The 69,403-nt window shown below is 49.0% G+C and overlaps 14 protein-coding genes across 14 annotated transcripts; 6 read left to right on the top strand and 8 right to left on the bottom strand.

Moving 5' to 3' along the window:
• Positions 1–22,061: 22,061 nt before the first annotated feature.
• On the top strand, positions 22,062–22,822 carry KY384_007998 (uncharacterized protein; the record flags this gene model as incomplete). The annotated part of the gene is made up of 2 exons (XM_044816487.1): positions 22,062–22,121; positions 22,187–22,822. 2 exons carry the CDS (start codon positions 22,062–22,064, stop codon positions 22,820–22,822), a joined length of 696 nt encoding a protein of 231 aa, XP_044666537.1.
• A 631-nt stretch (positions 22,823–23,453) lies between these two features.
• KY384_007997 (uncharacterized protein) lies at positions 23,454–24,823 on the bottom strand (the record flags this gene model as incomplete). Its single annotated transcript, XM_044816486.1, has 2 exons — positions 23,454–24,363; positions 24,507–24,823. 2 exons carry the CDS (start codon positions 24,821–24,823, stop codon positions 23,454–23,456), a joined length of 1,227 nt encoding a protein of 408 aa, XP_044666536.1.
• A 238-nt stretch (positions 24,824–25,061) lies between these two features.
• Positions 25,062–26,364, top strand: KY384_007996 (uncharacterized protein; the record flags this gene model as incomplete). The annotated part of the gene is made up of 3 exons (XM_044816485.1): positions 25,062–25,398; positions 25,517–25,849; positions 25,913–26,364. The coding sequence occupies 3 exons, from the start codon at positions 25,062–25,064 to the stop codon at positions 26,362–26,364; spliced, it is 1,122 nt and encodes a 373-aa protein (XP_044666535.1).
• Positions 26,365–26,825: 461 nt separating this feature from the next.
• KY384_007995 (uncharacterized protein) lies at positions 26,826–28,178 on the bottom strand (the record flags this gene model as incomplete). The annotated part of the gene is made up of 3 exons (XM_044816484.1): positions 26,826–27,105; positions 27,300–27,717; positions 27,770–28,178. 3 exons carry the CDS (start codon positions 28,176–28,178, stop codon positions 26,826–26,828), a joined length of 1,107 nt encoding a protein of 368 aa, XP_044666534.1.
• Positions 28,179–28,814: 636 nt separating this feature from the next.
• KY384_007994 (uncharacterized protein) lies at positions 28,815–30,404 on the top strand (the record flags this gene model as incomplete). The annotated part of the gene is made up of 1 exon (XM_044816483.1): positions 28,815–30,404. The coding sequence occupies one exon, from the start codon at positions 28,815–28,817 to the stop codon at positions 30,402–30,404; it is 1,590 nt and encodes a 529-aa protein (XP_044666533.1).
• Positions 30,405–38,464: 8,060 nt separating this feature from the next.
• On the bottom strand, positions 38,465–39,742 carry KY384_007993 (uncharacterized protein; the record flags this gene model as incomplete). Its single annotated transcript, XM_044816482.1, has 4 exons — positions 38,465–38,562; positions 38,642–39,139; positions 39,195–39,390; positions 39,440–39,742. 4 exons carry the CDS (start codon positions 39,740–39,742, stop codon positions 38,465–38,467), a joined length of 1,095 nt encoding a protein of 364 aa, XP_044666532.1.
• A 4,065-nt stretch (positions 39,743–43,807) lies between these two features.
• KY384_007992 (uncharacterized protein) lies at positions 43,808–44,362 on the bottom strand (the record flags this gene model as incomplete). Its single annotated transcript, XM_044816481.1, has 2 exons — positions 43,808–43,913; positions 44,061–44,362. The coding sequence occupies 2 exons, from the start codon at positions 44,360–44,362 to the stop codon at positions 43,808–43,810; spliced, it is 408 nt and encodes a 135-aa protein (XP_044666531.1).
• Positions 44,363–45,204: 842 nt separating this feature from the next.
• Positions 45,205–46,676, bottom strand: KY384_007991 (uncharacterized protein; the record flags this gene model as incomplete). The annotated part of the gene is made up of 2 exons (XM_044816480.1): positions 45,205–45,795; positions 46,371–46,676. 2 exons carry the CDS (start codon positions 46,674–46,676, stop codon positions 45,205–45,207), a joined length of 897 nt encoding a protein of 298 aa, XP_044666530.1.
• A 4,515-nt stretch (positions 46,677–51,191) lies between these two features.
• On the bottom strand, positions 51,192–52,053 carry KY384_007990 (uncharacterized protein; the record flags this gene model as incomplete). Its single annotated transcript, XM_044816479.1, has 2 exons — positions 51,192–51,806; positions 51,865–52,053. The coding sequence occupies 2 exons, from the start codon at positions 52,051–52,053 to the stop codon at positions 51,192–51,194; spliced, it is 804 nt and encodes a 267-aa protein (XP_044666529.1).
• Positions 52,054–53,468: 1,415 nt separating this feature from the next.
• KY384_007989 (uncharacterized protein) lies at positions 53,469–54,777 on the top strand (the record flags this gene model as incomplete). Its single annotated transcript, XM_044816478.1, is given in 3 exon segments — positions 53,469–53,906; positions 53,920–54,143; positions 54,207–54,777. The coding sequence occupies 3 exon segments, from the start codon at positions 53,469–53,471 to the stop codon at positions 54,775–54,777; spliced, it is 1,233 nt and encodes a 410-aa protein (XP_044666528.1).
• A 1,567-nt stretch (positions 54,778–56,344) lies between these two features.
• On the bottom strand, positions 56,345–56,877 carry KY384_007988 (uncharacterized protein; the record flags this gene model as incomplete). Its single annotated transcript, XM_044816477.1, has 2 exons — positions 56,345–56,445; positions 56,496–56,877. 2 exons carry the CDS (start codon positions 56,875–56,877, stop codon positions 56,345–56,347), a joined length of 483 nt encoding a protein of 160 aa, XP_044666527.1.
• A 2,056-nt stretch (positions 56,878–58,933) lies between these two features.
• Positions 58,934–59,361, bottom strand: KY384_007987 (uncharacterized protein; the record flags this gene model as incomplete). The annotated part of the gene is made up of 2 exons (XM_044816476.1): positions 58,934–58,994; positions 59,045–59,361. 2 exons carry the CDS (start codon positions 59,359–59,361, stop codon positions 58,934–58,936), a joined length of 378 nt encoding a protein of 125 aa, XP_044666526.1.
• A 2,930-nt stretch (positions 59,362–62,291) lies between these two features.
• On the top strand, positions 62,292–65,673 carry KY384_007986 (uncharacterized protein; the record flags this gene model as incomplete). The annotated part of the gene is made up of 4 exons (XM_044816475.1): positions 62,292–62,480; positions 62,535–62,725; positions 62,859–63,315; positions 63,652–65,673. 4 exons carry the CDS (start codon positions 62,292–62,294, stop codon positions 65,671–65,673), a joined length of 2,859 nt encoding a protein of 952 aa, XP_044666525.1.
• A 2,800-nt stretch (positions 65,674–68,473) lies between these two features.
• On the top strand, positions 68,474–69,313 carry KY384_007985 (uncharacterized protein; the record flags this gene model as incomplete). Its single annotated transcript, XM_044816474.1, has 1 exon — positions 68,474–69,313. The coding sequence occupies one exon, from the start codon at positions 68,474–68,476 to the stop codon at positions 69,311–69,313; it is 840 nt and encodes a 279-aa protein (XP_044666524.1).
• Between the last annotated feature and the right edge of the window lie 90 nt (positions 69,314–69,403).

Raw genomic sequence — 69,403 nt, 5'->3', positions numbered from 1 at the left:
GCCTCAGCTTCTCCAAAGATGAAGGCTCGGGTGCATCACCGTCGCTCATGGTGCTGGCGTCGAAGTTTTCAGCCCACACGATCATTCGTGAGATGTGTTCGCCTAATTACTCTAGGGATTTGGCTCGCTGGGGATGGTGCTTTAGATACTTTACCATGGCTTCTTCGGACTCGGACAGGGGTGGTTCATGCGAGGGTGGAAAAGGCGATGCCGACGATCTGTCACCGTTGCGTTCGCGAATATAATCAGCGCGTAAAGGCTGCTCGTCTGGGTTTGCTGGAAGTGGTGCGTTTTGGGGCGTGTTAGGAGAAGGGGGATGGTGAGGTTGCCTTTGAATGACTGTCTCTTGCTCTAAGAGGTCTGAGCTATGTCAGTCAGAGGACTCTAGCTTTGCAGTCTTTGCCTTACGTGGTCGCTCATGATACCATCCTCTAACGCATCTTTTCAAAGTAGGTGTTCTCCCTGGGTGTTGGGCTTGCTCTGACATTTTCTGGATATCTAATGATTTTTTTTTGTGATATTGAGGTAACTGAGAGAGTGAGAAGTCTTTTGGAGAAGACCTGAGCATGTAGTCAAGATGGAATGCTGCTGCTTGCTTGACATCTTACATAACGCAATCTTGCAAAAGAATGGAATTCTTTTCCTTGGAGGCGTTTGCTTGTTTGCTACCAAACACCAAACCTGGCATTCTCACTATGATAAAATGAGTTTCAACGGACAATGGGGACGTCCTACAGCTCATGTTGCATGAGACACACAGAGCTACTGGGATATACTTGGTCAGAAGTTAATGTTTGTATACGGCCGATCAGCCTAGATCCTTAAAAAAAACGCATTTGCGGGACAGTGCATCCAGGCCATCTGGTCGTTGGTCGTTGGGCTAAATGTCACCAACATTCCACTTCTAACCTCTATCTTCCTGTCTCCCGTCAGCGTATTACATGGAGGGTCTCTTAGAATGGAGCTCTGCGCACCAGATGCCCTCCTCTTCGTCAACTCGCAGTCCTCACGTCCATCGGTGTCAAACCCACATTTCACCCTCAATCCCATTTTCCATTTCGTGTCAGCCATTCTGACTTTACCGCCTCTTAGCCCCCGGTCACCGCTTTTCATACGACTATTTGATCATGTCCATCCAACTTGTTATAGTCTCGGTCGTAAGACTGCCTGATAGCCGTCAGAATTCGCGGCGCATTGTCGGCGATGGTTGCTTTGCAAATTGGAGAAGCTGGACGCGTCAATGTGTGTGGTGGTATAAATGGTGGTCGTAGGGAACGGACCGCGTCAGCGGTATCCCTACCTGCGTTAAAAGAGGGAGAGAGTGAGGTTGAAATAGTGGAGGTGATGGAACGATGAGTCCTGCGAATGGAAAGTGATGGTGGGGACATGCACGGCGACGGAATGTACAGTGGAAGGGAGGGTGCTGCTGGAAGGGATGCCATTGGGCACTGGAGCGAGAGGGAATATTGGTGAAGCCAGCGGAGATGGCAATGGTGAAGGTGAAGCTAACGATGGTGATGGTGATAAAACAGCCTAGGAAGGAAGCAAAAAGGAATTCGGCTTAACGCAGTGAAGAACTCGATATCGTCACTGTAGACGGCTACAGCGAAGAAGACGAAGAAGAGGACGAGACGAAGCATTAGACTAGGGAGAATATTGGAGTACCGCAGCAAGGCTGATTCAGCAGTCCCGTTTAACCTCTCAAGTCGTGACATCCCTCCAATATCCTCCAACAGCACGGATCCATCCAGCACCAGTCAAGAAAATCATCAAAAATCAGTCGTGTATTCACCACTCTATGCCCTTGTCTGCGTGATGACTTCTTTTCAGAAAACGCTAAGAGTAGTTTAACGCTTCAGTTGAATTGTGACAGAGCGGTGGATCTTTTTGCTGGGGCAACAGGGGCGTTGGGATAAATTTGGGGATGGGGAGTCAGTGTGAGCTCATCAGGGGCTGTCGCATCTCAGGGCCGAGCGAGAGCAGGGGTGTTAATTCGGCGGTGATGATACTATGGTTGCCGGAGACGAGGAGGTAGGGTTGGGAACATGGGAGGAGAAGGTTCAAAGTTGGATGTGTCGGGGTTGCGTGTCTCTCTTACTCTCTGCTGAGTCTTTTCCGCTTGGAATTCTGGAGGAAGAGATTCAAAGAGCAGCTCAAACGGGCCAGGTGGGTCAAGCAGATCGTACTTGTAAAGAACCACTATTACGTTCTTACCATAGAACTTACTCTCACGTCATAAGGCCTACATGCGTGAAACAGATAAAGGAACTCATAGCAGTGAAATTACCCTCCACAGGTCAGAGCGGGAAAAAGGATCCCTCGAGGCAGCGAGGACAGTCCTAGCTGCCTTGTATGCTTTGAACTCTGCTTCAAAGTTGGCAAGTGCTTGCGCGCCGTGCTGGTTGGTCTATTTCTCTTCGATGAATTGAGCCACGCGTGGGCTGAAACGAGATACGTCGCTTGTAAGCACAGGATAGAAAGACTCATCACTGGATGCTGACGTCTTTGAAAGAGTTTGTAGTGCATATCAATCCAAACAAGCCCCTTGAATCTCACCAACACTAAGTTCTACCGCTCTATCGACGTTATGAAAAGCTTGCCAAGGAATTCCGAGGACAAGATCGGCGCACGAAGCGATCGATATTGTGGCCTAAGCAAAAGACAGGGTATGGATGAAAGAACGACTTTCTCGAGGGGATGAAGCCCAAGATTGAGGCGAATTTCTTGCAGAGGTGCAGGTGACGAAGAAAGCAAAGATGATATGGCTGCGAGGATCCAGCAGTTCACGTTAGTGAGTCCTTCAAGGAGTATTAGAAGCCTGCCGCCATAGCGATGCATAGGTCCCACGGCGATAAAGTCTGAGTCTAATATATATAAATTGGGATATGACACAATACAGGCGACGTGGGCGTTGAATGATGTGCTAAGGAAGCGTGGGCTGATAAACTTTTGCCGAAGGCTCTCTTATCTTTGAACTTCTCCTTAAGCGGTCTAGGGAACTTCAGATTCAGATCAGGCACGCAGTACGTTGTTTTGAAGAGGCGCGTCCTTAAGAGTGGCTATTGCTTGAGCTTTAGTAGTCGTGAGCAGAGAGCCTTGAATGAAGGCTTAAAGTTGAGATGAAAGCAATTATTCTTCAATTCAAAAGGCTTCTTCTTAGGTGAGCTTTCGAGGCCTACTTCTGGCATTTTTGGATGTACTGCAGCGTTTTTCAAGCATGGATAAGTCGAGGCCGCTGCAGATCGACAACGCCCTGAAAATTGATTCCTAGATGTAGAATAGTTCAGTTATCGCTTCCCGCAGCAGCGAAAGTGGTTCAAGTCCAATCTACGACGATAAAGTCATTTTGGTTATTGAAGCCTCGAATTTGCTATCGGGATGTCGGATTATTACCTCACCCTAGTCGGATCCGTAAAATTACGAGCTATACTGAAGTGATAGTTGTAGATATACCTCCACGACTCATTGACAGCAAGAGATATGAAGGCCAAGATGGGGTTGCACAGAGACTTCGGCGTATATGCAGCTGCCTTTTACTATTGAGCCAGGTGGAGATGGAAGTTGAGTCAAATTATTCTAAGAATCCAACCGAAAGATTGGTCGGTGAACAGTGGAAGTAGTTTTTGTGGCAACAGCTAACCATCACTCTCTAAGACAGCTGCTTTGAAACATCTGTCATTCCCTTTCTGGGAGGCTTTGACAGATTCATAGAGGTCCTTCCACAAGTCAGAAGGCTAAGTGAAAGCTGAACTGGGCAAGCTATACCCTTTGCATGAATATAGAAAAGTTTTAGAAGGATATGCCTATAAAGAGGTCTAGGAAGGAGGGAAGTCATGATTCCCTGTTCAATTGTGAGTAGCACTCTGCGCCACTACGGGGATCACGAGAGGCACATCATGAGCCTTCCATCGATCTGGGGCACGTCATTGATACTGTAGCCTAGATCCATTGGCCTGGGACAAAACACGAGCTTTAAATTCTCTTTGTGTTTGCGAAGTCGACTAGAGATTTTCTCGCCTCCGAACTTGAGATGACTGTCCAGATGCCCAGCTTTTGGCTTGGGTACTGTATCAGAGCTCTGGTCAACAAATATTCAATGATTCGCAGATAACGTATGATCAGAGCCTGTTTTTGTAGCTTTAGAGTTGACGGAAGACTCTGATATAAGCGAGATATGTCGGAACGCCGATTATGTTGGTATTCTGGCAGCAATAGCATCCGTTAGACCTCCGTGCGAGAAGAACCACAGGTCACTAAGCGCCCTCTACAGAGCACTCCATTGACCGCCGGAGAGGACAGTGAGCTTCAGGCCAACGAGGCGATGGGGACATGTAGAAGGCCAAAAATTGCCTCTTGAATCAATTCATGCGTCGCAACTCATCTCTTTCATACCGAGCGCTCGGTGATCGAGGAGAGGCAACACCATGAACTCCAGTCATCGCTCGGTCATTAGACATCTGGAGTACACCATGGTAAAGTGCTCCCAGTAGGTGAGTTGGGTATCCGGAGACAAGCTTTAACAAGGAAAGTCAAGAGTCTGGAGGACCACGTCAATGAGACTAACGCTTACAATCAACTCTCAACTAATATTGAGGCATTGACTCAAGACGTGGAAGAGAGACTCGTCACCTTGGGTGAGCATTTCATTATTCTACGAGTTGAGATACAACCAACTTGCAGATATTACAACTCTGATGCAAGGACCCAAAAAGGAAGCCTTACCGGCAAGACATGGTGAATCTTAATCTGTGCCAGCCCTACACACGATGAAGGCGTCAAATTTCTTTTTGGAGGCTTTCTTGTGGGTTTGATACATAGCGGGATAATGTGGTGGTGCTTCGAGGTCCTTTTGGCAGCCAGTGACATTAGTGGTTACTTTTTCATGTTAGACGGTAGGCAAGGGCAGGTCGCAATTCTCTCATCTTGTCTCCACTTGCGGAAGACTTTTCCGGGGCGTCGTCAAGTTGGATCCTGGTTTGATGATGAATATTGGATAACAATACTGTCGAGGTAGTACGGTGACTCTAGTTCGTTGTAAGCTGACGATTGAGACTCCATAGGAGCGCCTCTAGTGGTAGAAGTGGCGACTCCGTTGGTCTCAGAGGACCAGTGAATTATGCGAGGCAGCGCCCTCGGAAGTATTTGCGATGTTGCCGGCGTAGAGCGATGAATTTGGAACCCTCAATGAACAAAATGGATTGATTCCACTCACTTCCACACCCTTAGATTATTGCTTTTACGTCTGTCACTCAAATGGCTAAAAGCTATAACGTGATGCCAAATACATGACACAGAGAAGACGGCGATGCAGGCGGTCCCATCCGAACAGGAGTCTTGGCTACTTCTTCGTATAAGGACACAATAAGTAGTAGGCTGATTTATAGCCAACATTCCTGATTGTCTCCACAAAGGTCACTCTTTTATGCTGCACCAGCCTTTTGGCACTGAGGCTTGATGTGTAATGTTGGGACAAACCGAATCTTCGGCCAAGTCATCGTTGTCCTTGACTTATTGGGGCACGAAACGCCCTAATTTCTCCTACTACGTGAATACGAATAGAATAGATCCGGAGCCAATGTACACAAAGCTCCAGCACATACCAAATACCAGCACAAATGACCACACTATCCATGCCCACCAAGAGCCCCGGACTTTCTACCTTCCGAAGTCAAATGCAGCATGCAAGCAACACAATTGGCGGTACACATAGAATTCTCTTTCCCGTGTTTGCTCTCTTTTCATAGAGTAAAAAAAGACGTGTCACTACCCGCTAACCAAATGCTTCAGAAACTCCTCCAGAGCCGAGCCGCCACTGGAGGTGGAATATTCACCACTGCGGAAAGTGAACTAAATGCGATACAGGCAGACACGCCTGCCGGCGGACTCTCTCAGCGTCCTGCTGTGACGAATGAGCGAATACTTTGTGACTCGCTGGCACTCGTTCCTTTTGATTGACGAGCTGAAACGGTTGACAGAGCCATAAGTCAGCAACCTTGAACATTGGGGTCGTGTCCTGGAGTCTTTCGTGTTCCAGCTCAACTGCAACTCTGGCAGATTAGCTTCTAGCGAAGTCTGCCTGTTTAAAGACGGTTCAAACTCCTTCGTGCCTTCTCCGCTAAAGACAGCCTTGGGAAGGGTGTGCTGTAATTTGATCCACGACGGCCATATATGGAGGAGGTCGTGCGCCCCCTGTAGCATTGACGTAGTGGCGTCGATACCATGGGCAGTGGTTGCAATGCGATAGTCCCTTGAAGACAGCCTTAGGAAGGGCAAGCTGTAATTTGATCGACAAAGTACCCATATGGAAGAGGCCGTGTACTGGGGGTATCATTGGGCTCTGCGCTGGTAGAGCGCCTTCCCGTTGAGAATGAAGTCTTTGAAAGATTCCAAGGCGGAGCGAGTGATGCGCGCGGTGCTGTGTGCTTTGGCTTTCGTGTCGGCGATGTACTTAAGCGTTGCTTCGCGCTTAAGCTCGGCTTTCTCATCGGGTTGTTTCTGTGACGAACGAGCATGAGGAAGTGCATTGAGAATTCCTGCCCCCAACAGCGATATCATTGACCTCACCCAAGACCAGCCCGTCCACATAAAGACGTCTTCTAGTCAGTTGTCCTCGCGTGCTTCTGGTTCCCTTCCTGGACCCAAAGTGCGTTCAGCACCAAGAGTTCGCTCTGGAAACCACCGTTATAAACTACACCAACGCCCAGTACCACAGAATGTGATCCACGATGACACTAGTGCCATTCACGTGCGCCACGACCACCACATGAGACACCAGATGGCGCTTTGTTGAGGAGCTGGACATGACGTAGAGTGAAGCGCACGCTTGTGGACCAAGGTCCAACGGTGTTGGCGGAGGGAAGGTGCGAGGTGCCAGGCTAAACAACAAGGAAAAGATCTTGGCATCCTTGGAACAAGACTCAAAGGTCTAGAAAGGCTGAAGCATATGACAGAAGGGTCCTGAGCGCTGGCTATAGGGCAGGCTAAACGGTGTTGAGAAAGATGAAGGTCCAGCAGATGTAGAGTCGTGGCTGCTGACGGCATACACCATCCATCTCAGTGGCAATGAGGGCCCAGAGACGCATTGAGTGAGACGTCCATTGTAATATTCTACTTGCATCGCGGAAGCACCCCGTCTCTTAAACATGACGTGACCAATTCGACGGGCAAGAGATTGTGACATTTGAAAATGGATACAAGGACTAGTGTTTGAATTGCTGTGGACCTTGAGTCGATTGAAGATTGCGAGATTCCTACAGCTGCATTGACTAGCAAGAAAGATGTGAGCGCCGCGTTCGAGGCACAATTCTCAACCAGCAGTGTCCGTTCTCTAGCTGTATTTGTCCAGAACCGTAGATCTCATCTGAAATTGTATGCCAGTACTATCTCTTGCTTCATTCTCAGCCCATTCGTGCTCATCTTTCTTCCCGAAGTCTCGGCCACTGGCTCACTGATGGGTGCTGTGTAAATCAAGGACGGCCAGACGCGAAAGATTGAGGTCGAGCTTCCACGCGAACACGCTCGCACGTTTCAATGGCGATATGCATGTCTGTGGAGCTGCATTCACGCTTGGGATTCGCCGCCATTGTTGTGGAGCTGTTGGCCTATGTTGTTAGCACCGGACTGACATTTAGTATGAGGTGAAGCTTACCGGCAATCAGTATGTCATGACGAAAAATTGTCTTCCCCCATGAAGCGTTCAGGCTCCTCCAATCTATCCCGGCCGGAAAATAGTTGCTCCGGATGACGCAAGCCAAGCCATGGAAATCCTGGGCAAATTTGATCATTATTGACATGGATCGTTCAAAGTCTACACCTCCATCTCCTCCGACTGTGCCATTTACAGAGTTGCAATGCTACAGCCGCTTTAATTAAGCGTCTATGTTATCCTCGCGAACGAAGATACCTGCCACTCTCTCTCAGGCCGGTGCTCCATCCCCAAATACCATTATATCACGCCGCCTTCGCAAGCGACGTGGGGTGTCCACCTCATGCCTACGCCGCCTTCCTCAACCCTTTGCTCAACCCAGGACATGACGTGTAAAGTGGATAGTGGATTTGGCGGATGATGAAGAGTGCTGCCATACACAAAGCATGGCCAGGTACATTGATCGTTCACATTCGGAGACACCATAAAAGAACTTCATCCGCTGGCCACGCTTCGAAGAAGACATTTGCAAGAAGGGAATAAAGGGAATGAAGCTGTAACGCAGCGAAAGAGCGCAGAATCCTAAATCGGCGAGCAAGACAACCCCTTCAGACCTCTCCATCATACACCCAAATGCAGTGAGAGAGCTCAGCTCCACGTGCGTCCTTTCTACGCTACAGGAGATCAAAAGGCTTTTCTCCCGGTCTCAGAATGTTCAACTTTCATACGCTCTATCTGCACCATCCGCTGGGCAACCCCTACCCTTTCCGCAACATCATCATGACTTCCTCCATCAGCACAACTTGCAACTTCCCTCCGCGCCAAATAACGAACGTGGCTTCCACCTGTCCCACAACACTGAAGGCAACGTCCTGTCGCCCCACAACATGGAGAAATCGTGCCCGTCCTTCAACGACGTGGGTGTACCTGCGGCAGGATCTTCCTGCGCACGCGCTGAAGGATGCCATCTTTTTCAGCACATGCAAAGCTCTCTCTCCAGGCTTACGACACCGTGGGGACGTGTGCCCGTCCCACAGCATAGTGGGAAGCACACTCGTCCACGTGAATCATGCAGCTACATCAGAAGGTTCTCGCCTTGACCTTCCTCCACCAGTATCTGGCGAACTGCCCCATCACCAGAAGAGCACGGCAAAACTCTGTTCAATTGCTACAGCGATGCTTAAATGCCTACAGCCAGATATGAAGGGGGCATCAACAATGGCTACCAGAAACCTAGAGGGAACAGCTGCGCTCTCATCTTGTAGATTTTCTTGCTTTATGGTTTTTTTTTTTTCAAGACAGGCTCTATGTTGGTCTTTGAAGTCAGCGTTTGTTCGACTTCGTTGCCGCGCATCCACATTCAGCTCCAGATTTTGCCAGTCTCATAGAAAGTCAGTACGTCAGCGACCGATTGACCGAACAGAGGTATTGCAGCTTCTCTATGTTAACGCCGTCATCGTGAGCCAGGGCGCCGCCGTCGCAGCGTTGACTGTATGCCGGTGCTACCTCAGCTTAAAGTGATGTCTTAGTTGATCGCCAACGTTGTAGAATTTTTACACATATGCCAACGTGACGTTCTTGTTAGGTCTTTCTCATCCTCATTACAAGGATAAATCGTTTAATTGAATCGTTATCGACCCTGCTATTGCTCCCATTTTTGCCTATTAGCTCGGTCGGATTGCCCTACAGATACAAAGCCGTGCATTATGTATTTATGTTCAGCAACATCCTATATTCGCCATCTTTGCCGACGCCCAAAATCCACCGGCGGCGATGAGCGGGCCCCCCCATGTTCAGACTTGCAAAAGAACCGCTTGCCAGGCTGTCGAGGGGGTTTTGTGGAAAGCGAAAGAACTTGTGTTTGCTATGTTTGATGGAAAATCACATCGTAGAATTCTTCTTTCTCATTGCTCTAATCATTTGGGCCTAATTGACATGGGTATGATACTGCTAAATAGTACCTCCAGTGCTTTCAGTCAAAATCATGCGGTGTCTGACATTGCTTAGTGGCAGCCGGTCGTCATCCTCGTGCTCGTCGCACTCGTGAGGTTCTATCCATTTTGACGTTTTTAACGAAGATACCAGCAGATTTGGTGTCATTTCCATAGCCAGGGACTATAAGATCTAGATGGTTCTGTAGCACGTAGCATGTTGATGAATGGTCGTGCTCATATACCTTTGCAGTAGCCCGTTTGTGCTCTAAATCGCATTATGGTACCAGGTTGAAAGCCACCAGAGCTTTCGCAAAGTCATTAGTATGACTATGCTATCCTATCATGAAAGTCATTCCCTCTGCAGTTTACTTACAACGCGCGCTGAATGCTGAGAGGCGGTCTCTGTCCTCTTTGGTATTGAAGTTAGGGTTAATCTGGTCATATATGCCTGGCGAACTGATCTCAGACAGAACAATGTCAGCATGAGTGCTAAAGGAACTTGCGTTGGTCTTACCTGAAATTTTTGGAGCCTTCGGTGAGCCACGTCACCTGCCTGAAGCGGGCTCGCGGCTGGTTTCCTCGCTGAAGCCAACCTGATCAGCAGATCCATCAATCAAGCAACGAACGTGACTTATATCGAGGTGATACAAGATGGAGGCGTTTGATCTAGAGCTTGTTAGGTTCGGCGACAACGCGCGATCGCAATGCGGCCGAGTTCGAGTGTTTTACAACGAGTGGATTTGTGACGATCAATTAACTCCATCCTGTGCTTAACAGCTCATGACATATTGCAGGCTTGCAATGAGACAATGCACTCAGAAGCCAAGATCCCACCCACCCCACGGCTATTGCCGATGTCGTCAAATTTATGAGCAAACGCGAGCGATACCATCAGCGTCTCCCACAATGGCAACCCCCTTCAGCAATTTGATGCTGGGCACTGGCGCTCGATGACCTGAAGACTCCATAAGTTTCTCAAGCATTTTGGAAGAGCCGATGCCGTCCACACTCCATCCCCTTCTACTTCGAGCCCACAGCATCACGCATTCCAACTCCCTTCCTGGCAACCCAGACCTTATGAGATCTCGCCCAAGCATGTCCGTCTTCAATTCCACGTATCCTAGCACCAATAAGTAGCTTTTTCTCGCCCCTTCTCTCCACACTCCTCAGTGTCAGCCCGCACCTTCAATCGCTTGATATCGCAAGCTTGGGTAAGCTCTCGTGCTATATCTTTATGACCAGCGCTCTTGTGGACCATCATTGCTCACACCCTTCAACTCTGCCAATCGTGTTCAAGATACTGCTAGCCTCCAGCTTTTACGTCTTATAATAGTCTTCTGAAACCATCCTATGGACTTCAGAGGGAGATCCAAGATCATCGAAGGGAAGTGTTTGAGCGCCCGCGTTCAAGGCTTAACCTCAGCTGCAGAGCGAGGTGGCTCGAGGTCGTGCCAATCACCTCCTCCTCTTTACTTCTCTCTGTCGAGTATTGTGGGTGTAGTCAACACCTCTTGCTGTTCATCCCTTGCACGTCTGATCCCTGGGTGTATCGCTCCGCCACGCTGTCTTCCAAGCTTACGGTGCAAGGGTCAAGGCTTTAGAGCGGAGGGAAGGAGTGCGAAATGGCGTCAGAAAGCTGATGTCGCGGCCATGGGAGTGAATCGTAGCCGCAGGGTGTGAAATCAGTGCTTCGTGCGAAGGATTTGAAGATTTGGAGAGGTTGATGAGTAGCACTCGCTGACTTTGGCGTACCATGCATGTGCCGCCTGGGGTCTCTGATTCTGAGAATTCATTATGAATGCGACATCTAAGCCTGTCCCAGCCTATTCACCAGCCCCTTCCGTTCTTATCTGATGCTGAAGCACGGAAGCTCCATCTTGTGTCATTACAACAAACACAACAAGCTGGGTGTATGCATGCTCTCTTCATTCCTGCTCAAGCTCGCAGGTTCCCAATGCATAACTATGTGTTTCCCATGTCCATGCTCAGTCTCTCGTCGCAGACTCCTCGCAGATCCTCGCAGCTGTTGGCCTGCAACAGAGATGAACGATTTACCCTGGTAGCCATTGTGTCAATGAATGGGCGATGCTGTTCCCTTTTCTGCACCTCATCGGTGACTTGCTGGGTCCATGCCCGTCAGCCAGCCATTTATAGGTATGTACTGGGAGGACTCAGGGGTCGCATCGTTGGAATATTTTGTTTCTTTGAGTCGCGTTGGTCTCCACGCTTTGTCTGCATTTGTCTTCTTGTGAAACTGGGCCCTGCTGTGTGATGGATTTGCTTTGGTTCGAGTGCCTTCTTTCCTCCGGATGAATTCCTACACGTGAGGCGTCCTCCTTGCTCATTTGTTCGTTGCCCCTGCCTCCTTAACTTGCTTCTTTCTTCCTCGTCTCATCATCATAGGTGCTAGACTCTGGACTCCAGCTCTTTTCCCGCGCATTGATCGCCGTGATGTTCGCTGCCGTGCGCAGCTTGTGCGGTGTGCAGATCATCTTTCACATTTCCTTCTCTGAGGTCTTTCTCGATTTTCACTTGAGTTGTAGCTCTTCTTCGCTGTCGTCGGAGGCCTTTCGCGTTCTTGAGGCGAGAGGCGCGGCGGGCTGAGGAGTTCGGTGCTAAGGAGCTGATCAAAGGGGGAGAGTGAGTGATTGTGAACAATCGCCTGTGATTGAGAGCTGGCTGAACTCAAGCAAGCCTAGAAAGCCCAACTTGAGGAACGGGTCGAAGAGTAAGATGGAAGAGCAAATGGCGAAGCAACGTTGGAAGACAACGGCCCGGACTTGAAGTCACTAGGAATAAGCGTCGCATCCGAATGAGAGGTGCCGAGATCTAGTGAATCTTACTTGAAGGACCTATCTGCTATCCTGGGACCTGAGTCTATTTGTCCTCCTCCATCACACATCCGCCTAGGGTTGTACAATACAAAGCACCAGACAGAATGGCCATCACCCGCGGGGCATCTGCTCTCAAGGCAACACCGAGCAAGGCACGAAAACCAAATAAGATGGCCGTTACTCGCGGAGCATCAGCCTATTAGAAGACATCTAGCAAAGCACGAGAATCAGACAAGTTGGCCGTCGCTCGTAAGGCACCCACTCGTAAGACAAGGTCCACCAGGGAAACATCTGCCACGGCGAAGGCAAGCTCCATGGTAGATCTGAAGAGTCACATCCATGTCATATAGCACGGCTTTCTATGGAGCTTATGCTGAAGAGCTCACGATGCAAAGTCATTGTGGATGCCTCTACCATAATCAGTAATAGCATCCGTTTGTTAAGTTAATCTACGATACTAGCTTAGACAAAGAAGAGCTACTCTCAGACGAGATGGTGGGAAAAACCCCCTCTCTCCTACGCGGGGTAAAGTTTCTAGCACTCTAGCAGGCCAAAGTAAATCTCAAAATCTTGGGAGGAGCAAGCGTAATAGAGTACCCAATCGCTACCTCTCGACAACGTCTGGTTGAGTCAAGAAGACCTTGGTCCAAGTGAATAATCACCGTGAGTATGCAGCTAGCTATATGAGTCCGTGGCGTGTAGAGACGGCACTGAATCTTGGGTGGCACTGGCAAGAACAACCACGCCAATGGGAGTAGAGCTAACGGTACTCTCCTACCAGATGTCTACTCTCCTCTTCAGCGCTTTCCGCCGTGTTCGGAACTTCCTTGCTCGTCTGATGCGCGACGACTCCCTGGCGTCTTTGCGCTTTCCGCACGCCTAGTCGCAATGAGCAATTCGAGAAGAAATAGCATTCTCTACATCGGAGCTTGAATAATCGATTGGACTTCTTGTTCAACTTAGTTGCACAGAGGTGCAGCAGCGTGAAGAGCGAGCTGCATACCTAGACGTGCCAAGGGTCACACCCGTTCTTGGAGCACAACACGTCAATAGGTTTGCCACCTTAACAAATTGACTTATATTTGCAACTCAAATCCCAGCGTAGACCCCCATCCGCAATCACTGGCAGAGCATAACTTGGGCTCGTTTTCAATCTCAGAGTGAGCACTAAAAATTCTTCCGCACGATTGATGATTTGGTACTAATGCTTTCATGAAGTGGTTTTTCCAATGTGTGTTTGCTGTTTTAGAAGATACGCTTTAAGAAAAGGCCCTGAACTAAAAGCGTGGTGGCTTTGTGGTAAAGATCATGACATCGAGACTTGTGTTCCGTGCTTGAGCGCTGGATTTTCCAGCAAGGACTGCTGCAAAGTTGTGAGTAGGCTCACTAGAATTACAGTGTCGCTATTAATGATATTAGGTGCCGACGTCGCTTCAGGCCGAAGCAAATGCCATTTGCCGAGCTGCTTGGCTGGCCGATGATCGCAGCCTTCCCTGGTCAGTCGTCAGACGAGCGATAGATCTTGATCGCCAGATCAACGACTGGTATCTGGGGGTCACTCCCGCAAGAGTGCTTGAAAGTTTTGGCTTCTACCGTGAAGCCTTACGCACTCAACGTCGAGATGCCTTGCTTAACGCTCTGCGTGCTGACAACGTCCGTCTGCGGAACGAGCTTTACGAGGCTCGCTTCCAGAATGTGATGGCAAAGACTCTCAACAACTCGTTCACCGCACCGATCAGAGAAATTGGGAGGCACTACTGCACCACTGAGGCCAAACATCAGACGAAAGATCCCAACTCACTCACTGGCACCTCAATCTCTCTGGATCACCTACAAAAGTCAAATTGTCAGCCATCACGAATAACGCAGCGAACCATCTCGAATGAGCCCAGTTTATCAGCAAGAAACAATCCAGCCATACCACTACCGCCAAAGACACCTCCCAACTCAAGCCGCGCTCGAACTTCTCCCCCCACAAGTTGCCTGCCACGGCCGACGTACCGACTTCCACCGCGAAAGACGCAACCAACAAGCAGCCTCACCAGTCTGACCAAAACCCAGTATCCGGATGCGCTCGAAGTCACCCAACCTTGCGCCGCAAACTTACCCAGTGATTGCGCCAATGAACATGCGCCAGAAAAATGCTCATAATGCCCGCGAAGCAGAACCCGCACGGGCGTAGTGGCAAGGAAAGAATAGGCAGTATGAAGTCAGAATCACAGCAAGGGGGATAAGATGGACGGCGGAGATGAAGCTGTCTAGAGGACCTCTAGATTGCGAGGGTTATGTCGTTTTTTCCCGGCAATCAGTACTTGGCACTCCCTGTGAAAAAAAGCTTGGAAGTTCAAAGGTTCGCATGAGTGGATGGCGGGTGATTCTTTAAATGGTGATGTTGAAGGGGGTAGCGTATACCCATGCTAATTTGCGCTTCTTATGCGCCGCTGAGCAGGATGTCGTACTCTCAACGAAGTCTCAAGGCTCTGCAATAGGCCTAAACTAAGCCTATTGCAGTAATTGCCAAGCCTCTTTCCGCGAAATGGAAAAATTTTCCATTTCAATTCACACCTCAGCCGCGAAGACCCATACAATTAACGTTGCCAAATATGTCCGTCGAGATCGAACAATCTACTTTGATTGGGGAAGTCTACGCCGATATCAGCTGCTAGCCCTTGCAAATGCAGGCTGTGACCACCGAACCTCAGAGCCTCAAGATCGAGCCATTTGAAATCCTGAGATTTTCGCCCAAGGATGAAGAAACAAAGACTTCTATGCATCTACTGCAGACTTCTACGCATCTACTGCTCGGTGCTAAAGAAGCTGGGAAGCCGCATCCACATAATGGCCAGTATCTTCGGTCTACAGCCAGAACCATCAACGTCTGGCACAACAATCGCAACCTTCCAACTGAAATGTCTGAAGGCTTTTCCAGCGTAGGATGGCAGGACACCTGCTTGAATCCTACTTCGTTCCGATTTGGTCGAGGGATGCCCAAGAATCAAATACCCGCCGTGGACATCCTATTGGCACCGCCCACGATGCTGTCCGGCGATTGCATGGGAAAAATACACGTGCTTCTTGTAATGTACTAATCATCAGGGGCCTGGATGGTTCAGCCCATGTTTGAGATCCAGGTCGATGCAGAGGAACTGAATCCAGGTGAACTAGTCTGCCTCTCTCAGCATAAGACGCTATTCGATATCCGCAACTTAGTATATCAGGCGGAATTCATGATCACCACCGATCAGATGAAAAGACGGTATCTTGAAGCTCGTAATAAAGTGCTGAATGCTGCTTTTGGAAAACAATCGGCCTAAAAAATGCTCCTGCATCCCGAATCTCTGTCTGGTATACCTTCCGTGGCAGACGTCCGACTTGATATTGCCATCATCAATAGAGCAGTAGCGGCTGGAGCTTATGGAGCGGTTTCTGAGGCATAAGATCCCAAATCAGGCGAATCTCAAGCTGCCAAGAGATTGGTGGTCCGAGATAAACGCATCGCGCAGCAAGTTTTCCAAGAATTGCAGGCTCTGAAATTCTTCATAAATCAGTTTGGTATTATGCAAATTCACGAAAGCAGAACCAGAGATAATAGTTGCGACGTTCTGAAGGACTTCCCGCAAGTTTTTTATATCATCATAGAGGCCAGCATCCCTTTAACAGAACTGATGGAGCTTTCAGGCAATACGGTCGAAATCACTTGGCAGAGACTAGCGTGGATGCTGATGTGCCTTTTGATTGGTCTTGAAGCAATGCACAAAAACGGTGCGATCCACCGTGATATCAATCAGTCCAACATACTCTTCTTTCAGCCGACACCATCCTCATTTCCAAAGGCAGTATTGAATGACCTTGGAAAAGTAATCTTCAAAAAGGCACCCCAGGACGAGGGAGTAGCCAATCCTTACTTCTGGCCGCCCGCGATTGAAGTTGGCAAACACAGAGAGTGTAATAACAAACTTGATACTTAGATGTTAGGCTTCGCGCTCGTCGAATTCCACTTCCCTTTCAGCCGAAGGAATGCGCTGGGAAACAGTTTGGGACTTCGATCATCATCCAACCATGATCGTATCATAGGGGAATTTTCTTCGGCTACCTGCATATTTTTAAGCGGTGCCATGGCACCTTTAATTCATCACGTTTAGCGCAGCGGAAATCAACCCTAACTTTCATTTGATAGTCAACCCATCTTTGCGCAATAAGTTTTATATCTATTCTAAAGTTTAATAATTCCACCGGTTTTTCCGCCGCTAGCAAGCACAGAGAACTACTATACCACGAGCGTCAGCTTTTTCATATTCAAGAATCAAATTGTAGATGTAACTCAAGAAAAGAACAGGAACGGAATGTCACCAAGCACTGATGTTCCGCCGGATGATGATGTGGGAGCGAGATAAGCGCCCAACGGCTTCACTGATGATTGAACATAAAGAATTTCTATGCTTTTTCAAGAAGGCCGAACTTGACTTTTCGACAAGCAGCGCTTCCATATCTAAGTCTAATCAAGGCATAGTCGATTAAAAATATAGAACCCTTGCAGAGTACTTGAGCTCGGTGCCATCAAAGTGTTGTTGTCATTTCCCAGCCTGCGATCCAAGTTCTGAACTTTTATGTCTACAAGGGAGAAGATCATCGTAAATGACGACAATACTGCTAGCACTCTCGGCCAGAATACCAAATTCCTCTGCAGATGGCAAAGCAGTCAGACTACTACGTGGACCTAACCTATTGAGTAAGCCGCTCTATCTATTATCAACTTTCTCCCAACTCTTGTAGCTCCGACATCATCTCCTGCCTGACGAGACTCGACCACCCTCTGCTTAACTTCTTGACCCATCCATCTCTGTTGTCAGACCTGTAGACCGAATACACGTCACAAGTGCCTTGATCATGCTGCATTTCGACTATCTTGCTTATGTGAATACTGGAAAAACGAGATTCTTACATACAACCGCCGGTTACAGCAGCTAGGGAGGGCAACAAAGTCCTCCTATCAGTAAATTTGACGCCCTTATGCGCAGGTTTGATCTTCTATCGCTTATGAACAAGTGGTACGGGCCGGCAGGAGCGAAAGAAATGATGGCGCACGATACAATCGCATGTCAACCCGTCGCAAAATCCATAGATCTTGGCCGTGATAAGACGCCACAGCCTCTCCAGCAAGGCGAAGAATATAAGAAATACTGGGAAAATTGGGGAGGAGCTCCTTTCAATTAGGAATTGGAAGAGGTAGAGGCTGTGGAGGCTGTCGTGGAAGAGAAGTCTGAGCCTTGTTGGCTTTCGTTGTTAACGTCGCAGGAAGCGTCTCTGATCGCATAGAGACGCGTGGAGCAACAGCCTCTGCTTCAATCACTCTCCATCACTGGAGTGTTGAAATGATTGCGCGCGAAAATGCGAGTCCTGACTGTGTCTCGCTTGTCAACGAGATGGAATATTCGTTGACAGTAGAACTTCTGTCGACTTAAGCAGATACTTAACGTTTAATTGGGAGCTGATTGTAACAATCATTCTACTTGGTCCGGCTTTATAGACTTCTGAGTTTCCTTGGAAAGTTTGGGGCTGTTTGACAGTGCTTCGAAGTCTTTTTGGAGACCAATAACACTAGTACTAATGTTGATTTCGAGGTCTATTGTTTGGACTGGTAGCCATTAAGACAATGATCTATCTTGCGGTGCTCTTTGTGGAGACGGTGGGCCAAACATCGCCCAAGGTGGCGAGTCCATTTCACCGGCCTCGAGGCAATTTCTCAATATTAGTTCAGAGCCGATTGTATTAATTAGTCTTGTCGACCATCGTGGAACCTCGTCAACTGCGACGAGGATCTCCATTGACGCGTGAACCTCACAAGGATGTGTATCGTCCTAGAGGCGGAATTTGATATACCGAATAGAGCGGGAAAGACCTGAAATGACAGGGACTTTGTGACAGTTCTAGAAGCTTCGGTGTAGGAAGCCCATATCAAGCGGCTATATGTCCGACGGATCCTGGTCCGGGGGGGGAAGAAATGAGGTAGTGATGAGAAGCAGCATTGCACTTATTGCTAGTCTTCAGCAGGCTCAGCGGCACTCTGATGGCCATGAGCTGGGGCTTCCGTGACTCGGTATGACCCGACGATGCCCTGATCAGTACTTCACGGCGCTTTCGCTGTTTGCCAGCTCGTACACGGTGGAAAGCTGTAAAGTGCTCGAAACCACAATCATTGCCCGTCGGGCTAACGGCTTAATCTGCAGTGCCTGGGAAAAGGGCATCAGATGACGACGAGACGCCTCTATCGCTCTCGGAGTCTGTTGGCCCGCTGACGTCGCTCGAGCTTTCTGCGATGAAATCTACCTTTTCCGCGTCGTCGTCGAATGAGCGCCGCCAGAATCTGTGATACCTTCGTCAAGTATCTCGTTGGACATTCCTTGATTTAATTCTCGAGTCTTCTCTGGTGCATGGCCCCCAGCTCATTGTGGTACTGGAGGAGCCACGGGGGAGGCGTATGTCCCATTGATGTGTCTCCGGAGGATCCATTCCGATACCTTCCTGGCGAACGTATTCGTGCTCAGGGTGAGCACTTTCGCGGGTCCGCCGAAGAAAGCGGCTGTCTGACCAGATGGCTCCACAGATTGAGTGGGATCAAACTCGAGGTCTCACAAGGCGGATGTTCGTCAAGACAAGTATTGCGAAAGCTCACAGAACCGAAAAGAAGCGAACGATCAAGAGATAGGTGGGAAAGAGCCATTATGGCGTACTTCCTCAAAGATATATTTGGGAAGCATGGACTTGGAGCAGCTGGGGCGATGAGGAAGAAAGGTGAGAAAGTCAGAAAGACAGGAGAGTGGGGGACCGAACTTTAAGCAGACATTCTCGCAGTATGCGACAGCTCTCAAAGTGTAAGTCATCGGAAAGAGTACGTGATGCATGCAGCCGTCCAGAAAACTCTAGATAGTTTGCCTTTATGTCGATACTGTGGGTGTTAAGAACTGCCCCTATCTACCTTAGGGAAAGGACTAATGGCAGATGAAAGACGGATACGAGGTATAGGACGGTTTTTTCACTCCAGATAGGACCATACGAGTCATCTGCCCCTACATCATTCATGCTAGTGGAGGCTTTCTTCATTCATTTCAACCCTCTTTCACCCTTTTCTTCAAAGCAAACAGTGGCATCGCTTGACCGTGGTTTGATGTAAATCGTACGATTGTTAACGAGTTTGATGCAACATTCTCATTTATAGTCGAAACACGATACCATATACCCAAAAGCATGTCACGTCAAGGTACGGTTGTCCCATCGTTCATGCCTATTCCTGCTTCACGGTATGCGTCTTTCCATCATTGACATACGATAAACCATAAGAATCTTTCCAGCTTATATACCCGGTTCAATTCAGCAAATTTCTTTACTTGAATCATGAGGAGCCATTTCAACGGCTCGGTGGACTAATTGCAGGTCATAAGACTGTCATGCTGGGCACCCACATCATCACCCCGTCAGCTGATTTATCCTTCAACCATACGGGTCAGGGCTGGCAAGTTTCCGCTGAAACCAACAATCATTCCTGAAAACCCGCACTCGGACGTCGCGCCGAATTCCCAAATTTTGATAACCCTTTCAGTTCTCTAGATCTCTCGGATATATCAAGGCGACTCCTGTAAGCTCTTGATCAGCCGACTTTTGCCTGCAGTACAAGAGCTCAAACTACTAAATGGCCGTCTTTGCCTTGACGAACGAAAGCGTGCGCAAGGCCTCTGCTAAACGGAGTATAAACCACTCCCCCAAATTCTGACAAGCCCGTTCCGCTTTTGGGAACGGCAAAAGCGCGAAATGCCCAGCCACGTTTCAAATGAGCAGCAAGCGTGGCTAAGGATACCAACTGTAAAGTAAGTTTAGAGACCGAGTGTTCTATGGCAGACGACGAAGACAGAAGGTTTCTGTTCCTTCTTTGTGCTGTTCCAAATGTCAATAAGGAAGAGACAGATTGAGCATTAATTTTGAATCAACTGCTAGAGAAATACCCTGAGACATATTCCCAGACATTGTGACCTCACTTGCTTGCAGACTATGAGAATTCCAGCCTTCTGGCATCGACTTCTCCCTAGCTCTCCAGACCTTTCCATCTTTCCAAAGACCTCTTACGGCTCTCACTTAGCGATAAGTAATTCTCCTTGCTTCTGGGACCTAAGCGTTCTCGAATTGCATGATTAGGCACGTACCAGCGTCGATGAGGGATCAACGGGCGTCCGTGAGGGTTCAGTAAGCGGTGATATTGGTCGAGCAGGAATCCATGAAGGCGAGGCGCAATCCAGATGAATACAAGAGTACGGATTATGTACCAGAACATCAAGGCATTGTAGTAGATTGCTTTGACACCCTTTGGACCTAGCTGGTGGATCCAAGAAATCATGCCAGGAAACCATCTAAAAAGTCGCCCTAGAAAGCGACCACCTAATCCTATAGTACTCGCATGCGTGAATTGGTCCATCCATTCGGGATAAATAGGGTCGAAGTAAGGCCGAGGGTCAATCCATGACCATATATATGTAAGTATCTTGCCCACTGTACCGATGACCCAAACCGAGAAAAAGATTCTGAGCGGGTTCAAAGTCCAAAGGAGGCTTGACGCAGCGACCTGGATTGAAAGCCAGAGCTTGCTGAGAGCTTTCCCGAGCAAACCCTGAACGCCGGTCTTGACGCAGATAGTGGTACTCAAAAAAGTCTGTTTGATGTCGCTGATAACACAACACATTAGCCCGTAGTCTTAAGTATTTGGGAATGCGTGGATAGCTTTACCGCGATACTTGTCTGACTCTCACGGGAAAGAGTCGTTTACAGATCTTCCACATCTTCCCTGGTGGATTTATTGCGTATCGCTTGGGCGAGGTTCGCCTCTTGCGTTGAACCGTCGTAGCTTTGATTTGATATTCTCTGATCGGGCTAGAGGCTGCCGATGTGACATAAGCGTGGAGATAACCACTTATAGACTCCCCTCCTGCCGGCGAAGTCGAGATGGCCCCATGTTTGTCAGACCAAGGGTTGAGTCTTATGAATGCGTGGGCTACGACGTGTTAGTTCTCTAACGACCAGTGGGCACGTTCGGGTACATACTTTGGTATAGGCGATGAAAGAGGATAGCCAAAATCGCGAAGGCGATAGCAATGACCGTTCTTCTCCTCATGATAGCTGGATAAGGGCAAAAAGAAAGGCTTTGTAGGTCGAGAAGTGAAAGTGGAAATTTGGTTCAAGAATCTTGGGGGATCACATCCCGATCAACTTATGTCGAGAAAATAGGTAATAATGATACGCTAGAATCTGTCTTAACCCAATCATTGTTCTCGTGATTGTAATCAACAGATGAATGTGTGTTAGCAGCAAACCAGCCACTCTTTGTTTACGCGTCCTACAGGTAACCACAGAGACGCGATCGACATCCTTGTATGGTAAATAGACACCTCTGAAGAGATTGGTAAACACTCCTTCCTAGCAGGTCTCCAAGCAGGACTTATAAGGCCCCCCCTAACTCACCCCCTCCAAAAGTATCGCAATGCTCTCCGCATACATTTGAGATTCTTCATACAATCTACTTTTCTCTTCCACTTCCACTACATCTCAACTCGGCATCATTTACCTTACAACCGTACCACAAAACCATCATTGATTTCCGAACACATGAACACTCAAATGATCTCAAATTGGAGCCGGCTACTCTGTGGCCAGGCAAAGAGAGAAGTACGGAGAATCGTGGCCCTGAGGGAAGAGCGAACTTTCAGTGGCTGACTTACATGTACTATCAGGCACCCTCTGTCCTCCCGCCCTCCGTAACAAAGTCCACACCTGTCAATGATGACGATGAGGAGGGACAATCTGCTGGACTGTCCTCGGGTGCTCAGAAGACGCCCAAACAAAAAAAAATCATAAAGGCCGATAGCCAATGGTTCGGCATCCTCGTTATGAACGACCTAAGACTAGCACCAGATATCGAAATATATCTCGAGGGTACGAATCCTCGCGGCTCCGCTGAAGATTTCTTTCGCGGTTCTTTCCAATTCTCGTTCGGTCATAAGGAAAACGACAACCCTTTTGCAAATCTAGACCTTCAGACTCAGAGCCAGGCAATGGTCAGGCTATTCCTTGTTGAGGGGAGATTGAAATTCGTCGACACGTTTACACGTGTTCGACGGCTGTTTGTCTGGTTGTATTTCCATGACTTCGTAACGACCACCTGGGGCAAGAATGCGCGCATCAACAAAGTAAAGGTGGAGAGCCTTATCACAGCCCTCGGCCTTGATGTTACAGATTCGAACATCAGATACTATATGACCTTCTGGCAAAATATGAATCAGCGAGGCAAGCATTTGGAGGCCTTGGTTCGAGTATTTGGGCCGGGGAGTCTGTTTTGGCTCCAGAACGAATTGACCGAGGATTTGTAAGTCGTCTGTCTTGAAATTCTTTCTGGCTTGTCAATAATGTTAGGACTCGTTGGGGCTTCATGCTAACAAGCTATCTAACAGCGTTTTGAAACGAATGACTCTCAGTGGGCCAACGTTTGACAAGGCAGTAACCAGGCTGCATGAGCTTGATCTGCGCGGTAAGGTCGAGAAGCAAGGAAATCTACTGGGTCTGAATATACGACGCTACTTGGCGCATCAGTGTCGATTCCCCACCTCCTGAGGACAGACGGAAGTGTCTCGCTTGAAATGTCTTAGCATGGCCTTCTTAATTCCAAGAACATGTGTGCAAGATGAGAAGAGTACAGAACGCTAGATAATCAGCGAGATTGAAGTGTTCAATATCTCGATGTCTAGAACAAACATAGGGATCAATTTGTCCTGCGGATGATGGAACACACGCATTCTTGTCATGAGTAAATACGTATGCTATACTTTATTCAGAACAGAATTCATGATCTATGAGATGTCGATCAAGACGCTCAATCTCTTCTTGAGATGCAAGTTCAGCCCCTTCAAACCCCCGACTTCATGCCGACGTAGCCGCTGGCCGAGCTTACTACGAACGCTTCAGGGCCTCACAACGAGCCGAAAGAGCTGTCTGGTGCAAAGCTTAGGTATCTCCTGGTCCTAACAAAGGAACGCATTCTAACTCGTTCCAAAAAGCCTCAGATGTATCAACATCAAACATCTGGCAAGCGACCATGGCATTGAAGAACATTTTCTTCAGCTTTTGATGCTGGCTTTTAGTTCCTTTCGTGATTGATAGACTCGCTTCTGCAAACCCTAAACCCATACTAGTTTCGCCGAGATCGTACACCCACTGTTGCACCTGGCTGGCCCAATGCTGTATGTCACCCTTCAGTTGAGACATCATCTCAATGTCGTGCCCCAGAACCCTTATCTCTTGCTCGGCGTCGTAGGTTGCATTCAAGACGGCTTCTTCAGAAGCCCGCAGGTGAAGCTGATAATCTAATCTCGCAAGCGCTGCCTTGGTGCTCTCGTCTTGTCGCCGACTCTTCGGAATGCGCAGGACCTTGTGAACGTACTTCTCTCCACAAGCTTCTGAATCCACCTCGCTCAGGACCTGACTGTGATGCTCTTTACATTTCTGCCTAAGTCTTTCAAGTTTTGACAGTAGTAACTTCCCACGCCGCTCCGCTTGGTCGATGTATAATTTCGTGTCGCGAATGACCTTCAGAGTCTCCTGTGGAGTCCCAAAATGATAGTATTTCACTTGGCAAGCTAATACCGAAGTAAACTGTCTGTTCAGAGCAAACATCGACTTGTTGTACGATGCTTGCCTGGTCAACATTAAAGCCGACTCATCCTTTAGACTACATGATGCGAAGCTGTTCTCAATGTCTAGACCACTCCCAGTATGTTGACGCAAGCCTCCGTTCTCACGATGAGGTGTCCACTCTTTGAGACTGACGAATCCGATTGCGGGCTTCAACACCGGATATGAAAGCATTGCAAGGGCGTATAGGATGAGGATGGCTAAGAGGCCAAAGACAACGTGCCTGCACTCGTTAATATTATGAAGATTTTTAGGAAAGCAATCAGCGGACTTATAACTCCATCTTCTAGGCATGGCATGGGTTACGTTGGACCTAGGCACTAATGCCGTGCTCGTCTGGGGGTTGCGGGAGAAAGGAGCTATTACCAAGTGAGTATGTGTTCGGTATCCTCCTCCCGAGTCTTTTCACACGTACTTGCAGAAGGTACCCATTCCGAGGCACCGCCTGGTAACTGGCGGCGACGAGCATATGCACCCTCTGTAGGGTTCGCACTGTACGCCACTAGACTAGCGATGTCGCTCATCGCTCCCCTTTGTACAGTACTCAGATCGACCACCGCAAGTTGATCGGAGTCAGGAACCTCTGAATGTTGCTTGACCGTCGATTTGCGAATAGCTGTCTGACTTAACTTGGGAAGTGGGAATATGAGCTGTGATGGCAACCTGCGCGTTTGCGTGTGCATCGCGAACACGCTAGACTTGCCGTGATTGTTGTTTACTGTACACGTGTTGTGTTGATAACATAGCAAGTTAACACATTGCAAACGCGTGATTGATTGCTCTGTAGATCGACACCCTAGGGACTACTAGCACTGAGATATTGATCCTGTATCCTGCTCCAGAACTGAAGTTTGGAATTACCTAGACTCACAGCGCACACCTTGCAACGCGTCGTAGCCACACGAGATGTCCTTGCCCAGCATGTTGAGTACCATACTCAAAAGCATGTGCAATAGCTTCTTCAAGCGGATTCTTTGGGTAGCGGTCTTTATGGTCATTTTAATGAAATTCGAATACGATAGCTGCGAGATCCTAGCCGCTCATTTCATGGTCCATCGATACAAAGACAGGCTGCCCTACCTGATTGGGAGAGACTTCTGGGCGATCAACGAACAAGAAGAATACCAGGTGTGGCTATGGCTGGCCATGGTCTACCTTGTCCTAGATATCCTCCTCGCGTGTTGCTTGTATGATTGCGCATTCCTCCTGCATATTGCTCATGTAATTGACGATGCTCAGGGTACATTGGATCCAGCCAGTGAGATTCAATGGCCCTGACTTACACAACAGTCGCCGTCCCCTCACCTCGACTTTATCCGACAAGGCTATCCCGCCATCTTCTCCCCAAGAGCAGAGAGTCGCAGCTCTACCCACAGCTCTTCCCACCACTCTTCCTACAACTTCACCCACAGCTATACCCATTGAAGGGTTTGGACACGAAGAGTCGGGGAGTTCTGACCTACCAGTGCCAAAACGCCGAGACTCGTTGGGCGCCGATGACTCTGACACTTCGCGAAATGGATTACAAGTCGGACCAGAGGCTGATGCTACTTCCTCACAAGAGGCTGACGAATCGAGATCCAGCAGCTTGACCCCAGTAAGAGATCAACCCCTAGAAGCCGAAAATACGTTCGCACAAGAGGATGACCTGCCTCCTCCGTACGGAGACGCCGTTGCGGAGAATACCCGGCAGATGATTGGCGATGAAGGTAAGTGGAGCGTGTCCATCAATTGTTCGGAGAATCCAATTCGCTGACGTTTTACGCTCCTAGTGATGCAAGATGCTCCGGTGCTGAGTCATTTTAGCGAGCTCGACATGATCGAGCGGGCGGAATGCGAGGCTATCTTGAAAGACAGATTCAAGCCTTACCAAATGAACTATAACATCACTGATCTCACTTTTTCCGAGACTATTCCAGATGATACTACGATTCAGGATGAGTGGGAAAAGCTCGAAGAAGCCTGCCTTTCGCCAGATGTCCCTGAGGATATAGATCTTCGGCCATATGGGAGGACAAGATGGTTGGAAATGGATACTTTGAAGATCTGGATCCGTTATAGGCTCAACAAACATGAGGGAAACTTCCCTCCAAATTATGTTACTATGCAAGGTCTATCTGCACTCAGTATAAAAGCGAGAGCCCGAGAACGTCGAAAGAAACGCTCGAGGGAGACTGCAATAGTATTGTCGACGGGTGACAATCAACAGGCAGAGGAACAGTGAAACCGGGAGGTATCATCGTGGGCAATCATGTCGTGGACCTCCAGCGCAAAGGGGAAAAGAATCTCGCGACTGAGCTCAATTTGGGGGTGAGCTAAATATGGGCAACTTGACTGATTCTGTCAAGTATCATTGCTGAATCAGCAGTCCGAATAATCTAATACTTGCAATAGAAGATGCAGCGGGCTATTACCTATGCTTGATCGATCCTGCATAACTGCGAAACTTTATTCTGCAATCATTGTTATATTCAATATATTTAGTCCCATCAAACATGCCTACTCCCAGGTCGACCAACGGCGACTTCGTAGTCGGTCACCGATCGATGAAAAGCTCCTTTGATCATCGGGCTTAAAGCCGTCCTTTTCAGCATTTCTCGGGTTGTGCGCTGGATTACCCAATGTAGCGATCCCCCAGGGATTTGATGTACTTAAAGACAACCCGCAACACGGTACCTCCTAGATCTATCCGTTCCTTTGTGATTGAAGATATTTGAGTTGCTTGACCGCTGCACCGAAGCTCAAGCCATTGTCACGGTCATACTCTGATTTCAGGTACTTTGCCGCTTCACGACGCGAAACTCTGCTGCCATCCTCGTCTTGAGGTCTGAATTTTTGAACAACCTCGACCAATCGTTGTACATCAGCAGGGTGCCTTCTGATTTCGTCCCAGTCGTGGCCTTTGGACAGGTCAGCATGCAACTCGCGTATTTCACGATCCCATGCGCTCAAGCGGGGGCTACTGCTAGAATCTCGCTGGTGAAGTTATGAGTACCACTTTTTACCCGCTCGTAGACACCGTACAGATCCTTGACGGATGTGTCTAGATGTGGCCCAGGATTCCTTGAACTTTCCGGAGGCCATTCAGGAGCTTGCAAACTACGATACGTGGGGGTGCGAAAGGGTATTGCTGATTTTACCGATCTAGAGTAATCCCACAAGCGATGTTGCTCTTTTGTTAGCAAGGCCTCAAGTCTTGGACCCATGTTGGCTATTTCCTGTGGAAAATCCTTCCACTTCTGATTCAGGAAGCCTTCTCGGACCAATACACTGTGGGCCATGGATTGTTTGGTAAGTGTCCCATACCCGTAAGCCAAGTCACTTTTAGCCTCCCAGTCATACAGCCGGTACTTCAAGTAGGGTGGTAACGGCCAATTGAAGAACTTGTCAAGAGCTCTGAAAGCATGTAGATGCGACGTCAGAAAGAGCGACCATCGACTGAGCTTGGTGTGATGGTTCTTGTTTAAACCCATCAGGCGTTCGGCAATCTCACCAGCTTCATCGGCAAAGTCACATAATGAGAACCCCAACGCCTCTAGGTCGTCTAAGGGACCATCTCCAACATCGATCACGGATGCTGTTCCCTCGTTAGCGGACTTCTGCTCGCTGAGAATTCAAAGCTCCCTTACAAATCAGATCCAAGAGACCGCTCTGAGGCCCGTAAGGAGCATTCTGATTCAGAAGCATCTTGTGCCGCTGCTCCTTCAAGACCTCAATCCGATAGCGAACTCGATTCGGCGCAAGCGCTATGTTATACAAGTCCATCGAAACTTTGGGAGGCTGATCATGCGGCCATGCTAATTTAATGCCCGGCGAATTCTTTTCATGGACTTCGCTTTGAGGCAAGACCCCGCAACGTCGACAATCCAGCCATCCCTCCGCGGACTCACATACCTTGGATACATTGGGCCACAACAGTATAATCATCCAAGCGTAGAGATGAAGCTTGAGTAATGTTTTGCAGATGACCCAGGCCTTCTTGGCAACCCATCGCCGATGGAGTTCGAAATCGCGATCTTGATTGGAACGCCGCCCCATGATGTTTTGGTAGAGCTGTGAGTGCCGTCTTGTCAAGTCCATCTTTATGAGATCCCACAAGTCCGTCATCGTCTCCCAGGCTGAGCTCCATCGATCTCGTACTTCTCGCCAGCTCGGCACCTGGAACCAGGAAGGCATAGGGATGACTTGTTGCATAGGCGTTCGGTGAGTGTGGAGGGGGGCAAGGTGAGAGCTGTTGAAACCGACGAATCAGTTGTCTGATGAAGATGTCGACAAAACCACAATTTTCGACAAAAAGCGGGCGATGTGATCGATGCTCAGAGCTGCTGAAAGCAGGCCCACAAGGCTAGAAAGATCCCAAACCATCCAGTACACGTGTTGATTGCTGAAATCGGAGCTTTGCTGATGTGGACACGTCACGTCTGGTCGCCTACGGCAACCTGCGTTTGATTTCAAAGCAAACAACCGCTTGGTGAGTATAAGGCCCCCGGAGACGCCCTTCCCAGCCCCGGACACATTCTTTCTCTTTCATGCTCAACATCTCAACATCTGGTCTCTCATACACTTCTTGCTTTCGAAGCTACTACTGAGGACTCCCCAATTTACAAAGCTGAGCTGACATCATTCGCTATTTCTGCAACAAAACCACCCTGAACAACGCTACAGTCGAGCAAAATGGCGGATGACGATGCGACAGGCTCGAAAGAGCCGCAAGGAGCTACTACTCTGCGTGGGCCATCAGCCGATGATCCTGGAGAGAATCCCACGCAGCAAAGTCAGCTGCAAGGCGAGCATGATGCAGGCCATTCTGTACACAATGAAACCAATACTAATGTACCTTCATTTTCAACAAGTGACTTGAATGTGCAGGAATCTTCTACCGAGAATGCTGGCCTAGCCCAGGGACCTTCTGAGCGCCCTCGGGAAGGCCGTGAGGGCGAGATGTTGCCAAGTCTGCAACAACGCGTAGCGGGAGATGACGGAGGCCACATATCCACAGAGGAGAGCGCAAAGATCAATAAGAATAGAGCTGGCGAAGAGAAGGCAGTTGAAGTCGATACTACCGAGACTACCCAAGCAAGAGCGGTAGCCGACCCAGATGCAGAGCGCGCTCCGCCTGCAGAAGATTCATCCTTATTCGACATCCCATTCCCTGGGATGAGGCGTGGTCCTAATTCTGATCAAATGCTTCTACTGTCGGCACTGGTGGCGAATTTATTGAGCAATTACGGCCCAAAGGTAATGCTAGCAGAGTCTACGCCCACCAGGCAAATTCTTGACCAACTTCAGCACATGGGATCCGAGTCTGATATGTCACCGGCAGACCTAGAAATTGATGAGCTCTTAATGAAAACACCTGAGAAACTCATCAGCGTATGTCGAGAATACAGTGGTAATTACATGGCCACTGAGGAAAAACCCTTTGGTGCCTCTTTGCGCAGGATCTGCTTTGAAACCCTTACCATTGAGGAGGCTAAGGGCAGTATATGGAAGCAAGGCTGGTACGCGATCTCAGGGCGAACGGCCGAGTTCGCTCGATCTATGTTTGACAAAACCAAGAAAGCCTCCTTTGATATCAACGTTGTGCCACGCTACTTGAAAGATTTACCCGGGAACGCGTTGCGCGCTGTGGCAGGGACCCACGAATGGATCGCTAATAATCCTGGAAAGTCCATGATCTTATTCACTGCTGTTATTACAATTGCTGGTCTTACGATCGCCAAATCCAAAAGGAACGACTTGGATGACGCTGGGTCTGGCAGACATCAAGACGGCAGTGATACAAAGGACGGAAGCACAGAAGGGCAAGGACCCATGATGGGTGACGATAGAAGTACCGATACAAGTCACAAACGAAAGGCTTCTGAGACCCTGACGGGAGAGCGCTTTCCCAAAATGCAAAAACTCGGTGGCGAGAAGACTCCGCCTGGGCAACAACAAGAGAATATGGATCTAGATAATGAGCAACGTGAACAAATTGCAGTCGTGGCTCCCGCCGAAGTCCTTGACATTAATAAGAACACGGTTGATGAGAGCCAAGGGACGACAGATGAGACCAAAGATAAAGAAGACAGCGAAGCCACTCTGGTGGAGTTCCAGTGTCCCCAGATGCACGAGAATGTGGGACTGAGATCCCCGAAGCGCAAGCGTCGTAGTCCGGGGCAAGCATCGTCAGCCAACCAATCGAGCAAGGAGGCGGAGGAACCTGTCAGTCCTACGCCAAACCCAAAGAAGACTGATCAAAGCTTTGAGATGCGCGAGTAGTCAGTACAGTACAGGACTCACTAGAAGTTTTCGTGAAGAACGAGATCGATTTTGTCCCTCTCACTCTTTAACAGATCTCATACTTTTGTTCAGGGTGAGTTCAATATAGCTGTTTCGGTACGTCAAGCAGTATCTCAGAGACGAGGAGGAATAAGATTCCAAGGTATTTTCAACAAATTACCGCCATGTATTGCTTTAGACTCATGCAAATCAAATCAATGTTCCATCTCGAATCGCAGATCTATTCTTCCATGCCCTTGCCCCAAGAACTCCCGTCCGAACGTTTTGCCGAGAATGCAATCATGAAGTCGACCCCCACCGTGCTTTTACTTTGCTTCAATCTCGAGTGGCTTCGTAGTACGATTGAATCCGGGATGTTCTTTTGTAGGAGGAGACCACCTTCGCTCTAATGCCAGCCAGATATCCTTGCAAGACTCCCATTGCCAAATCACTACCGCAATAGTGCCTACCACTCCAACAATGATGAGAGCCCATAATTTATTCCTTCTATACCATTTAATCACCCCGATGATGAGCTGGCAGACCTTAATCAGCCACTTGAGCAATTTCCAAGTCATGGGCGCGAGAATATACAGCAAGATGGCGAGAGGGATGTACAGTAGACACGCCTGTAGAAAGTCGACAGCAATACAGGGTTTGAAGGCTGGCAGATAGTCTGGCCACACAGGTGCCCACGCTGCCTGCCATTCATTGAGATAGTCGAATGCGTACATCTTCACTTTGCCGAGCCCGTCTTCGATCGTACTGAGCCCAGCCAGTCGGAAGAGCGTCAATACCTCTCTTTGAGCAGGAAGGATCAGCGGCTGACTACAATCCCGATCGTATGTCCGTATCCAGTGTACGAGTCCTACAACGTCTCCAACGAGATGTGATACGCAGCTGAAGACGGCCCACCACAACCAGGAGCCAATGGTGGACATGAACGCCGAACAAGGTCCTCCGACGTAAGTCTGGAATAAGGATTCCATCTCATACTGCAGTGGATGAGTCAGTCTTTGTCTTCACTTCATCATAGTACTGCACGAAGAGGAGGAGGGGCATTGGGGGGTTCTTTCATACAACTTTACTTCCCAGCCAGGCGAGCCCAAGAGCGATATATTCTCCCCACCAAGCCAGGCAGTAGTCGCGTAGAGCACCGGCACAACTTGGAGATCTTGCCCCAACGATCATGAGAGTCACCAGAAGGGTCCACCAGTCTAGCCTATGGCCCGGAAAACACACCCAGAAGAAGATGTCGGCGAGGGAGGTCTTCAGGACAGCCCATGTTTGGTGGGGCCAGCTTTTCACCCGCGCATGTCTTGCATACCTTGCACCGATGACCATGAGCGGTACAATCGTGTTCCACCTGTCTCGGTCCCGAAATGGGAGATTGGCACAGAAGAAAGCGCCGAGGAAAGCTAGGAAGATGCACGCTCTGTGAAGCCAGACATTGGTCGCCTCATCTTGTTTTTGATCAAGAAAGTCGCATCGAGACAACACAACGCCGGCGCGATCCGCTTCCAATGTCGTACGCTGAATCGGAGTCATATTTCTTATAATGGTAATTGTTGTCCTTGAATCCAAATGGGATGGAGATGAAAAGCAACGGAATGTTCAGCGAAAATAGACAGCTCACGAGCGCTTGTGTGTTGTTGCCTAGCTTGTGTGGCTATATGCGTCCCTGCATGCTGTTTGTTGTTCATCAGGCAAATGAGGCATCACCCCCCTAGAAGACTGATGGTTAAGAATAGACTGGCGATTATTGGTGCGATTTCTCTTAGTCACCACATATCATTGAAGATATTGGACTTCCGGATTCTAAGTCGGCCCGCAACCACCCAGCTTGGGTGGTAGGATCAAAGTCGGCCCGGCCGAGGGGTGTAGTAGGAATAAAGGCCTTTCTTGACTCCACAGCAACCGTAGACAAACCGTCAAGATTGCGGGGGATGTAAAAGATCATACATTTCTCGTGCTCATGCCTGCACGATCTGAGCCTACCATCAGACATTCGCAAAAATAACACTCGCCTCCGACTTCCAAGGCAGTAATGAGAATCTTGTGCAGCCTACCTTTGATCCTCCAAAACTCCCTCCTACCACTCTGGATTCTCCGTAAATCAAGATAGGTCTTCTCAGTTAGGTGACATGGGATTTGTCCGCGATGTGCTTGCCCTAGCCGGCTCGCGCAGCCCGCTGGCGCCCTCTTGCCCCTGACTCTGGCTCACAATGTACTCACGGCGGATCATCTACGGTAGGAGATTGCCCTAAAGGCCACGAGGCAGTAATACTAAGTGCATGGCTGATAGAATGCGCGTAGGAATGAGGGTCTCTGCCCCTGAGCGGGAGCAGTCCCATCGGCCCCTCTGCCCCCACTTCTCTAGAACGTAGATGTCTTCTTGCCAAGAGTGGTAGTGACCATGAGAAATATTGGTGCCTATATGGTGGTGGACTTGGAGCCGAAAGGCAGCATGCTCAGGTATCGAAGAGAGGCAAATCGAAGACTTGAACAGACGGGGCGAAAGAATGTCCGCTGCCCTCCAGTCTTTCGCGTGGTTGATCGCCTACACCCACCGCCGAAGTCTACCACAAACCGCCGGTCCATATCTGCACACCCTCTCCGTGCCTCTCTTTGATACCTATGGCCGAATACTTGCACTCCTTCGCTCAAATGCAAGCAAGATCAAAGCGAAAACGGCTTAGAACAAGAAATCATGGAAAGCTAAGGGCTGAGTTACGGTACTGGTTGAGGACGTCGGATGAAAACTAACATCTTACCGAGTAACGCACTCCACCCTTCTACTAGAATCTTCAAAATTCAGTTTGACTCAGCCTCTACTAGGTTCTTCCTCGCCGTCACTCCATCACAATTCCGAAGTCTTGATCTAGTGTGCACCGAGCACCTGCGTCACCCCACTTCACCTGACAGGCTGGCTTGTGAGAGATGTGATACTGAGACAGATGCATCATCAACATATCCTTCCGCCCATTGGTGAAGGACAACACGAGGTCATTAGCTCGTGCAGCTTGCCTCGACCACCCAAGATGGAGCGCCGGTAGGCTCTGCGCCTCTCTTCGCCCTTACCCCTCCTTATACCGGAACGTTGTCACACCTGATGAAAGACTTCAAAGCACGCCCAAACAATACGAAAAACCCCCAAATCTCAACAAAAAGCTTTACAAAAGAGATCGACCAAGTTTGAGTACCAGATCAATGATACTATTTAATACGACCAAGTCTCATTAAATATCGAGGCAATGGCCTAAGATCAAGAGAGTGGACTGTCCTCTTTGGATCAACATTTCATCTTTTCAAGAAGTAAAGCACAATCAGGACTATTAGCTTCGGGTGTAGATAGCTCAACCTTTCAAGGATATGCCAAAGAGAAGCGAGACATAACGAATCTCAATATGCACCCCTACTACCGTAAAATGCAAGTCTCTTTAAAGCTCATGATTAGCTAGCTGTCTTATTGCCACAAAAGGCTCCTACTACCAGCGCATCCGCTCTGATTACCAGATAAGGTGTGCTGTGCTGTTGCCCATGCGTCATGGAGCATTCCTTCCCTTGCGCCCCCCCAAAACCCCCCGACCTTCCTGCTATCCCTATGGGCATGATTGGCTTAAGTTCGATGTCCTCTCCCCTTTTTTCTCCCCCTGCATAGCAAGTACTCTCTAACCTACCGCACTACACTGAAACAAACCCTCGACACATCCCATCGTGCTATTATCCCGAGACTGTTGGCTTCGCAATAGCAAAGTAGAGTTAGCAAAACGCTTTCTTGCACTCGCAATCTCACAGCTCAAACGACTTCCCCCTGCAGATGGCTGGTCCGTGAGCTCATGAAGCGTTATCGAACGGACACGCTGAGGAACATTTAGGAGCAAGACAGCGAATAGTCTTTTACACCAGAGCTTCCTTCTCAGCCTTCTTTCTACGCTCTGCCCATCCCTCCCATCCGGTGACTATGCCTATCCTATGCCGAGTGGGCTTTCATTCCCCAATCGCTCTGCATCTCTCCTCCCTTGCCCCTTCATCCCTTTCCATGTCCCATACCACACCTTGGATCAAAAAGGGCCTTTTTGAATCAAAGTCAAACGCGTAATAGGCGTTTGCGCCAAGTGCCCCGCAAAGCCTTTTTCGGCGTCGAAATCGTACCGCGAACAGCGTCGTTCTCCCCCCTGCGCTGACACGCTCACGCTGACCAGGGTTTAGGGGGCGGAGACGTGGAGTTCTGAATGTGGCAGTCACGGTCTATGGTCATGCTTTTGGAGAAAGGGGGGAGACAGTCTGGTGTCGTCGACCCTGCGCTCGAGAGCGGTATTTTGAGATTGTTCAGCAGTGCTTGGAAGTCCTTCTGCAGGGTTGCACCGATAGCATCGAGATAGTGTTGGATATTGCCTTGTCTGTTGGGGGTTACTTTGAAGGGTTGCGGGGGGATGAAATGACGGTGTGGGAGGTATTGCAGGAGCCTGTCTGACTGTAGGCATTGGGAGGTAGCCATTTGTTGGCGTCATGAGGTATCTAGTGAGGTGAAGAGGTCGCAAATAGTGGAACGGAATAGATGGGCGGGGATTAAGGTGGCCTGTTTTGTTACCTCTGGGGCTTCTTTCCTTCATCTTAATGGGGACAAGGCCTTGTTGATGGGGCAGCAGAAGAGCGGGTGGTGTTGCATAGCAGTCTTATTCTTTTTTTACCACAAGTACTTTGGGACGTACAAGAGGACGAGGAAGAGAGATAAGAGGGGGGCTAGGCAACAAGAGTAATGGAAATGATGGCGATGCTCTAAGTGATGGCTAGAGAAGTGATTGTGGAGGGGTTAGAGGGGGTCGGTGGGACGGTTTTGATGGAGGTCGGGAGCGTTGTTTGCGGCGAGAGTCAATGGTCTGGAGGCGAGCGAGGAACGGGGTAGGAGTTGGAGGTGGGCAAGTGCCAATGGCAGATGATGGACTTTTAGCCTTCATACCAGCAGAATGATGGCGAGGGACAGAGGGAATTGGTTGAGAGAAGAGACTTAGGCTGTCGGATTAGCTTATCGAGCGAGCTGATGGAATGTGCGGAAGTGACTTTGTAGTGGGCGGGGAAAAGTATGTCGGCATGAGGAATCCCTCGGAGTGATGAGGGAAGGATACCGTGATATTGCTGGCAGCCTTTTTGGACTGCAGGTGAAGATTCAAGGCTGTGGACAGGCGGCTCATAAAGCGGGAGACTAGAGATGGAGATGGTGGTGGATTTTGTGAAGACGCCCCGGCATTCGAATCATTTGATAAGCAGCATTGTGCGTAATGCTTTTCTAATGTATCTGCAAGAAGGGGGCTTCGTATGCAGTCCATGATACTATGTGTAGCTAGATCAGTAGAGGTAATTCATCGTGTTGTTGGAAGTCGTGACGGGAAACGAAGAAAGTGGAAGTGATGATATTTAATGTCGTTGGTGGAACTTGTTCCACTTAATGAGTGAGAAATTTCTTAAGAGCGGTAGGTAAGCCGAAAAGATTGTTGACGAGGCAGAAGAGAGCGAAAGTTGGAATGCGAAATGCTGGATCATTTTTTAGCGCTGTATGAGGTGGCTGTGATGATGTGGTTGCTTCGCAGGGCTCAAAATTTCTCTTCTCGCTGGTAGTTTAGGCAACCGAACGTACTCTCTTTGAGTAGACTGATTGTTGTAGAAGTAGGCGAATAGACAGACGAGCTTCAGGTGATGGACGACTGAATCATGGAGACGAGATCTTGTAATTCCATATCACGACTTCATGGCCCCTATCTGGTTGTGATCGCCAGCAAATTCTACTACACTTCTCGTTCTACCGCACCTGCTGGCACCGTCTTTTCCAACTCAGAGGTCGTGGGTGAGTTTCCAAGTTCGAATTCGCGTTCGAATTCGACCTCACAATGTACAATAGTCTTGACGCACTTGTGCCACGACCTGATCTTCTCTTGACTTTTCCGAAGTTCTCATCCTGGCTCTCCTTGCCGTCAACCAATAGCTTGACCGTTCTCTCAGCGATTGGGCCCTTCATCCATGGAAAATTGACGGTCAATAGCTTCACCGGCACCCACAAGCGCCTCGCCACAGATATGACGCGAAAGATGCTGTTTCAGTGATGTCAAAATGGGATTCGGAGGAACGGTTTTTCATCTTTCGCTTTAGCTGTAAGTCGTTGAATGGCCGGTTCTCAATAACTTTTCCGTCTCCAAATGGAATTGGGAAGACAGCCAATACAACCTTCATAAACTGAGGCTGATTGAGAAGTATTGCGTTTCCGGCTCCGAGCCTCTTAATGTAGCGGTGATATATTGATGTGCTCCCATAAGTCCATATCACAGTAGACCTGGTTGTGGGCGGGAACCCTACTCATCCTCCTGTCGATCCTATTGGGTTTTGATTTGGAGCCCCACACTCTCCGGCTCCATTAAGTAGGGTAATGTGGAAGCTTGCAATCCGCCACCCAGGACAGGCACTTCCAGCCCTATCGTAGGAGTTTTGGTAGCAGCAGAGAGAGATCGGCCTTATATACAATGTCCGTCCTCCATCGCGCATGCAGACAAACGAGAAGACGCCAAGGCGCTGTACAGAAAATGCTTGGAACATCGCAAAGAATCATGTAAATCTGGCTGAAATCTTTTCTGCTCGTGAAAAGCGGGCGTAACGTTGATTGCCTCTTCTCTGATCTGCCCTCGTTTCTTCCTCGATCCCTACTGCATGCTCTTTGATATCCTTTTGCCTTCGATCCTTGATATAAGACTTTCGCCCCTAGAAATTCAGCATTTCTGCTGGGAAAGTTGCTAGCCTTCATGGTGTCTTGCTGCTCTTGTACATCTTGGCAGACTTGAGATATCTGCACGCAAAGCTGCCAGTCCTAGTTGTGTCTCGCTTCTCAAAAAGGTAGAAGGTTGGCCAGGGGTCGCCAGTCCGTGTTCTAGTCTTGAACTGATGTCTCGCTCGTTAGATATCTCGATATTTGCTGACCGGGGTAGGCCAGGCCCCAAGTCGAGGTGCTGGCCAAGGGGGCAGTCCAAATTCTTGATCTTGAGCCAAGGTCTCGATATGTTGAGGACAAATCATGTAAGTCCGTTTGGACCTTGTGTCTCTCTTTCGCCGGTCTGGTTCCCCCCTCGATTTCCTCGTCCATCATGGCCAGCTGCATCAACAATAAGGTCATTCATCACGGGCTACAATCCGCCAGACACTTTATTTCAGACCGTCGCTTCTCGACGTCAAAGCCTCATTATCTTCTTACACTAGGTATCGTGCCGTGCATCCTCCTGATTCAACTCCCTGTCAATTACGCCGCCGTCTTTTGCCTGCATGACAATCCTGCCCAGTACTGAGGCCCCAGCGATCACTTGGGACTGGCCTAAGGGACGGGCACCCTCGGCGCCGAAGAATCAAGTGCTTCGATCTTGGAGAAGGATGAGGCGTAGGAGGAGGAAATGGAGGTCGATGGGAAGAGCTGGGTGAATTGAGGAAGGACTCGTTATTGGCGAGGAATGGAGGTTGCAAAGCAAGAGATGGTTGGAAATGGAGGAAGCAACGACGAAGGAGTGATGCGGACAACCCTCACAATCTAAGTTGAATGGTAAATGACACCATCGTGCTTTTCTTTTTGAATAAGTCGAAATGTAAGTCCTGAGGTTCTTCTAGAGGAGGTTGGAGAGGCGGTGGATGGGGATGGGGATGCGGGCAGATGGCATGGTAGCAGCTGAAGGGAAGGCGGGATCTGGACGGGCTGGCCCACAGGACCGTGACTCCTTCTACTGTATTTCTCTCTATTCGTACGGGAGACCTGCCGACTCGAAATCTGAGGCCCCTTTTTCAGGCACTCTGATCTGCTGTCTAGCCCCGACCCATCTCCAAGTACCACAGCTTCCTTCGATGACCTCAATGACATCCTACCATTCGTCATTTGATTTCTGCGCCTGTATATCCCGCCGTCTCAAGCTTCTCAATCCTGGTCCAGTTATTGATGTTTCGTTTTCTTTGGATTGACACCCGTGTTTTTGCCCCTCAGCTCTACAAGATGACAAATGCTGAAGTAGCGAGTTTTGTGTGTTTCATGAGCCTTAAGTGGTTCCTTGAATGATATGCGCGATCTGATTTATGACCTCGGATGAGAAAACAGCCATTTCGTTCTTGAGTTCTGAATCAAGAGGTCCAAGGACTAAAGAGGCACATGACTTGTGTTAGTCTATTCTATTGAGGCTTAAGCTCTAACCCAAGGCAAGGTATACGTTACTTACAGAGTCCTATGATGCGCGGTTTTGCTGATCCATCCTCCTGTTTATCGAGGTAGGCGATAAGGCCGCCAGACAGACCATGCCATCCACTGATACAGTGAGACCATGTCTTGCTTTCTGCCTTCACGCCATCGCTATTCAATCGGCCGGTGATGATATTTTTGACACCTGGATAAGGGAAGATGTCACGATAATCGGGTCGCCCCAACTCTCGAAGAGTGGCTTGCTGATGCCAGACATTCATGCACTTGTCCCAGTGTGTCGAAATAAGCGTGGGGTCAATCTCATCATAGTAGCCCATGCTAAATGCATAGCGATCACAGATTTCCTTTGGATCAAGCGAGGAGGCCGCTACAAGATGATCGACGGGGACCGAGGTCGCTCTCTCGTATATGAACTTCAGAAACTCGCTAGCCAGTTTGGGGTCATAGTCCACGGCAAAGATAGCGACATCCCAATCTTCAATGGCCTGGACGAAGTGACATCCAATCTCGCGTCCAACTGGAGATATACGAGTCATTAGCTTGTTCACGGGAATGCAGCCGGACATACTTACCTCTTGGTCGGTGATTAGGACTGATGTTCGCCTGGCCCTGAATTTCCCTGGGAGGGATCCAGTGCGCGCAAGTCATGAAGTACTTTTTGTCATGACCGATGAAAAAGCCGCTGCCACCACGATCACCAGTCCCATCTGTCACTGCCATACGGATTTTACCGACAGCCTTGGCAAGAAAGGCGAGCTTGGAATTACCCTGTTCAATGTCAGCATGTGGAACGGTTAAGCTGCAGACCACCATGTACCTCTCCAACGGATATTGGTGTTTCGTTGCCAGGCACTTCGAAGACACGCCGATAAAGAGAAGTCTCATCTTCGATGGAGCCATCGACCTCTATCGCAACGGCTTTTGAAAAGGTATGAGACCGCGGGTCAGGGCAGACGGCCCCAAACCTCCCCCTTGAGAGGGCCACAGGGTTGTTTACGGACGAAGTAGCTGTTACTTCTTGGGACTTCCTGGGGAATTGCGTGTCCCACGGGTTACGATTGAAGGAGAAATCGTTGTTGCAGTCTTGAAGCTGAGGGAATGATTTCTTTTCCGCGGCCATCTTGATAGCTCGGGAACCTGCATTCATGTCAAACATAGCTTGAGAAGAGCGTTACGAGATATCTGTCCGTTGAGTTTTGTGCTAGTTGAGCTGAAGAGACCGGTGGAAGTTAGAGGTAGAGGAAGATGAAGATGAAGGTTTCTTCGCATGCGATAAAGATGTACTTAATGTTTGGCCGGTCTAGCCTAACTCGGCATGACAACAACACGTCAATAACACGTTCGACAGTATCGACCCAGAAATACAAGCATCAACGAGTGGCATGGGCTGCTAGAAGTGTCAAGCCTAACACGATGTCATGCAAAGGTGGTGGGGCGTGTACTTATCCTTTTGAGCTGGAACGTAGTTACTTTCCTTGCCCACTTAGGAGATGCTCCGCGACCAGATTACATGGCGCTCTCTTGCATTTTGAGACTGGAAAGGCTAGCCTTTGTGTCACACGACAGCGTGGACTCAAAGCTTTGGAAGATCTGCTGATCCGTGCGGTTTTAGCCATGGCTTACGACGAGAGCTTAGGTTGTGACGGCAGTCGTTACTGTAGGTAGGTGGGTGATCGTAAACGCTTTCTCGACATCAGCTGTACCACTGGATACCTGATCAAAGGTCGTATGGGTGCGTTGGAGTAGCCATGTTTTGTGCCATGTAGTGACAAGACCTGGAAGAACTAGACAAGATTAGCTTCGTTGTTGAAAAGACGTTCATCTGGTGTTGCAGGGTCTCAAGTGTTCGGAGGTCAATGGAGGGAGAAGGACCGGAAGGCTGCATTGGAGAATGTACAGCGTTTGCATTGATAAATGGGAGTGAAGTCGATGGCGACGAAAATGGATCCTGAGCATAGGAAGAGATTCAAGGTGCGTAAGCAATCATATCACGGGAAACGATGACGACAATTGATGGAGCGTGCTAGCGACGAGCACCTTAATTAATGACATTCGATTACACTAAGGCGGCGACAATGCTAGTAATAGAGGCTAAAATAAAAGGTGTTTACCTACGTGGCCTAGAGCGCAGTTGTTTATAACATTTTCAAATGGGTGCTTGAGCTTGATTCTTTGCAGGCCTTAATCCCTCTATGGAGAGGTTACGTATGTGTACGCGGGTCAACATCTGGCAGAACTGGGGCAGGCCGTGGTTCGAACTTGTTAGCCGATTTGGAATGGGCTTCCTGTTGTCCGTCCTGGGGGAGGTGACCAAACGTCGATGAATCTAATCTAGGCCCCTGCAGTAATGAAGAGCGCACATTATCATGCAAGAATGGCTGACTCATGATCTATAGATTGAGAGAGTTGAGGAGTAGAGAATTTGAAGCATTCGCAAAGCTGATCTAAGAGCGAGGGCCGGATTTCAGAGACATGCTCGCTGCAGGAAATAAACTGGTCAGTGGAATGGCCTCTAAACCTAATCTATTTATAGAAACTACCCAGGGCTCAACGACGTCTGCAAGACCGCTGTTGTATAAGACATGCTTCCTGTTCCGTGTTCTCCCTTCCAAGACAAAAGTCCTCCGAAAGAAGCGGATAAATTTCCAGGGTCCGAGCCGGACGTCTTCCTGAACTCTTCATTCCGTCAAGCTCCAATGACCGGGCAATGCAGTGGGATATTTAAAGCGTGCCACTAGTGGCAGAGCACACGATTCAAGGATTTAAAGCCCGTTAACAAGCAAGCGCAATGTTGGCCACGCTTCCAGCAAGCCGCGCGCAGCCACGGCGCTCCCAAATCCTACCTACACCGATCGCTGGCATTTTGCCATGTTCAACCTTGCTGAAGACAGGGAGATCTGCTACGATAGCGTATGGACGCTCGGCTGCCAAATTCCACCTTCACAGTAAATCAAATGTTGGCATCGCTCAGGCTCGAATACTGACTGAAAGGTTTAAGCTGCTCCAATACTGGTTCAACCAGACAGTGAGAAATCGAGGAGAGAAGACCAATCGTTACCATCAACATAAGGTCAGTTTGCATGACGGAACCATCACCCTTGACTAACTCGTGAATACAGGATACACCCATTGTAAGCACTGCCAAAGCCAGGCCATCCTGATGTGGAAGCTAGCACGTCAGACTGTGGCTGGCCGTGGAGTTACAAGCTGCTCTTTCGACTGGCAAGCCGAGACAGCTCTGGCAGACCGAGTCCTCTTGAATTAGGAAGAGGCAGTGTGTCAGGTGGTGAGACCGTTTGTAGAAAATTTAGTGTCTCCATCAATCTGTTCTGACGGAGAAAAAACTTGATAGACGGAACCTTTCTAAGAAGTTGTTTATGCTCTCGAAAGCACTCTACACTTGATCGAACTAGGTACTATTCCAAGATAAAAAAAATTAGAAATTCCTGCAATTTTCTGGCGTTTGCATTCTCGCTAAGCCATCCACTCGCGAAAATACTGCATTTCTTGACACTCATTCATGACGTTTGAAGATTGCTTTGCGCAAGTAGTTGTCTCCAACGGGAGCAATATACTCGCATATCATTATAAACTTGCGTTGTTGCATTTGACCTTTTATCGTTGCATGATTTGAAGTAGAAACGTGACGCACTGTAGGTTGTGGCTTCTCCGCTAGAAGACGGGTGGATATGGCAGGGTGTTGCCCAGCACGAGTGTTTCTCCACAACACATGTCTCTATCCTTCTATAAGGCATCCATGGAGTCTCCAAACCCATCATTCGATCCAGTAGTGTTCCTCGGGAGATTATCCGCATCCAAGCCGCAGTATCTAATAAAGCGGCTCGAGTCTGGCGGCTCCTTCTGCAACGTAGCCCCATCAATGCTTTCGAACTTGTACTGTCTGTCAAGACCACTCCAGTCCTCAATTACACTCACTATCTCGGAGACCTTGCCGTATACAGCCTCAAATAAGCTCCCACGGTGCTCAGAAAGGAGCTCGATCGATCAGGGTGTGGAGTACCGGAAGAGATAGCTTCTCCACGCTGAAGAAGCCAGAAGAGCGCCACAAACAAGAAAAGCCAACTCACTCGGAATTGCGAATGTCGTAGTCATCCTTTGACGGGATCAGGAGAAGAATGAAGGTTCCGAAGTTGTCTCGAAGGATCTTCCAATTGCGTCCGCAACGTATCCGTTCTTTTAAGGGTGCAAGCTTTCTCTGATATTCGTCTATAGCTCGACCCCGTGTCCGACAAGTCGGCTGCAGATCTAGATACGCCTCTTCCCTTATCTCTCCCAGTGCCTGCGCATCAGCGCAGTCAAAGGTGAGCAGGTCGCAAAATCTTGCGCTGACCCATCCTCAGGTAGTATATCAGGTCCTCTCGATGCTTTCCTGGTCCGAACAGAAGAGCCGTGTTAGTGTTCCTCTTTTAAGTTCACCCTGTAAGTTTTAAGAAACACAAAAAAGTATTGTCGAAGGACGGATGCAACTGAAGAGTAGGCGTCTATGCTGTCTAGATCCTGGACCACATAACGCAGACCGTTGGTGGCCTGAGAGGTGGGCAGGGTTTGGTTCTGCCGGAGAGTTGTAGATATCTTGCTCAGCTGGTCGCAAGAATTGGAACCTCCAATGCTAGAAATATAGTCCTGTCGCTGGCAGTATAGTCGCCGGACTATCGGTCCGGCATCGCTCAGAGAGGGGTGCCTCAGACATTTTCTGGCTGATGGAAATCTTTGGGGATCAGCGCTGTCTGTCTGAAGAAAGCAGAAATGTCTTTTCGCTTAAAGCCTTCCGTGTCTGCAGTGATGGATCATTTCTGGTGCTTGACACGTGCACCTCCATCGCTATGGCTTTCCTGATTTCCCTGACGTCTCTTCAGCTTTCCGGCCGATGCAGACGCCCTTGCTGATTGCGTGCGAGCGACTGAACTTCGTTCGCGCATATCTTTGCTTGTGGTACTTTTCTCAGGCTCTCTTCTCTGACACTTGCATATTTTGATTCGTAGTTTTCCTGATCATCGTCTTCTGCTGGACCTCTTTCTACTCATGCTAAGCGCTTATGGGGTTTGGGATAGCTGAAACATCTCCCTTCTAGGCCCGATTGTCTAGATCTTTATTAAACTATTACACAAAAGCCTGCTAACCGTAGCTAAGGAAGAAGAGAAAGCAGCAAAGAAAAAGAATTAAATCAACCAGCCCGTGCGATAAGCTTTTCAACTATAAAACAACCTTCTCCCTCTCCCTCCTCCTCCTCCCTTGCCTCTTCCTTCTTATTCAATCGATCTGCTTTGCGCCTTCTCTTCTATCCTCGCACTGCCCCACAGCCACTCCTTACACCCTCACCGGGTTATCCAGCCATTCCTCCGTCTGCGCGACCGCTTCTCCGACACTGCATCCAATCAGCACCCCCCTGTCGCTCCCTTCCCACACGCATCACTCACATCATCCCGACCGCCCTGACCGCATCCACATAAACTCCTTCTAGCTTCTTATATCGCCTCTCCGCCTTCCTAACTTCCCAGAACTCCCAAATTGTCCCTTGCGCCTCGTTCAGTGATGCTACAATCGTATGGATCGTTTTGATAGTGAATTGGAGGCAAGCGATAGTCTGCTCTAGACTGTTTTCGAGGTTGGGAAGGCTGAAGATCACGGGCGATTTCTCTTCGTACTTCACTTTAAAGAGCAGGGCGCGGCGGAGGAGATCGGCGAGGTGGTCTGTAAGGGTTGGGATGGCGGTAGGCATGGTGTTGGAGGCGGAGGGAAAGTGGTTTATAGTAGAATAGTGGCGATTGGGTATATTTAAACAATGAAAGGTGAAAAGAAGGCTGACTTCGTTGTGAAATAAGTAGTTGTAAGCACGTTGGTATATGGTATAGGCAATTGTAAACAGTTCGTTGCGACGAAGAAAGGAAAAGAGGTCTGATTTCTAGAGAAATCAATAATTGCGGGCAGTGTCAACAGAGTGTTAAATCTTAATATTAGATTGACCCCGCACCTTCATGAAGTCATGGTGTTGGCGATGTCATTAGAGAGATCTGCTGAGCTGAGTCAAGGCCATAGTCATGACTGGCACTGTTGCAGGAGTCAGCATGAGGTCTTGCGAACGCTCCCAACGGCTCGCGCATCGCTGGAAGGAAGCTGAAAGTGGCTCAAAGATATAGTGAAGCGGTAAAAGAGGAGCGTGAGGTTGAACTTGAGATTAGAGTACGTCAGGCAAGTGCGCAAAAAGCAACGAATGGGTGGGATGAGATCGCTTTGGTCGTGGCAGCAGTGGCAAAAGTAGGAGAGAGGAGACTGTACGTGGGTCGTGACAAGCTCTGATATTGTACAATTGGGCTATGTGGGGTATCTATGCTATGCTAGCGAAGCTGATGACATGTGAGTAATTCTGCAAACTCGCGGTCTTAATCCTCGTTGCGAGTGAAGGTGGTTGCCAGGGGTGGCAATTCTGCAGGCAGCCATGGGTTCGCTGAGCTCATAATGCTTCGTAAATAAAGATGTTTTTCTCAAAATGCAGGCGATTGCAGGCGTATCTTTGTCATCTCTAGTGCTGTTGTAGTCGTTGCGGTGGTTCTGCGTAAAGTATCACGTTTCCTCGCGACGTTCCTGCAATCGCGCCTTCTTCCTCGCCTCATACTCTGGAGAGAGCTGGTCTGTGTCTGTCACGGTAGAGCCGCTCCCATTGGAGCCGAAGGACGCGGAATTTTGCGTGGACAGCAAACTTTCCGACGTGTCCTTAGCGGCTTTCTCGTTCGCTTTTCGGATGATTTCATCTCGGTGACTCTGAGCGAGGAGCCGCGCGTTGCGGAGCATCGTTGCTCCCTGGCGAAAAGTGTCGGCGCCGCCTACTATAGCGAAACTGCCTAGGCGGTGCATATGCACGTAAAGCTCCTCAATCTCGCCAGTTTCATTGCGGGGACCCGAGCGATGGAGGCAGAAAATGCTTAATACCGCTTCAGTGCCGTAGAAGGTGCATACAAACGTACGCGCGTAATCGTAGATTTCCCCAGCAGGATCGGCATATTCCATGAGTTTCGTTATGCTTCGTTTACCTAATGCGCTATCATAGAAAGCTTGTCGCCGACAGATGCTGGAATCCCCGTCGGCTCCTTTACTTTCTGCGAAGAAGTTTGGCAGACATAGTGCGTAAAGCTTTCTGGAGGGTACAATGTAGTCCTTTAGAACTTTGCGAGTTTTTAAGTCAAAATCGCCTTACAAACTGCCGTCCTAAAAATCGGGCTAGCCCTTAGTCAATTTATCAGTTGTGACTAGATCTTTCAGTCTATTGAGGCGAACATTCATTTCGTTTGGGATGTTGGTCTTACCGGTAATAGTAGGGAAGGATTCAGCTATTACTTTGTTTTCTAAACGTGCTTTCTCGTGTATTCGTTCCCACGTTCGGAAATCCTCGTTAGTAAAGCGAGTCGGCGAAAGAGATCGGCGCCGCTCCTTAAGTTTAGTTATGACTGCGTTAAAATCTTTAGGGGTGTCCAAGCAACCCTCGTCGGCACCGCTACACGAGGTCAAGATAGGGAAGATGTTGTTATCTATTAGGGCATGTTCTAAAGTTGGATTATAGGCTGAGGATGCCCTAGACTCAGGCTCCCAAGATTCTTTTCTCTTTCTGGCGTTCTGGTGGCCTTACTGCGGTTTGGGGGGCATTGCGCTTACTGATAAATTTGTTGAGTATGCAGCTGAATGCTTCTATTAAGTCAGGATTACTCTACCATACCAAGCGATACAATGCTTACGCCTCGGACGTCACTTAAGTCGGGCCCTCCGTGTCTGGCGAATTGCGCAAGCGTAGCGTGTTGAGGGGTCGTCTGCGGGGACGGCTCTGATTCGGTGGAGATGGAAGGAGAGATGGAGTCGAAGTAATAGGTCCTGCGGCTGAGTTCTTCAAGGGCAAGGGGGGTGAGGTATAACTTGGATACTCTGTCCCAGGTGTTTGGTGGGTAACAGCCAGTACGTGTGTTCTCGGAGACTGTAGAGCTGTTACTGATTTGACTGCGGCGTCGCTTGCGATCTTTAGGCAAGACGCTTGGAGTGAGAAGCATTTGCTTTCACCATTTCAGCATTTGTTGAGAAAGCGCGAGAGGGAAGAAGCTGCGTAGGATACTGAAATGATGGCGATGCAGGGTAGTGGATGAAGATGGGAAGTGGAAAGTCTGGAGGTTGTACGAAAAGAGCGCCAAGCCGAAGCGGGAGAGCTAACCGTAACAGGCAGCTGCAATGATGTTTAGTCAGCGCGGCTGATCAGTGGCTCGACGGAATAACGTTTTGGCGGCTCCCGCGATCTAAAATCCGTGATCATTCCGTTGTTCTTTGCATCGCGATGGACGACCGAAGATGTACGAATCTAAGAAGAATGGAGGGTCGAGCAAGGCTTTCATAGTGATAGAGCTGACCTGAACGCCCAGCACGACTGCCACAGGCGTGAAAGTGGCCAATCAACCATTCATCACTAGAATCTCGAGGTCAAATGGCATGGACGCATTATACTCCCCCACATGTTCTCTCCTGAAGCATTATGAGAAGTAGTATGACCGAGGACTCCTTACGAACCCCCAACTCTATGTTCGGCATCTTGCAACAACTTGTTTAAGGGCAAGGAGGTTCTTTGCTGGTGTCGAGAGCGGGGTGAATCATTGGCCCAATCTTGCTTAAATCGAAGATCAGTACCCAAAAATCTCTGGACCATATTTTCTCTATCACTAGCTTGTGTAATGTCACATGGGCCCCTGTACGAGCGACCATTTATGATCATCCGTTGTCCTGAGGAGAAGCGTCGGATCGGCTTTGTCGAATGCCTGTCTCTTGTTTCTCGGAGCCTGGCTTCGTGTCCGGTGCTAAAAAGGCTTTTCACGGCAGCCACGTTGCCTCCTACGAGACCTCTTTTGTTTCTAGGCTTTCTCCCAAATGCCTCTTATCCGCTGCTCTGCTACGCTTCAGCGCTATCGATACCAAGCGTCCCATTCGTAAGCGCACATTGTTAAAAAAGCGAAAATGCCTAAGCTGCCGAACCGCAGACGCGACATTGCGCCTTAAAGCACCCACGCAGCTGTCACCTTCAAGCATCGGGCTGACCTGGGCAAGAACTGATCTGTTCATCTCGAGCAACTCCATGGTCTTTACCAGTCTTGAAACCTTCCATTTGCTATGAAAGTCAGTATGACAGAGAGACCGAGCGAATCGGGTCATTTGGATCCAAGAATGAGGAGATAGTGGAGGATGCGGCTCGGAATATTGCATAGTACGAGAGACGGACGGTGCATTCATGTTCCCGGCAGCAGAAGCTCCATTAATCGCGATGCCAATCTGGTAGCTTGCAAAGACGAAACGCATACAGGATCAATCAACATTGATTAAGTCCATTTGGGACGACCCGGAGAGCATCGCGGGGTACAATATGCAGCTGGCATCACGCACGACTTGACGGAGCTTCTTTAAGCAAGTGAGGATGAGAGGTCAGATTAAGCCCGAAGTCGATGCACACTAAATAGAAGTTGCGACAAAGGCCAAGTTCAACAGGGAAGGTTGACGTGCAGGCAGGCGTTGAGCGGACCGTTAGTGGCGCATGCGCAGAGAAAGCCAGTAGCGATGTCAGCTGGCTTAGGAATAACGATCGGAGGGCTACATGCAGGACGAAATCAGGACGTGCAGCGAGAGAGACTGGGGCATCTTTAGCGAACGCTAGTCCTCACTGGGTTCACACTCATCAGGCCAACAAGCTAGGACCGCACATAGCACAAACAGAATATGGACATTTTGACGCGGGATTGAGAGTACATGATTTAGTCGCTGGAATGTACGATGGGCAGATACCCCTTCTCGCTCTGTTGACTGCTCGATGGTCTCACATTGAGCCATTCCTTGCTGCCGCCTGTGATCCCCCATCTTGTCTACTCAGGAGGACCTGCCCTCCATTCTTCATCCTAGCCTGCGGATATTTCCCTCACATCATTCCCGAATCATTCTATTGCGCCAGGATATCCCATCGCCAACGTCATTCATGATGGAACCCTTTACAGTACTAGCACAACTGGGCGCTGGCTCGCAGTCGGTCCAATCCCGCCTCGAGGGTCGCCGTCTGGCAAATTGTCCACGAATAGCGTCGCACGCGCCAGGGCTAAGCTATCCATCCATGACGGATCTTGTGCCACGCATGTGTAACAGGAGCTCACCACCTCTTGAGAGCGGCAGCATAACAGTTGTCTCGGACTGCAGATTCTGTGCCGTGACCTTGTGATCTAATCTATACTCTTTCTTTATCACCCTTTTCTTTGATGCGAGCTCTTGACGGCAGTTGTCGCCGATACATTTCGCGTCGTAATTGTAAGAGGGTTCGGCCATGCGTCAAAGTAGTCTCGCGGGCTGCGCTTTAAAATAAAGCCACTGCTCCTGGAGGATATTCAAGCTGGCTTCGATGGCGTCAAGGTCTGATCTTGTAGGTACTTCAGTATTGTAATTGTCTAGATAGACCGTAGTACAATGTGCATTGTGTTTTCCGGGGTATGCGCTCGATTGACTAGACGCGGCGTTCCAGTCAACAAGCAAGCTTGGCTTTCAAGACTTCCGAAGTGCCACACTCTCTGACATCCCTTGATCTATAGCCACGAGCTTGCCTGTACCCCAGCTCTTGATGCGCATGTTGTACGACATCCGGCGCAATGTTCATGGTCGTGCAAGCTTCATTGTGGCTCTTCTCACTTGCTTCTTCATGGGTTCGGGTCGACATTTGGCACCATGGCCCTCAGATTGGCGGCTAGTGTAGGACAGTCGTAGCCAGTGCAGCTAGAGGAAGCTATATAGCGCCGCAGCTTATTGAAGGGGGTCACGGGCGAGTTCATCTAAGGAAATGATGGTTCGATTGTCAGTGAGGTGAGACTGGACTGTGGACTGAACTTCTGGTGCCCATCACGCCAGGTCTGCTACGATCAGCGATCATCGAATGCTGTAAAGAACGGACAGTCTGGCGATCGTCACCCCGCGTGAAGCAGCTTCATGGTTCTTGTTCATGGTTGACAGTATTGGGGAGAATTGGGAGATTAAGGATCGTGGCTTGTCGCGTCCGAAGTGAGAAATGGTCCTCGATGGAATGATCCTCGATGAAATGGTCCTCGGTGCAAGAATCCTGTTCTCTGCCAAGACATCTCAATCGAGGTTATTCCTTGTCGTAAAATCCCCCCATTTCGTCCAGTAAGAGAATCCCCGCCGAATCTTTCCCTCATGAAGTGGCTCACATGGTAAAGTCACAGCTATTCACGCAAATGGTTGCTGCCTCAGCTCTACCAGGCTGCTTCAATGGTTGGGTCCTCGACGCAGTTCTCGAATTCTGCCCATGTTCCTCCAGGGGTTGACGAAGAGATAATGACCGCACTGAACAAGTTCAAGGGCCAAGGATACGCAGGAGTGGGAGGACCCTTGAACAAGCCTACTCCGGAGTGAACCGAAAATCTAAGGACCCAGCCCTGTCGAAGACGCCTGATACATGACTCCACACCAGAAGCTCCACCATCTTTCATGCCGCCAGAACCCCCCACTGCTCTCCTAGAACCTACACGCCCAATATTCACACTATGTGTAGCCATCTCTGCCAGATTGAAGCTCCAGAGTTACAAGGCTCGCCGTTTAGAAAGCAAGCCTTCAAGAGACCCAAGGTCCATTACATTTCCAGCATACCATAGACCCTACACACACATGGATGAGACGACTTCAAGTCTAGGCTCGAGATATGCAGCGGCATGTGCAGCGAACTCCAGGCATGCTTAGTTACTCGTCCCTCGTCCAGTCTCAGGCAGATGACCGGCGGACGGTAATCGAGACGGTCATAGCTGGAACACCGCAAAGAATATGTACAACTCGCTTGCAATCCAAAAGACCCGTGGCATACTCGCGCTACAAATGCTTGTCGGATGCCTTTACCTGGACAGGGTCGCCGAGAGACTCCACAACGCAAGAGTGAGCCCTCGCAATACCCGCAGCACCACGATGACAAGCCCTGTTGATTCAGTCGTCCACCAATCATAAAGAGCATTACAGCTGCATTTTTAAGATGATGGGAGATTTCAGCACGTATAGGAACATGACAGGTAGTGTTTTAACCCTTAGGGAATCCCTCTGCTGGAGAGTACGCTCCTCACCGACGACGCCGGATCTGGAATTCTACGGCAAGGAAAGGTTTTTGAATACCAAGCCTTAGCAACATCAATCAGTAATGAGGAAGGCCCTCGAGAGATGACGCCCCGCCTTTGTAACCCACCGATCCTCTACTCCACAGCCCAGGTCGCCTTCATGGCGAGAACAAGAAGCGGCGAGTACTAGCAAAGAAGGCTCAAGTAACAAGGACAGGGCGACAAGTGAGCATGGTACAGATCAAACGGCAATTTACGAATCGTGAAATTTATCAACTAGATACAATGCTTATTCCTAAATCCTTCGCCAATATCCGAAATCTTTAAAGGCGAATGCAGACATTGACTAGCTTGACTAAACGGCATACCATTACCATTGGTTGTCGCGCGAAAAATGAACTCAGCTTGCGTTCCTGTTCGAGCGAGGTTGAACACAAGTCAATACCTTGATGGTCCTTCGATCGCTTTCGCGAGGCGGTCATCATAACTTTGCAGTCCCATTATGTAGTGGCCCACACGACGCGGAGTCTGCTTCTTTTGGTCTTCTTCTGCTTCTGATTTATGAGCGCTTTGGTACCGAGCCTCACGTAACGCCTCCTCGATCTGGTCGACCAAGCCCGGACGGTGGAAAATAGCACGCCACTTCGGGCCAAGGTCTTTCTCGAATTCAGTGTTGGGATCATCAGGACACGTTACAAGGAAAACTTCGAGGTCTTTAGCGGCGCTAGGTTTATAACGGGAAGCTTCGTCTAGCTTCCGAATAATATCTGGCAATTCTTGAGGGGTCTTGATTTGCCAGATATGATTTGTATCATCGTTCCAGTAATAGAATTGCCAGCTACCGCACTCTATGACCCATTCGTTGCGATCTTTACAGACCAAGATCGCTGCAGCTGGATGTAGTCCATACTCTTCATTTGGAAATCGCTCATAACACCATCGTAGTTGATCAACGTCTGGTGGGTACCAACCACCCGGAATTTTCGGAGGGGACACAACATTTTTGAAGGGGGTCTTGGTGTCTTCTGGAGGAGATTGCGTGCCTGCTACCGTCTGCGAAGAGGGTCTGTCAGCCAGATCATTGAATGAAGGCGTGCGAGACGTTACATACCGAAACAGAAGCCGCCACGAAACTGTCGATGAACGGTATAGTTTTCCAGGAAAAACTCTTGGTCTGTGCGACTTGGGTTGTGGTTGGGCGAGGGTAGCTACCAATGAAGGCAGTCTTGTTCGAAAAGCCCTTCTTTGCAGTATTCAGATGATGATGACGGTAGGAACTGAGCTGCGAATTGAGGGACATTTTGAGGGTTGACGCAGGCTTCATTGTGAGAAATCGCACCGCCGCCATCGTGATTCTGCGATGTCGGCGGATGCTTGGGTAGAAGGGGTGGTGAAGTTGTAGGAAGACGATGTGTCCTTGGCCCCGGGAAATGAGTCGCAGGTAGTGTGTTGTGGCCTTTGTTTGTGGCTCAAGAGCGACACCCCTCCAAAGCTTGAGCCTAGTCCGAAAATGGCTTCAACACCCGTCAAGATACATGATATCATGCAACAACGCGACAACGGTATGGCATCCTCTATGTAACCTCTGCGTAGCGAAGATGTGCAATCCTACGTGTCACACCTTGTGGAGACATCTGGTTCTCAGTCAGAGCCGCTTACCATCAAGACTACAGCCAAATCGACAGAGCTGTCACCAAATGCCAGGGCTCCCAAGATCTGACGAACAAAAACATCTGGTAGATACACCCACCGTCTTGCTGAGATGCCTTTCACGGGTACGTGCATTAGTCGAGCGGGATGCCTTTTCCTATGCATGGCCACGTCTTGACAGTTGCCTAGATCAGAACTTCAGTGTTGATTTTGAAGCTATTACGACGGGTAGCATCATGACATGATCCCAGACTCTGTCACGAACAAGCCGAAGATGTACAACCGACCTTTTTCAGCAGAAAGGCATATCTGGACGGCAGATACCACATTTAGTAACCGGAAGAAGCAGCAGCTGTCAGCTCACAAAGAAGTTGCACCCTGATCTCCTGGTGTCATCGGCAAGCCGCACTCAGTATGCATTTGCCAAGCCGCTCGCTGCCTAGATCCATCATGGTATCTTCCAAACGGCTTTTTAAAGCTTCATTTATGCTGGTTGGTTCAAGGTATTTCGAGTGATAATGTACCCAAGGATGCCAAGATTCCCAAAGCATGTTCTGGAGGCGCTGTTGATTAAGTCCCGTCCTGATGTGAGTTTAGCGAATACATGATTCTATCTTCTGCAGTCTCACCGATATGAGTAGCTCGTCAAATTCGTTAAGCGAGTGGCCCAGAAACCACACCATTACGACATCCCTCGCGGCTACATTGAAGCACTCAACGAGACGTGCCGCCAGATTGTCGATTTCGAGTGAGTCGAAACCCTCAAGCTGTTATCAGCTTTAAGCATCGACAAAAGAAACCTGCTCAAAGCTCCTGCTAAACTGTTGCAGCAATTCGCTGTCCCATGATCGAGGTGGTCTCAGATTCTTCATAGACGACGGTCACAATGGGAGTCAAAAAAAGTACCAGCTTAAGCCTAGAAAAGGGAATTGGAATCGCGAACCTTCCTTTTTCCACACAATCGACGATGAACTAGGATGTTACTTCTCGCTACTGAGTCAGCCAGCAGCAGGTGTTCGATCAAAAACCGACGTCTTTCCCTCAAGCGTTGCTCTTACGCTAGCCATGAAGGCATGGGGCCGGAAGAATGCTCCTCTTGCTTGCGAAGTAGCTTATCTACAGAGAAATTCGAGATTTGCCCCGCAGCAGAAGCTACCACGCATTTGCAAGAAAGGTTTGGAACCCTTCAACGAGATTATTCTTGGAACATCCCTTCCAGATAACCCGACAGGGCTGGGGCGTCAAGATCTGAAAGCATCTACCCAACTCGCCCGACATGCCCTTCTCCAAGAGCTGACAAAACGTCCTATCTTTGATCACGAACATGATGCGATGGGTAAAGAAGTCCGCTGTCGCAATCCCAAGGTCGTCAAGTTCCAAGAATCGATGGACACTGGTGCCGCCGACAAAGAGCCCGAAGATGGTGAACGAAACAAGTCTGTCGATCCTAAGATGGCGATCAAGTATGGCCATTGTGGGACTTTTGCCGGGTTTACACAGCTCGTATGGTAAGCAGTTCCAGCAACCTACTCCGATGCATACATGTTCTACGTCACGTTGCGACTGGTCTTTGAAGATGTTATGTCAATGTCTAATCTATGACTATATATCTAGTATCAAAAAAAGCTTTGAATCTATCTACAGAGATCTGCCGGAGGGTTTGGAATTCAAGGGTTTTAGCCTTGCCGTTCGTAATTTTAAGCATGCAGAGCATCGGCTTGACAAGCTTTTTGAAGACTCGTGAGTGAATATCTGAGCGATGTCACATGATATGACCATCAACGCCTGACCTATTCGTCTTAGTTTTGCCAAGATGGAGAGCCTCGACGTCAATTCAATCTTATTCTCCATCAACGGCAAACGAATGGGTGAACAGAGTAAAGGGAAGAAGCTCCGAGCACTAAGACAAGCCATAGAATCAGGCTTTGGGGAGAATTGGAAGTCGGTGTTGCAGCCATCTTGCGACCTTTGCCTCAAGACGCTTCCCGATCTAGGTATGGATGAGAGTTACCATACATACCTACCCGACAATAAGGTACAAGCGAAGCAATGCGACCGTGACGTCATGGGCGTCCTCGCCTATGCTAGAGCTTTACGAGCAGGTGGCGGGGCTCCTTCTCCGCCAGGACCAGATCCGCAAACGCCTGGGCAAGCTCAAGATAGCATCGGAGCTGCCGAAAGTGGGAAAGAAAAGCTTGAGACAATTCCTGGCAAAATCAATTACTATGTTAGACAAGGCAGAGGTAGGGCCAACAATGGAGCAACCAAGATGTATGACGAGGATGGTGAAAAAGAAGAGGGCAAGCGAAACCGGCAGATCGAGCAGTTCTGGACAATCATCGCCGACGCATTCTTGGCCGACGGGGAGGATTAACAAGGCTGTCAGTCAACACAATGGTAGCTAACTCATATCAATCAATCAAATGTTCCTCATGCCTCTTTTTGTTTCAAAAAAAGCGTCGGAGTCGCACCAAACATGACTAGTTGTGCGATCACGGTGTTTGCACATTACTATGAAGCCCGGTCTTCCGGCAAGACTCGGCGATCATGACTCCGATGCTCCGCCCGATTGTATGGGTAGTCCGTATTAGAAAGGGTGGAGCTCGGTCGATATGCGGCCTTCTCGGATATTTTGGATCTTGTATGTCGTCACCTGCAAATATAGTACAAAGCCCCGAGCCAAATGACTACATATTTTTTGACAGCTATACATAAGAACTACTTAGAACCTTATATCTCACGTTGCAGCAGTCTATGTCGCTTGTTGCTTAATTAACAAAGATATTGTTTGCGACTCCAATAGTAATACCCCTGGAGAGGTTGTTAATATACGCAAAGATGGTGCTTGCATCTGATACATGCTCTCTGCATACTACGGCTGCCATGACGGGACCGGCGTTGGAGAGCGGCAAGTCGGTGCTGAGTGCAGGCGATCCCAAGATGTGATAAGCATCCAGGCTTGTAGCATTTGATGCTGTCTCGTCAACATTGGTCTTCGCTTTTGCGTGTTGTTTTCTGTGTTGAGAAGCAATAGTTCTAATTGTGTTGTAAAACTCGTTTTTTATTCAAAAAGATATATGTGAAAGCTTTGATTTTGAAGTCATAGCGAGTACGGTTGGGATAGAGTATGGTTAGGATATAGAGTATGAGATAGAAGAGATGAGGAGATGGAGGTTGATTTCTCATACTCATCAATCTTGGCATCCGTTCAAACGGGAGAATTTCATGTTTGTCGACTGTCTTTGAAACGCGCACGGTTTTCTTCATCGCCAACTCTACTCTTCTATTCAACCTTCGCAAAGCCATAGGACCTCCATACATCTCCAAACTCTACAATCCCATTCGTCCAGCATCCCTTGTTAGTATGAGCTCTCTGCTTGGATCCTACTATCATGTCCAGCTTCGGTGTATCGCATTGTCACTGCTCCACACAGCGTTTCCGAACAAAGTCTTGTCTATGCGTGCTGGAGTTCCTCTTGGCAAACAGACCAACAATGAAAGCGTAACGCATAATCCCATGGTAAGGACAAAGATTCCTTGCAGCGGCTAACCTTAGTCGTTCCAGGCAAGAATGACTACGTTCGCGCCCAGGATCAGAGGAAAGGCAAACAAAAGTTGCGTTGAAGGTCAGAGATGACCAATTTGAATTGGATATCTATGAAAGGTGGCACCAGAGATCTCAGCCATCATCCTTGACTAAGAAGAAGGCACTGTTTGTTAGGTCCTCCAACCAATAACATATCCAGGGATGCCTCACTCAGGCCTTCAAAACTAGCAGAGAGTCGAGAGACGCGATGCTAATGTCAAATACTGCACGCGATCTTTTGTCCGAAAAACGCCATTTACGATGATCGAAGCAACATCATTCGATTGAAATTAGCAATGAAAAGAGTGTCCTATCTATCACTATCCTGCCAACATGTTACTTGCCACCTATCAGTCTACCCTGCACCTTCCTGAATCTTCGCACTTGTTCTTACCAGCTTATCCCTCAAAATGACGGGAGACATAGCAGGATTCAAGAGCGCATTGCCCTCCGGGCCTTCGCACGAGACGTGACAGTGCCGGAATAAACCCTGACGTCGAACGTACATCCTTGTCCAGGGACAAAGCCAGCCTCCCCTCCGCTCCCTTTGCCACTTGGCGAAGTTGCCGCCTCCGGAGCAATGCAATTGTCAATGATAGCCTGGATGTTGTCGGCGACGTCGGCGGCCGCGACCGAGGACTGGACGCCGCAGTTGTTCGGAATGAAGCCGACCTCGCACTCGCCGGAGCCATAGGTCAAAGTTGTGGGGCTGGGCGGGAAGATGAAGTTGCCGCCTGTGCCGGCTGCTGCTTGAGTCACGGCGCCTTTTAGACCGGTGGCGTCGGCGACGGAGCATTTTTGGAAGTTCTCGCGGCAGATGGGGATGTCTGCTGCGAAGGCGACTTGGCTGAGTGCAGCGAGGAGAGCGGCGGCTTTGAGGTATTGCATGGTGCAGAGAATTGGTTGGAACTGTTTAGGGATAAAACTGTGTGTAGATTTTTGGGAGGTCAATGAGTCCGAGTTAAAGTGAGTCTGAATTGTCTTTATGTCTTGAATGTTGCGAATGAGCAGAATGATTGCAGCGTCGTGCTGCCTTTTATGTCTTTCGGGTTCTATGATACTCATTAAAAAATTTCTTTAATGATTTCATAATGTTTGCAACTGAGAGATGCCGTCTTGCTCGTCTGACCACCCATTGAATCAGACTAGGACATTCCTGTGCAGCAGATGTTGCGAGAATGAACACCACATGCACATGGATTATGAGCCGTGTCCGACATCTATCATACTCATTCATCGTATCATGATGGAGCAAAAACCCCTGAAGAAGGTCCGACCTACACGGCCTGCGTTGAGAAAGTGTGATGGTGGTCAGCGGCAAGACCAAAAGGGCATTATTGGGATGGGCATGACGTAAAACGTCGATTGTATTCCATTTTGTAAGTTCTTAATGAGGTATAGCTGTCAGCCGCAAAGGATCCTCTAGAGCTCGTGGTGGTCAGATCTTAGCTTGCGGATAAATCCTCCGGTGAGATTCCTTTGTTTTAAGCCCGTGTTAGCCGTGGCATAAGCACTGATGTGTAATACTTCGAGTCATGGCAGCACTAGGGAGTTCCCTTTATTAAAGCATGGGTGAAGGATGCCCACGAACGACTGGTACAATTTGCCCATATGCGGCATGCTATGTCTGTGCTCATGCAGGATATACTCTTCATGTCCAATGAGTTTACGAATGGGGCCGCACGTCCTTCACTCGGCCGTCAATTTCTCCAACGAAGTCCCGTCTCTGCCGCCACCAAGCTGATGAGCAGGCTACCGAGGGGAAGGCGGTGCAAAAGCGGGAAAGAGATCTTTACAAGGTCATAACCCGACTGGCCCTCATTTGAGGTGTAGTGACAAAGACTTGATGTCAAAGAGACTCACTCCCGATTTATTCTAGTGCGGCGGGTCGTGTTGATTCTTATAATTAGGTGAATTCTCCTTCGGCTGCGACGGCGTCGATGCCGCTGTAGACGCAATGGTTGCTATTGGGAAAGTGTCCGTCATCATCGAGAGAGCGACGGATGCTATTGCAGAGCCGGTGGATGCTATCGTAGAAACGGCCGGTACCGTGCTTGTAGCCGTCTCACCTGAGACGGCACTGTACTTGATCTTAGTACATCTTCTCCGACTCCACGCGATTTAGGATGTGATCACCTCTGTGCTCTTATGAAAACGATTGCATGCATAGAAGCCAAGAAGGCGAGCAACGCTCGCCCTCGAAAATTCTTGATGGCTCCCAATGCGGTATTAAACGCGGCTGGCTCATTGAGGGAGAGCCATATCTATATTTAGGATACCAGGATCACTCCTGAGATTAATCCTTGACACGTATCGACTGTGATGATCCCAGTTTGATAATGACGACTGTAATGCACGTGGATGTCATCTCGAACAACCTTCCCCACATTTAGCGCATTGGTTTAAACCCGTATCTGACACTCGCACTAAAACAATGACTGTGGCGGGGAGGACTCACAAGGCCCAACGCGATGGACTTGAAGACCTGAGTCAACCGAATGCTACTTGTTAGTCCCTAGTGACATGCCTCAGAATCCCATGGGCGGAGAATAGACAGGGCCGGGGAGGGGAGACATATATTTGAGCTGCCCCAAGTACCAATTGTCTTCGAATGATTGCCCATAGAGAGGAGCTAGCTTCGGTCATTCAAGACGCCCGCACTAAGCATGGAGTGAGAAGAGTGGGTACATTTGCCCATGCTCTATGCTGTCGACAGGCTGCCACGCTCAAATAAAAAGCTTAACGCGCCTATTGCAATTATAACACCGGAGGAGTCCAGACCGCCATTTCAGCGGTCGCATGCTAAATTGCCCTCGAGAAAAGAAAGTCAGGGAAGCAAAAGAAGAACTGCTAATCTACAAATCACAATATCACCCCCTTCACAACAGTGTCGTCCCCAAACACCACCGGCTTATAGCTCCCGCCTATCACTACCAAACCAAATTTACGACCGTCCCACTCCTCTTTCAGCCCCGCTCTCCGCCGCCGCCGTTGCATCCTGCCAGCTATAACCAGAATTAGTCACACTATCGCCACATTCGCGCGACTCTCTTACATAATTACGGCCATCTCTCTGATTCTCGCCAACTCTACGACCAGGCCTCGGTATCTTGTCTCTCCCTTTCTGGCTTTAAAAAAGCGCCAAAAGCTTGTGCGAGCCTCTTGCATGGCCTTGATCGTCTGGTGCAGGTCGTTGAGGAGAGCGAGGAGCTCGGTGTGGGTCTCGTCGAGGGCGCGGTGGAGGTGCGAGGGGCCGGAGAACGCCACAATCTCGTTCTGCAAGTCATTTTTGAAGGTTGCGGCGTCGCGGAGGAGACTGTTGAGGTCGTTTGAGAGGGTGGCGAGGCGGGAGGAGACTGATGCTCGCGGCATTGTAGTGACTGTTGAAAAAAGGATAATAAGGAAAGCAGGCGCTGCTAGTTCAATGGTATGTGATTGAAGGTATGTGCAACAATTGATCTCGCGAAAGTCGGTGGTAAACGCGTTACGAAGAATTGAGGCAGGCTGGAGAGAAGACGAAAGTTTCTGGAGAAGGAAAAACAATAAACACGTCGCGTCAGATGAGCCCCGCATCATCATCACCAGGTGGTGGTGGTGGTGGTGATATCTTTAGCACTATTGAAATTGCCTGTAATTCTTATAATATCAGCAATTGCAACCTCGAGTATACCTGCGAGCGCCAAACAAATGCCAGTGAAGAAAAGCATATCATAGGACGAAGCACCTCGCGCATCGGATTGCAGCAAAGCATCGGTTCGAGCAACACTGCTTTCTCCTATGGCATGACATGAAAATCGAATTGAAGCTCAGTGAGTGCCCTTCCAGCAAGGGCATGAAGAATATATCACGATACGTTTGTTCGTTTCTACCTGCATACTTCTCCTGACGGTCTTTCCAATAATTATCCGCACTGTCACCCACATTGGGAGAATTACGATCCTTTCGAAGTAGCGTCACCGCTTCCTCTCGAACTATAGAGTACCCTTCCGTATCTCTTGCATCTCTGTCTCTTATTGGCATGCCGTTCATATCCATGAGCATCCTAAGGTCGACATTTGTACTCGTATTTGTTGTCTTTGACTTGGTCGACCTCGAAGTGTCGGTGTCAGTGTCTTGCCTCGGTGCCATGGTGCCACTAATAAGGCGAGGTTCTCGCGGGTCAATGGATGTACTTGAGGGGGCGAATGCGAGGGAGAGGCGAGAGCCGGTTTTTGCAAGCTCTACGCATAGGGAATATCAGTGGCTGTAGGATGGAAAATCTCACCTCAAAGTTTAACCTCTTCTTGCAATCTTTTACGCCTTTTGCGATACAGCCTCCGTAGGCTCCCTGCAGAGCTCCCTAATACAGAATGTGACGCTTTACTCTTGTTGAAAGATGAATCATACGCGTGTAAGGAGGGTGCAGATCTCTTGCGCTTCACAGATGTAGGGTGGGGAGTAAGCTCTTCTGGCGCGATCTGCTCTTGTTCCACGGCTACCAGCCCCTCTTGTTCTGTAGTCTGCGCGGTTGGTACCGAAGGCAAGGGCGAAGCGCCGTCTGATTGGACTCGATAGGATGAGGAGGGTGAATGAGGAGGGCAGGGGGAGGATGTAGCGTTGCCAGAGCGAGCACCTAAGGCGAGGTAAGTGAATTGTGTCTCACGCGTCAAGAGCAGCCTCACATACCTTGAGATCAGACTGCATAGTAGTCTGGAGCCATTCAGACGATTATGCACTGAATGCGACGCGCAATGGGCAGCAACTCAAGCAATGCTGATGCCGATGGGGTTGATAGAGGATGAAGAAGGTCGAAAAAGGTCTACGAGTAGAGATTCGAAGAAGAGCATTATCGATAAGATTAGTCTCTTGGCTCTATCCACACTGTAGGTAGCGCCTTGGCACTGAATGGCCTACCTCATGACATCATCGGAACGGGATCCCTTATCCTTCAGAATCCAAACCTCTCCATCTTTGGTATCTTCTTCAGCGACGCTTCCATGTGCAATGATTGTAATACGGCCAAAGCAAGCTAGCACCAGTCTCCCGAGGAGATGGCCCCGGAGCCTCCGCGCTCTTCCGGCAATCGGCGCATGATTGTACGCAACAGAATCCGGCACCTTAACGAGGTTTATCATGGAGCATCAGCTACTACCGCGAGGAGGAGGCTACGGTGAGGAAGACCTAGTACCCTGTAATATACTTATGGACGATATTCAGGTTCCATTCCTCGAGTATCCTGCTTCGACACGGTACAAGTTTCTTCGATTCGATGGTGCAGATCCTTGGATCGATCTGTCACAGATGGCAAAGGAGCGCCTGACTCTAGACTTATCTTGACCGTTTAAATTGCCCGCAAGTGCCTTGTGCGACCGACACTCTCGGGTCGTGGGTCCTAGAGGCGATATACCGGGACCTGACTGAAGATCATCAGGGCGCTGAGGATCATCATGAGACCACTGGAGCCTATAATTCACCACATGCTGCCGTAATGAGAATCTTAAAAGATAATCCAGAGCTTCTTCAGTGCCTTGAACGGATCTCGACACACCCAGCAGTGTATCTGAAGGCATTCTATACGCCGATGAGGATGGGCCGATGGGTCGCACGGGGAAAGGTCTTAGGCGGGCTAGAATGGTATATCGACTAACTCATAGAATAATCATGCCTTGTCGCAATATCGCAACACACACAATGCCGAGACTCATACCGTCCAACAACATCTCACTTTAAGATGAGAGAAAATAAAGCTCATCACGAGTGGCCATCTTATCAAACGAGGTCGTAACCTTGAGCAGTAGGGCCAAGCTCTTGTTAGTCACCTCCGCGCTCTCTACTCTCAACTCCTGTTTTACTCACGCCCGAAAGAGCATCGGGTCAGCAGCTATAACAAGTCGACGTGGTAGTCATAAATTATCCAGTATAGTAATGAGGTTCAGTTCTGGGCTCAATACAAATATTGTGATAGTGAACGCGACTTTAATGGCATCCCACGTTTGCATTATTGAGGGGAAATGAGCCTCGATAAGGGACAGTGGACAGTGGACAGCGGGGAGCGGGCCATTCGGACCCGGCGTAGGGAGTGTGACCCCAACCTAAAATAGCATCATTGCCCCGAAAGGATCGCAATCCTGGACGAATGATTGGTTCTGGGGCGTCAATCGTACCTTATCGGTCTCTGGAGACGGGGGGCCGATCCTGTAGCTGCATGATCTAAGCGCTGGGGGCGTTCTCAGCCTTGCTCAGCCTCTGCGGGGTACATTCTCTAAAGAAATCAAGACGTTCCTCTCTTCTAAGTCATCCAGGAGTCATTTCAGATTGCTCAGATGGTTCCTCCCTGGAGAGCGCTACACAGCTGGAATATCAGAGTCGAGAAAGACCCTGACAATGTTACGGTATTACCAGACTGTGCGGCAAAGCTTCGCGACCAGCTTCTCAATTTTGACAATGCAGTCCCAAAAGACGAGGTAATAATCCGTCAAACTGTTAGCGTTACCACTGTTGAGAACATTCTGGTATAGAAAATTCCCCTTCAAGCTCGCTGCGGTCATGACAACAACCTACTGAAGCTTGAGCTCTATCCTAATGAATCTGCTTATTGCGATTCAGGCCATAAAGCATATGCAGCCAGATGGATGGCAGCCAAGGAATTGCAGGATAGGGCTCGAGGGTTCAGTAGGGATCAGCGCGATTCAGAGGAGACCTGGCAATACTTTATGACCGGTACCGTGTTTAATGAAATCAACCAGAGATTATCCTCGTAAGCGAAGACATTGCTGCGTTGTCGCTTTGCTCACCAATCCAGTCATGGCATTCGCATGAGAGACCTATTTGCATGGCAAGTATCCGTAGTCTGCGCAGTAGTCTCACGACTAACGCTAAACTTATGGCAGGAGTACCAAGAAGACATTTACTAACGCTAGGGAAATTCGGGGCAATTTCGGCGAAGACATGAACAAACCAGCGCCTGACGTCTGTGTGGGTCTCAGCTTGTATCACAAAAAAGATCTCACCTCCTTGAAGGGCACCGAACGCCACGAAGCAGGCATTGTCTATTTCGAAGAAAGTGAAATAAGTCGCCTTCAGACGGCAGGTGGCGGAAATTTGGTTTGTCAGCCCATTGTCAGCCAGAAAAGTTTTGCTTTTCCCTGGCTAGTCGCCGAATTTAAAAAAGAGTTGGGGGACACCGATGAAGTATTGAGACAAGCTGCGAACGGTAGCCATACTTGTTTCAAACTCCTTGAGAGACTGGCAGATCGGGCGAAAAAGGAAGCACAACCATTTGTCGCAATGACAACAGTCGGCCCAGAGATGAAATTGTTCATAATGCATAAACGTGGTCGGGAATATGTGAGTAGCAGGTCGTTCTCAATAGATTTCAATCATGGACGAAAGATACTTACCAGCCATTTCAAACAGATAATGTCTTGCATATGGACAGGCCACGTTCAACACATATGGTGCGCTGTGCAGCTTACATGTATTGTAGAGCACCTTATGTTCTGGGCCACAACGCAATTCAAACCGTGGGTCACTGACTGTCTCGCCAAGTGGTATAAGTTAGCCTCCAGAGAGTACGCTCACATGTCTGTCTCTATCCCATCTGTACTGACCACTGCAGCAGGAATGAGGAGTAAGTAACCGCTGCACTGTATTTCAACATTGCCCACTAGTGACACGTGCTAGACTGACCACTGGTATTGTAGTGACTCTGGGGGCCACAGTAGCCCCTACTCAGACAATGGGCTAGAATCGCTAAGTAGCGACAATTCGAACAACAGAACAAGTCCAGATGCGTCCGAAGTTCCTGACCCTGTACCTGCGGGATTTGGTCCTGGTCGTCAATCACCTGAGAGAACCGACCCCGAAACCCCGACTAGACAACGGCAACGAAGCGGCTTTTCCAACGACAGACGATCTCAGGATGCCCCTAGTCTATTTGGGTCTGCATCTAGATTTAGAACCAGCAGAATAGATGACGAGAGGATTTCTCCGACGAACGTAGGCGGATTTGGTGCAGACGTCAGACGCAAGGAAAAAGAAGAGCTTTCTCGAAATCGCCCAACCAGCGCTGGCGCTTCCGACACGCAGCCTTCGACGAACACAAGACTTTTCGGCAGTCCACCTTCTGCAAGCACCAAGGTCGTGGAGAAGCAGCCATCTCCAAATGATAGTAACTCAGACAGGCAAGGATCTCCACCAACGGGTATGTTTGGCTTTGGAGGCCCATCTTTTGGGTTTGGCCATTCTCCCCGTGGCTTTGGCAGTTCAGCTTTTGGTACAGGGTTTGGCCTCTCATCGAACCCATCTCGTCACTCTAAAACCCCACCTGTTGTTCCCGCTGGTAGTTCTGCGACTTCGTCGTTTGCGCCTGGCAATCCATCTCAAGACTTGAGAAGTTCATCTGCTGGTGCTTTTGGTGGCTTCGTAGGCCCATCGTTTGGCTCTGTTGATCCACCCCAAGGCTCTGGCAACTCATCGTCTGGCTCTGGAAATCCATCTAGAGTTGACGTTGGCGGCTTTGGCGGCTTTGGCAACTCGCCTTTTGGCACAGGGTTTGGCCGCTCATCTTCTGGCTCTGGGAATCCATCTGTCGTTGCATCTGGTGGCTTTGGTAGCCTACCTCTCGGCTCTGGCAATCAATCCTCTGGTGCTAGAAATCCATCTGTTGTCTTTGGTGGCTCTGGCAACCCATCGGCTGGTTCTGGGAATCGATCTAGTGGTGAATTTGGCGGCGTTGGCAGCTCATTGTCTCATTCTGGGAATCTACGTGGCGACCTGAAAGAGCCATCTGTTGTCATATCTGGTGGCTTTGTCAGCTCAAGTTTTGGTTCCACCAAGCAATCCTCTGGCTCTGACAAACCATTTTTTGGCCCTGGGAGCGGAATGTTTGTCGCTGGTGGCTCTTCTTTTGGGAGTGCTAGACTTTCGCACAAAGAACCTCTTACGCATACTCAGTCCCGCAAGACAAAAACCCTGCCATCAGGCAAGACTATTATCGTCAATTTACCATCTCCACAAAATTACAATTTCTCCTCAACAGGACCAAGCCAATTGAGTGAGCAGTCAAATGTTACCATTGCAGCTACGAAACCCCAGAGAAGTAGATCTGTACCGCGCGAGAACGCTGTCTCTGATCTTGGTATACACGTCACTGATCGGCAATCACGTTTGCTTGATGCAGAGCATCATGAAATAGGGAGAAGGCGAGCACTTTCGACTGGAGCAAGGATGCCTGGAGGCTGGATCGAAGATGATGACAATACTTCATCCGAAGACATCATTGAGCCCCTTGCAGAGCTAAGTCAATTATCCCAAGAGAATGATGCTGGAACAAGATCCACACCATCGGTGTCCGTCACAGGCCCAAGTGGGAACGAGGTCGTTGTACGAAAGCCGGAGATTCCTACACTAGTCTCCGGGAGAGGGATAGTTGTGCAAGATGATCAGATGACTCCCCTATTGGCCAGAGCTGATGCTGCCACACAAACGGACGAGAATAGAGATGTACAAGCTCCAGACCTTCTACCTCGGCTTGACAATATTCGTACTCGCGTACGCACTGCATGTCTGAGGTCACTTATGCTGTCTAGTCGTGCTCAGTATCTGGCGCAGCGGACGAATCTTGCGGACTTGAAGTCTACAGCGCCGGACGTAGTATCGACAGAGAAGACAATATTTCGATTTGGAGTACCGACCAATTCCTAGTCTTATGATGTTACTTAGGGATCGAAAGAAACGTCTGGTCATAGTCTTGGCCTCATTTGAACATATAGCCAGAGCACCGGTGGCCTTTTCAGCCGCATCATAATTGTACATGCTAGAGTGTACTTTCTGATTGGAGTATAAGTACTTAGTGTTATTGGAGAAGACTGTTAGAGCACTGTACGGCCACAATTGTTTATTGAAAGCAGCGATATTGAAAGAGCTAGATGAGATCTGAGCGGCCAACAGACAAGCTATGTTAGCCGCATCGTGTGCTATCTTGATTTCGTATTAGCAATGGTAAAGAGATTGCTAAAGTTGAGACTGCTAAAGGAAGGTTGCATAGTGGCAAATAATAACACACTAAGAAAGTGGGTCGCCCGGGCAACCTTGAAAACATCTAGGAGAAAGGGTAATTTAACTCAAGAGAATGGCATTTGTTGCTGGCCATACAACCTTCTTACGAATGTCATTGATACATAAAAGACTGGAGAGTAGCACAAAACTATCGACTGGATTGAGGCCGCAGTGAGCATCAGATGTGTGCTGACTTGGCACTATGGACAACCTGGACTGTGATATCGGTGCTGCTAAAAACAATACATATATTAGAATCCGACAACGATTCTCGATTGCTCCCATCTAGGTGCTCGACAGCGATTACATAATTAATTTAACTCGTTGAACATCTCAAGGTAACGCCTTGTAGGGATCGCCCTTCCAGCCCTGTGGAGCATCTGTAACAGTCGCATTTTCTTGCGCGAGATCGTAGTATGCCACATCATTCCTGGGTGCAGCTCGGAAGAAAAACTCTGCAGTCTTCACTTGAGTACCTTTTGAGGGGCGGCAGACACTAGAAGAGAAATAGTCAATAAAGTACACCAAGCAATAGATAAGCATATATCAACGCTTTCAAGCAAGCGTGAGTATGATGCTGGTGAGAGGCACTTACGTATAAATGCTTTGAGATTAAAAGCCTAGATGGATTTAAATTAGGAGTACTAGACTTAGTACGTCGGTGGTTTGCAGAGGACATAAACTCCAACGGGAGGTAAGTCTCTGCTATCGCCTTTTAGTATTATTAGGTCGCGTTGGCCGGTCGTTATTATTAATTCTTTGTTATGGATTTCGAGGGTGGGAACTAGAAAGCCCTCCTTGTAGTTTACGCCTTCTATTTCCAGAGTATTGGGTGATTTCGCATAGAGACAAGGAAGAAAGGTTAGATGACAGAGCATCAATTTTAAGTACAAGCACTGCATTCTTGGATCCGTACAGTATTATACAATCTTAAGATGAGTAACGGCTGAGGGGTTTATAGTCTACAAAGAAAGGTTAGTGTCGTGGAAGAAGTCTTAATAAGCCTGCAGCTTCTGCCTTGGGTGAAACCTGGATTATGAGACAGATATGGACATGATGACTACAAAGCTGGCAGGGTTCCTCTTTGGAACGCGAACTATGTTAGATAGCTCATGATTAATGTGCTTCATGCTATTGGGCGCCAATTGAACAAGCGCGGGTCACACTGCAAAATGTTGGAATTGCGGCTCCAACCAATTGTTTCGTTGGCGGAATGGGTGTTGATACGAGATGTCTCAGTCATGCTGCTTGAGAGAGGGTGTCGAATATTATGTCAGATGTACTAGAAGTTTAATCCGTCCTACTCGGTGTGACAAAAGTACATATATAATGTTCCGTGCGCTTTATCATTTTGGCACGTCTACGTTCTTCCCGCACTGCGTTTTACCTTCGCCTCGTCTTTTGATCGCATATCTTAGGTCTTGTTGGTTGCGAGTGAAACACTATATTAACGGTAGACATCTCGCTGAGCTTTTCTCCCAGTACTCGATCATTGTTCTGTAGCTCTATTGACCAATGCTCCAAGTTTTCAAAATCCATGGGCCTCGAAGAAGACATAGACGGAGGCTGACTATGGTTATGACTTGAAAAACGTCACGCTAGCGAAGCCTCCAGAACTCGAGATGGTCGTTGACAGTATCTCGATACTAACGTATCAACCGTTGTGTAATCCTCTTTGTCAAGCCAGAAACACATCCATTTCCTAGTGCGTCATGTGGAGGCTTTCTATACGCCCGCCCGCTCGCACTCTCGGAATTTCTCGTGTATTATCAGCGCCGCGTACGTCAAATGGATCAAAGCTCGCTTAGAGGGAGGTCGTCGCACCGCGCCCATGGTGGCTGAAATGGCGCGTACATAATTGTCCAACATTATGCACCTACTTTGCAAGTATTCTAAGCGGACATGGCCGACGTTGCACAAGCCCCAGCCACGAAAGCGCCGACCTCGTATCGATTTGTTCGAGACCTATCTTTCAGCCCTAAATGCTCAAGCCACGACGATGCAGGGTGATCGTGATTGACCTATCAGGTTAGGCCTGGGCAAGACTAATGCAAGCCTTGTTTAGTAAACTAAATTGGCGTGAGGTTATGGCTTGATGGCTAGCAGCTGAAAGACGCAGACGAGGGCAAGCAGGCCTCATCTGACGCCCTTCATGGACATTTTACGAAGCACGCCGATTAGTGATACGGGAAATTTTGCTGGCTAGGCGAATGTCATTCAGCGATTCTTGCTGTCGAGGAGGAAACACTTGACCCGCAGCTGAGCACTGTAATGTCCAGAATCGAATATATAAGAAGCACAAACATCGCCATTTCTCTCATCAGATCACACTTCACATAATCAAATCTCTACGCTCGAACATCCACCAGAAAAGACCACTTTTGAGAAAGGCTCAGAAGCGATCATTACTTTTATCACTCTCTTTAGACCATCTTCACCCCTGACCATGACCGACACTGCAGTCTGGACAAAAAAACTCGTTGAGCCCAAGTTTCAATTCGCCTGGGTAGATGTTCTCACACTTTTGAGGGCCAAATTCAATTTCCGCTTCTGCGGTACCTTGGAAGATGCCCAGAGGTTCATCTCAGTGGGCGGGAAGGGAGACGCAATTTCGGTGATGGGCGGTTTCCCATTTGTTGTCAAAGAAGCACTTCCACACGCTCCTGACGCTTTCGCAGGAATGGGGGATGGTAAGATCGAGAATGTCGAGATACGGATCCCATTATTCGCCTATGCAAAAGAAAAGGACGAAACTACAATGGGGGTCCTTTGGGAAACGTTCGAAACTCACCTGAACCGCGTCGTTGGTGGTCCACAGAATCAAATCTCGGTTTGTCAAGCTTTGTACAAGGCCTTCGCCACCGCCATCCAGAATTGTTTGATTGTCGGCGGAGTCAGACAGGATGAGGCCAATATCATAATGGTCAAGGGACCCAACTTCGTCCTCAGCACAGATCGTGAGGCGTACGGCACTCTCGGCAAGTGTGGAGGAGCCGACATTTTGGGGTTTTTTGACCGCTGGTCTCGCATCTACCATGCTGAAAATGGCGACGTTGACGACGTAGCGTCTATGATCGGAGCGATCGTGAAGATGGCTGACGAGATCATAAGAGCAATGGATCGCCGGCAGCTTGCCTCTCGTTCTGCTGAGCCTTCGGGTTCAAGCTCTGGTCAACCTGTTACCGCTACAGCACCAGCTCCTGGTCATCCCACGACTACAACTACGACGCAAGTCAATGAAAAGGGAAGGCATGCGGACTCCGATGACGAGGAAAGTTTGCTCTAGTGTAGATCTTGTCGCCATGCCCTAGTGCTTTGGAAGCCTTCACCATCTTTCTTTCTACCTTTCCTTTCTTATAAGGCTAGGACACCACAT

The sequence above is a fragment of the Bacidia gigantensis genome (assembly GCF_019456465.1).
Source record: "Bacidia gigantensis strain McMullin 20006 chromosome Unknown contig_283, whole genome shotgun sequence".
NCBI classification, from domain to species: Eukaryota; Fungi; Ascomycota; class Lecanoromycetes; order Lecanorales; family Ramalinaceae; genus Bacidia; species Bacidia gigantensis.
This window is presented reverse-complemented; position numbering and strand designations above follow the sequence as displayed.